Source organism: Equus asinus, chromosome 14, assembly GCF_041296235.1.
Source record: "Equus asinus isolate D_3611 breed Donkey chromosome 14, EquAss-T2T_v2, whole genome shotgun sequence".
Taxonomy (NCBI): Eukaryota; Metazoa; Chordata; class Mammalia; order Perissodactyla; family Equidae; genus Equus; species Equus asinus.
In genome coordinates, this window is record NC_091803.1 from 12,789,246 (window position 1) to 12,861,334 (window position 72,089).

The window sequence follows — 72,089 nt, forward strand, 5'->3', positions numbered from 1 at the left end:
TGTGATGGAGGAGGTGTGTTTCTCATTTTACCTAATTTTAATTAATTTAATTTACCTAACCACATATAGCTTGGGGCTACCATATTGGACAGTGAAGTGCATTGGTTTTCATTTCTGGGAAATTTTCTTCAACTATTTCTCTTATTCTTTCTGTTCTCCATTCTGAAACCCCGATGGGCCAGATAATGGAATTCCTGGAATGATTTTTCTAGTGTGCTTATCTTTTCTGTTCTGTTTTCCATCTCTTTGCCTTATTTTTTCTTTCCATTGAATTCCTTATTTTTACCTTTTTACTTTTCTACAGAATGCTACTCATTCCATATTTTTTTCCAAAAACTCCTATTTGCTCTCTGCTCTTATTTCAAGTAAGCACAGGTCTCAGACTGGTGTGATTATTTTCAAAGGTCCGTTCCTCCTCCCCCTTGCTTCAGTTCCTTTGAGCTCCTTTCTCTGTTTGTTTTGGTCTTTCCATTGAATGTTGACTGGTCCCTGCTGGTCTACTTGTATTTAAAAGAGTCCGGGATTTGTCAATGTTGAATTTCAGTGTCTGGCTTGACCCTCTTAAGTATCAGGATCTGTCTATCCTTTGGGCTGTGCACCTTCCCAAGGAGGAATTCTTTGGTCTTCTCCCCAGGAGGAGGAAGTGTGGCCTGTTGGTCCATGGGAGAGGGTAATGTAAATCTCATCATTTCTCCTGCTTTTCAGTCCAGCATTCTGTCCTCCTCTTGCCAGGGGTGCCCAAGTCCAGAGTCTGTCCAGTTCAATGTGTGTAAATAATTGTCCCTCAGTCTTTTGCAGAGTAGATGATGTGGCCTTAATATAATAAAATACCACAAACTGGGTCACCTAAAATGACAGAAACTTATTGCCTCAGTGCTCTGGAGGAGAAAGGCCTAGATCAAGGTTTTGAAGATTTGGTTCCTATGGAGTTTCTGGGGAGAATATGCTCCATGCCTCTCCCTGGCTCCTAGTGGTTAACAGCAATCCTTGGTGATCCTTGGCTTGTGGCAGCATCAGTCCAATCTCTGCCTCCATCTCCATATAGCTGCCTTCCCTCTGAGCATCTCTGTCTCATCTTATAATGACACCACACATTGAATTAAGGCCCACACGCTCCAGTATGAACTCACGTTAACATAACTAATTTCATCTGCACAGATCCTATTTCCAAATAGGGTCACATTCTGAGGCTGCTGATGGACATGAATTTTGGGGGAAAGACTATTCAACCCAGTACAGGAGGGAATCTGGAAGTGCAACTTTTCTTATACAGACCTTAAACAATCCTCTACTTTCAGCCTCACTACACTCTGATTTCAGATATACCTTGTCAATTCAGTTCCTGAAATCTTCTGGGTGTTAGCCACCTGGTTCTGTTTGCTTCTGGTCTCTCCAGTGCTGTAGCCTTCAGCTTCAGCTTTCTCTGCTGTGCCATGTCTTCATGGCAGACATACAGTGGTCAAAGACATAGACTCTGCAGCCAGGCCACCAGGGCTTACGTCCTGGCTCTGTGGCTGTGTGATCTTGCCCAAGTAACTTGACCTCTTTGTGCCTGTAAAACGAGGGTGATAATAAGACTACCCACTGTATACAGTTATACTGAGGACTAAGGAGAGTGCTTACCAAGTTGTTTGGCATGAAGAGTTTGTGATGACTCTTGTCTCCTTGCTGGCTGTCTTTGTTCCTGCAGATTTCTGCCTTTTAAGAAAGTCCTTTAGGGGCTGGCCCAGTGGCTCAGTGGTTAAATGCGCACATTCCACTTTGGCGGCCCAGGATTCGCCGGTTCGGATCCAGGGTGCGGACAGGGCACTGCTTGGCAAGCCATGCTGTGGAAGGCATCCCACATATAAAGTAGAGGAAGATGGGCACGGATGTTAGCTCAGGGCCCATCTTCCTCATAAAAAAGAGGAGGATTGGCAGGAGTTATCTCAGGGCTAATCTTCCTCAAAAAATAAAAAAGTCCATTTGTTCATTTTACTGGGGCTTCATGGGTAAATGCCTGTGTTCAATCCACCATGTTTAAGCTTCTGAAGGAATCTTAAAGAAGACGAGCCATTTGGAGAGAATAAGGCAAGCAGTGCACCTTGTGCAAGGATGTGGAACACAGGGTTTTCAGGGGCCTGCAAAGACTCCAGTTTGATACAGCACATAATCTGTGGAGGGGTGCTGGGACCATAGCTGGGCGTGAACACCTGCTGCCTGTAGGAGATAGCGGCAATACAGGCCTGGATGAGGGGTCATATTTGTGAGGGCCCAGATTAGATGTGCAAAGGTGGCCCTCTGAAAGATCACCCAGGAGGCTGTAGTTATTGTCCAGGTCAGAGATGATGAGAGTCAGAGTAGTGTTAGGTAGGTAGGGAGTGAAGAGATGGCATAAGTTTGAAAAATATTTGTGCTGTTAAAGAATATTGCTAGTTATCACTTCCCCAAATTTTATAATGATAATTTTTAAATAAAGAAAATTTGAACCAAAAGATGGGGAAAATTGTTTACTAACACCCGTGTACCCACCACCTAGAATGAATAATTAACATTTTGCTTTATTTGCTTTAAACCTATCTATCCACCCATCGGTCCATTTCACTTTTTGACTCATTTTGGTGTAAGTTTCAGAATGAGAACCCTTTGCTCCTAAACACTGCAACACGCATGTCATTAACTAGATGAATCCTAGTGTGTGAGTTAAATTAACCTACTGATCCTGTCTTTATTTAAAATTTTGATATTTTGTCCCTCATAATTTTTCTTGCCTTAATATTGATCCTTAAAAATATTGGTTAGAGCACAATTTGTGTTGATTACTGAGATTTTTGGCAATTTTGTGCTCAAGTGGAATGCCTCACTCTCCTTGCTCTAGTCCTGCCCTGCCTGGAAGTCCTTACTGAATTTTGTAAACACACCATGTCTTAAGGAGGGAATCAGTTCTCCCTAGTCTTAGTTTTGGTTTCTTTGAGATTTGCATTTTCTGTACCTAGAAAGTGCTTCACTTGGGAACTGTTTAGAAGCAGATTTTACCTCAGGGAAGGATGAGGAGAGTGGGAGAGATTTCAACCAGGGGGGGCTTTACAATCCTACAGGATCGTAAATCCTGTAGATCCAAACCCTACAGGTTGGTGGTCCTGCTCATGGCCCTGTGCTCACATATCTGGACAGGAACCACTAGTACAATTAGAATTCAGGAAATTAAAGCTCTGAACAATGATGACCTCAATGGCTCTTTGTATATCATGTGGTAAAAAGAGCCATGTAAATATAATCAGTAACAAGGACAAAGGTAACAGTCCACACTCAGCAAACTCTCAATCTTTTAATTATTTTTTCTACTAAAGCTTGAACTCACATCTTCTCTTCTTGCTAAAAGAAAATACATTACACAATTTGCTGTTAACCTATAACACTCGTCCTCTGCCAGCCACAAGTTGAACTGTTCATGTGTTCATATTAGGGAACATTTCTAGAGGACCTCCTGAGGGTCAGGTATCTGGCTGGGTAATGTCACATGTTTTCTTCAGTCCAAGCCACCAGGAGCCAGACTTGCAGATCTGGGCCCCAAAACCCTAGAGGTCATGGGCCAGGGTCTGGTCTGGTCTGGGTTCCTTTGGATGGAAGGGCATAATTATTAACACTCATTTTGTAGTATGGGCAACTGAAGCTGAGAGTGTTTATAGAACTCACACAAGGCCTGCATATCTGTCACATTCGGTCGATCCCTCTCTGTCTGCTGTCTACAAAACAGAAAGCACAGATGTCCTTGGCATCCATAGAGAACTCAGGGGCCACCTGGGCGATGTTCCCAACTACACCCTTTCCTTGTCCCTCTCTAGCTCTGGCATGTTCTCACAGACTCTTAGTCGCCATGTTCACACAAAGTCAAAATCACAGAAATTTTACTACTTCATAACCACTAGGATGGCTATTAACAACAACAAAAAAAGGAAAATTGCAAGTGTTGGTGAGATTGTGGAAACGCTGGAACACTTCAACATTGCTGGTGGGAATGTGGAATGGTACAGCCATCGTGGTAAACAGTTTGGTAGTTCCTCAAAAAGCTAAGCATAGAATTACCCAATAATTCTCCTCCTGGCGATACACCTAAGAGAATTGAAAACAGTTTCACAAACAAATATTTGTGCTGCATATTCCTAGCAGCACCAATCACAACAGCCAAAAGGTGGAAACAATACAAATCAGTGGATGAATGTGTGTAGAAGCTGTGGTATATACATACAGTAGAATATTATTCTGCCTTGAAAGGAATGAAGTACTGACACATGCTCCAACAGGGATGAACCTGGAAAACATTATCCTAAATGAAGGAATCCAGACACAAAGACCATATATTACACAGTTCCATTTATATGAAACACATAGAATGGGTAAATCCAAGAAGATAGAATGTAGATTAATGGTTGCCAAGGACTGAGGACAGGGGAAAGAGGGGAGAAACTGCTTAATGGGCATGGGACTTTATTTTTGGAATAGAAATACTTTGGAACTAGACAGAGGTGGTGGTTGCACAACATTGTGAGTCTACTAAATGACACTGAATTGTTCACTTTAAAATGGTTAATAATAAGTTATGTGAATTTTACCTCAATAATTTTTTTGAAATCCCAGAAATGTTCCCTAACAAGTACAAGATAGACCACTCTTGTGTCTTGTAAGCCCAGTGACTTATTCCAGAGGCCCTGCCCAGTCTCCATCCTCCTACTGACAGGCCTAGGGACAAGCCTTGGCCTTTGAAGTAGAGGGTCACTAGCTTTGCCTGTGATCTGATTACTTCTTTTCAGCTGTAATAAAAGTTGGCTCGATTTAGACACTGTGCCTTGCAGCCAGAAAATGACAAACATACTCAACAGTGATAATAACTGTAAGCTGGGCCACTCTCACAACCTGATGCACCTTCTCTCCTTGTCTTCTTCTGGCCAAACATCCCTCTGTCTATGGTGTGCAAGCAGAGTGTCACCTTGTCTGGGAAGCTCATGAACCAAGGTGGTTCCGGATCTGATTCATCTCTGTCTTCCCAAATCTTCTGATGCCTTTGGAGGTTTCTGCTTGCAGTGGAGCACTCCACCTGGGTCCTCTGCATAAGTGCGATTTGTGATAGTCTTGTTCACTCGTTAGCCCCATGGTGTGTTGTACCACTGGGACAGTGAAGACCCAATTCAGACAGTTAGAGAGGAACCCATGGCCCTGGGGATCTCCGTGTGACCTGTCAGGGAATAGGGCATCTTCTGCTGGAGTTCAAGAGTGGGCTGAATTTGGCTGGGCTGTGCCTCTGGAAAAGTCACGAGGGCTTGGCAGACACCATGGTGACATGTCTCCTTGAGAACTCCTTGGAACTGTGCCAAAAATGATGAGCGTTTGTTTATTTTCTGGGGAGGCAGTTCATTACTTCATCTGATTATCGCAGGAGCTGTTGTTCTAACTAAAATTCAAGAATGCCATCTTGCAAACCTAGGTGATCTCAGCTGAATGAACCACCATCCTTCTTCTTTCCCCACTGCCTCTTGCAGGTCAGTTCAAGACTGCTCATAAGGGACAAAAACATTTAACTTTTTGAGTGATTTTCGAACTTTTAACCCTGGGATCCACAAGCTGGATTCCTGTCAAAAACAAGTAAGGACATTCTTCCCATTTATAGCAAAATTTAAGTCAACTGATGGAATTTTTTTTATTTAAAAAAATTACTACTTTTGAAAAGGCTCTATGTGCACATAGTAAAACATTAAAATGGAGGAATGGGGGATAATGCTTTTATACTCTGAAGATTCACATTTTCTTAGGTTTTTGTTAGATACTTTTATCAGATTAAGGAAATTCCCTACTATTATTTTATATCATAATTTTCAGTCAAATATTGTCTTATCTGAAACTATTGAGATGATATGACTTCTTTTGGTTAAAAAAGTCGGCAAGATGATAATTGGTATTTATACTTTTTATTTGTTAACCACCTTTGAGTTCCAGGATTAAATTCAATTTGGCCATGGTGTATCATCAGTGGTATGTTTGGTTTGCTACTATTTTCTATAGACTTTTTGCATTGAAGCTCTTGAGTGAGACAGGCATGTGATCTTCCCCTCTTGTCCTATTTTGCATGATTTGGATCAAGCTGATACGCCTTCCTAGATTGAGCTGAGCATGATGTGTTCTTTTTCAATTCTCTGGATTGATTTTATGTGACACTTCAGTTTCTCTTGCCTTCCCCTCTGTGGTCACAGCCTCTAAGTCCGCTATCAATGGTCCCTGCCTCCGAGTAGTTATGCCTCTCTGTAATGCCTTCTCCTTGGTAAGGGCCGGATCAGGTGCTTTGAATGAACAGAATATGACAGAAGGAATGGGATTCCATGTCTGAGATTAGGTTATAAAAAGACGGTGGCTTCCATCTTAGGTATTCTGTTTTACTCACTCATTCTGAGGGAAGCCAGCTGCCATGTTGTGAGCTGCCCTAAGGAGAGGCTCAGGTGGAGGGAGAAGTCGGGGAGGCTTCTGGGCAACAGCCTGTGAGGAACGAGGTCTATGAGCATGTGAGGAATTGAATCATGCCAATAGCCACATAAGTTGGCTGGAAGGTGGATCTTCCCCCAGTCATCACTTTTTGGGACTCCAACCTAGCTGGACAGTGGGACTGAGTCATCATGAGAGACTTTGAGCCAGAGGCACCCAGGTAAGCTGCACCAGGCTTCCTAATGCATGAAACTGTGACATAATAAATGTTTGCTGTTTTAAGTGGTTACATTTTTTTTAAATAATTTGTAATATACCATTAATAACTAATTTATCTATCCTCGTATTGGCCACTTGTTCATTTTCAGCCACCACTGCAGGGATCACTTTTGCATGGATTTCAACTGAATTTGTGGAGGTGTAACCTGATGGTGCCTCCCAACCTACCAAATTATCCATAATATGGAAGTTTTGGAAAGTTAATGCCCCCTGGGAAGAATATTTGACCAATGAGAGAAGGAAACCAGTGGATATGTTCTTCTCCATTCCATCTTTTTGATGGATAGATTGAGATGTGGTGGCCATTTGGCCTCTCAGAAGATAGTCTCTGTTGATCAAAGAATCAATTGCTTTTGATATCAAATGTTGTCCACGTTGGTAAGGACCCCTTGTATAGGTTCTCTTCCTCCTATGCTTCATTCCCATTTTCCTTCACTCTTGCTCACTTGGGATAATATTCCCTAATGAAATAGTGGCACAAAAGCCTGTGTCTCAGGCTGTCCTTTCTTGGGAAACCAAGCTAAGATCTATTGGTTCCTTGACATTTACTGTAAAACTCCTTGGACATGATGTTTTCCTTATGGCAATATTTTTGACTTCTGCTTAATAGTTTTAGCATTTTTTAGACTATTTAGCTTTCTATTTCTTCTTGGGTTGGTTTTGGTCAATATGTTTTCCTAAGAATTAGCCTTTTCCTTCTAATATTTCAATTAATGTTTTTTTACAATTCTTAGCAACAATTAAATTAATAGCCCTGATATTCTTGGTTTAGGTCTTCAACCCACAAGTTAAAAAAAATTACCAGTTTGTGCTACTAGTTAACTTCTAGTAAATCCTTGCATTTGACAGAGTAAATATACAGGCAGCAAGTGAATATTAATTGAACAACTGAGAAATAACTGATTATGCCTTTTTGTGTAACTTTATATTCAAAATCTAATGTCATAAGGATATAATTCGTTTAGTAGGATATCTCATATTTGGTATGATGGAATTAGAATTATCACTATTTCATGAAAATAGACACATGGCTTCTGGAAGCAGTTGCCTCCTAATGAGGCTCGAGTACTGCTGGCTTCTCTTTGATGTGTGGCCAAGATTGGAAGCCACCGTGCCTCCCACCTTCTCTACAAGTCCTTGCTTTAGAATGGTCCACTGGGGAGCAGTGCCAACAGATGTCTCCATAAACTCTTGAATCACAGTGAAGATACGTTTGTTTTATGTTGGAAGCAGTTTTGTCTTTCCCATCTTTGGAGGAAACAACCCCGTTAATAAGTAGTCTTCGCTAAGTGGTGTTTGCATTTATTTTGCCATTACATGGTTGGCTGCTTCATGTGATCAGTCACCTCTTTCTTGGTTGTTGTTCTCATTATTTGACCATTTCTCAAATTTCTCTCCCTCATTAGTGTCTTACTAAGTAGTTAACAGCTTAGGAGATTCACTGTCTGGCCTGCTACTCTTTCATATTTGGGATTTCCAGGTTATTCCTTGCTATCTTCTTATCTCTCATTATCCTTCATGTATTTTATTAATTTAATCAGTCTTTCCTTTATTCAACAATCATTTACTTACTGTCTCTGATATACTGGGCAGTGTGCTGGGCCAGGGATTCAGAATCAATAAGACAAACTTCCTGCTCTCAAGGAGAAAATTCACATGATATGTATCATATCTGAATCAGCAGTGATCACCTGCATGTTAACATGACTAGATAGGAAAGTTTTCAATTTTGTTGTTTTGTTTTTTAATGCTGGTCCTTTCTTCCTACCTTCAGATATTTTGGTGGGCCCAGGCATCTGTATTTTTTAAAGCTCCCTATGCACATGGATTGTAATGAGCATCCAGTGCTCATTACACTGGATGAGTGTTGCTGAGAGTGCTGAGAGTCACTATGTGTTCCTCTTTAGGAACTGTGGGCTTGCAGAAGTGGGATATTTCCCACCACCTGCCTGCTGAGGAGTGGAGGGGTGTTGGTCGAGGAGATCATACCCTGGCTGACTCCTGAAGGATGTCTGGGAATTCACCAGAGGGAAAACATGTTGGGCTGTTTCCAGGCCGAAGAACAGCCTTTGCAGACACAAGGAGACACAGAAATATCTCATTAGGAGAGCTTGGGGAGTGGCAAATCATACCATTTGCTTAGAACATCCTGTCTACACAGGGAATTGAACGAGACAAGACTGAAACAGCCAGCCTTGGCTGGATGAATGAGGGTCCTGCATTCCTACCCAAGGTCTTTCGATTTTATCCTGGGGATGATGGGAGTGATAGGAGGGACTTGAGCAATGGAGGAATGTTACAAGATCTGTGTTTACCAGGCTCTGCCTTGTGGCTGGATATGGGATTCCCTGGGAATAGGGATTCCCAGCTCCTCACCACGCATTAGAAAATCCTCCATTGGTCAAAAAACTGGAAGCCGTCTGCTATGACTCTTTGCCAGGGAAAAAGCTCATGTCATCTACTGTTGTCCTGTGTGCTGTGTGTGCTGGCCATAGTGACACCTGTCGTGTAATTGGTGGCTAAGTTCGTTGGGGTCCACTAGGCTATCTAGGCTGTGTTCTCCTCTTTGCTCCCTTCACTATCATTGTTCTTGGACATTGATCATTCCAGAAAGAGGGGGCTATTATTTGGTCAAGAGTCTCTCTAGCTTGCCGTCTACTGCAGGACCCTCTGAGGGGCTGGAAAGGAAGCAGCATGAACTGATACCACTTGGTGCAGCCATCGTCATGCCATGTCCTGCTTCTCTTTCAGGCGCCCTCTTGTCAACAGAATCCTCATGGGTCAGACTAAATGTGCAGCAATGGCAGTGAGGTGCAGCCAGGTCCTCTTGTATTAACAATTGAAGAAGATGGTGGTCACCAATGAGCCACAGGAAAAAGGCACACAGGCGGATCAGCATTCCCACCTCTATCAACTCAACTCCACCAACTTTTCTGGATGCCCCCTCTGCATAAAGCACTCTGCTAGGGAGTAGGGACATAATAGTGACTAATACACAGACTGTGCCATGAGAAGCTGTCAATCTGATAAGAGAACTAATTATAGAAACAAACAATGGTGTTGGAGGGTAGAGAAGGCAATAATAGACATTTTAAGGAGGATAGAAGTTGCCCAGAGGAGGAAGTGGTTAAATCTGTTCAAGCAGGTTTGTGAGGAAAGACTCTAACAGAGGGGGTCCTGATGAACTAGGCTTTGAAGGTTGAGAAGGGGGCTTCCAGGGGCACAGGGGCATTTTTAAGCAGAAGGAACTGCATGGGTAAAGATTGGTAGACCTAGTTTTTTTTAGGAATTTCAAGTATTCTGGCGTGCATGCAGCCATGAAGTCAAGGGCAGGTTAGAGATTAAAGGCCAGTGGGTTTACCTGGGTTTCTGTAATATTTGAGCTTACTGATAACACTGATTGAGTTATTTATTGATTTACTGCACAATATGACCTCAAGGTAGATCATACTGGGAGTGTCCATGATGCTTTATCAACTATCAAGGTGGAGAGGGCACCTGTACATGGAGTACAGGTGGCCCTGCTACTGGAATCAGCACCAGCCCCACCCACTTTCCCAGCACATAAATCTTCCAGCCTCTGGGCTGGAAGGGAAGCTCTGTATCCACAGGTCTGCAAACAGCAGCACAGACTGCTGAAAGGACAACTCAGAGGAGAAAATCTCAGCAGGAAAGTGGCCATGGACCTGATCCCAAGCTTTTCTGTGGAAACATGGGTTCTCCTGGCTACCAGCCTGGCTCTCCTCTATCTGTGAGTAACCGTCCAGGCTCATGTCCTCTTAACCTTGGACTTGGGGTGCTAACCAGGCTCCCCTTTCCATTATCTGTTTTGAAGACTAAAATAGTTATCAAGGGGGAAGTTCCTTAGGTGTTTGATGCTACAAACATATGAGGGATTGTTGTTGATCTTATGTAGACCCTTTGAAAGAGTAAAACTCCCTTACAACTCTCAATTTCTGTGGCCATGAGGGCTTAGTAATGTTATTTGCTCCTGGGCATGATCTTTCAAGTGACTACCAGTTTGGACCTAGACTAATCAACCAGAATTCAGCAGAGGCAGATTAGAAGCAATTGGTTCCTTTGCAGTGGGGTCCTCATCCCCTTCTCAAGGTCTGGGAATCCCAGAGGCAAAAGGAGTGGCTTGGGTTTTTGTCTCATTATCTTCACCTTCTGATGCCTGTGTCTGCTCCAAGAGACTTGTAGAAGAACTGTCCCCTGTGTTACTCAGGTGGCTCCTAATACCCTCCTTCCCACCCCCTTGCATCATTTACACAAGGCACCTGGTGCTCCCAGACTTTCCAGGCAGGTTGAAGATTGCTCCAACCCATCCTCAGACTCAGACCTTCCCTATTTTCTGTAACTCTCCTCTAGAAATCCTCTCTTAAGACTTAATTCCCCCATCCTGCAATTTACAGAACTTTTTACCCCTAAATGAGAAATCTCTAGAGAAGAGACCTGGAAGAAATCTTGACTTGTATTCTTTTCTTTCACCTTTTCCTTCCATTCTCTTGGAGAGTTGGCATCAGTGTAGAGATTTCTCTTCCCCCTGATATGAGATCTGCTAGCAACCTGTAAAGGCACTGGCTCCAAAAGCCAATTTGGATTCTAAATAGTTTTTACCTTTGAGTTACAATATAGGAGGATGAACCAAAACCATCCAGCAGAGGAATTACTCTCAATGCTTGGATTCCTGGCATCATGGAGCAGGTTGGAAGAGGTGTTATTTTAGATGTGTGGGTAGGGTTCAGCCTAGAGATCTCATTTGATCTCTATCTTAATTTCACTTTTTGAGAGCAGGAAATTATGAATACAGATGTGAACATAGGAAATATAAATCTCATTTTAATTCTTTGAAAGAAATTTTAGGAATTTCGGGTATTGTGGCAAAGTATTTTATGACTGATGACATTTTAAAATTAATTGATGTGGTTTAATTTCCTTCTATAATACGAAGTTTTTACTGTGATGAAACTATTTCTAACATGGACTTTCTAAAGGAGAAAAGAAAGCTGTTGGTTTATTATTTGTGACAACAAACATGCATAAATAACCTCATCCTTGTAGAGTAATGTCAGGAATGTGAAGCTAGGGTACAAACCTATACTTCTATGATAAACATTGTATATATGTGTGTGTGTGTGTGTGTGTGTGTGTGTGTGTGTATATATATATATATATATATATACATATATATATATATATTTAAATGTCCAGGCCCAGCAGGGTTTTAAAATCTCTCAGTGCAGGTGAATAAGTGAAACTGTGAGCCAGTGATGATATGAGAGGCATCCGGGTAGGAGTCAGGGTGAAGTGGAAGAATATTCCTCATCCCTCAGAGCAGAGACACTCCTCTGTCCTGGTCCCACAGGAGGTCCCTCACAGGGCAGCAGGGTTGGCATCTCTTCTGCTTGAAGCCTGGAGACTAGGACACCATCTAAGTCACTCTGTGTATGGTCTGTTTGGTAGTGGCTTTGTCACAAGATAGTGTCAACACTGGACATACAACACTGTAGACTTAGAGAGACTGATGCCACCAAGAATCAGTTGCTGTAGAGTAGACAATGCTCTTTTTGTCCCAATACAATGGAAACATAATAAAAGTAATCAGCTTTATTGTTAGTCCCTTAATTTGTACTGGAATCGGCACTACTCTACCAAAAGGAGGGAAGCTGGAGGGAAACCAAAGAATTCACCCAGCCCACCCTCTGCCTTAATATGGAATTATGTGAGTTTAGACACTAGACCGGATCTTTCCTTGAGGATTAATGTTTCTAACATCTACTCAATTACTTGGCTTCACTTGAGAGTTTGTACAACAAACTGAAAGTTCAGAAGCAGAAATTGCGTTAATTGATTTGCCATGGTTGTGATTGCAAAAGAAGGAACTTGGTGGGACTAACTGAGGCCAACCCTGTTTCTGGCAGTCAGTGCACACACTTCCACCAACTGTTCTGGAGGAAGGATCCAAATGCCTTGGTGGGCCTGGCTGAAGTACCTCTGCTGGGACCTTCAAGTACATATCCTTTCATGAAATTTTTGGGGTTTATACCATCACATATTATAAGATTTGCTGGATTTGAACTAAATATTTATATCCTGTACTGTTTTAAAGGCTAACCTCCAAGGAAGAGGAGACAAGGTCTTAATATGACTCTCTGGAACATTTTATTACTCATTTTATTTTGCTTAATGCATCATCTGCCATCAACAGGAAGGTACTGAAGTTTGGACGGCCCCCTGTCTTTTAGCCAAAAGCTTTTGTAGGACATGTTGAACTATTCATATATAGCATATTTTTCAGCCACAATTTCCTCATTTGCTTCTGTAGAGTTAACCTATAGGCCTAGCAACATCATGGTGAAAATGGTTGTTGGTAGCCTCTTCCCTCAGCCTCTCTTCTTCCTCCACTGTGCCACCTGTCTGTAACACGGTAGTGGGAAGACTTGCAAGGATCCAGAACCCTCAGTTGTGATATTGCACACATGATACATGAAAGATAAGTTGCAAGCAGGCCTGCCATTGGGAACACCAGTCTTAATGGGTTTTTGAGATAGTTGATCCACAGAGGCAGCAAAGTAACTGCTTTGTGAGTGACCATCTTGAAAAAGGTGAGTGTGTCTGGCATTGTGCTTAGCAGGTAAGCATCACAGGTTGAAGGATCACATGCCAGAAAGGGAAGTATCGTCTGTAAATGGATTCTCTAGTCATTGGTTCCTTTATTCAGTATCATTCAGGAAACATATGAGTCAATCACCCTTCTCTATAACTCAAGTCAACCAAATTGTCTGACAACAGAGGTGTGGATGGAGCTGAAAGACACTCCCATTTCTACAGGGCCAATGGAAGCCTTGAACATAGTTTTCATTCTATAGAAGTAAGAATCCTGTGGCTGCTTCATAACATCTCTGTGAAGATAGTCTTAAGAAGTACCAGATTCTAAATCAGGGTCAGGGCACAGAGGGAAAGAAAAGCATAAAGGTCTTTGAGCAAACGGTAAGAACAATGTCACAGTAGGCTCTCAGTAACTCTCTTTTATTGAGTGGACCCCGTTATGCAAAATCTCATCATCACAGCAGAAAAATAATTTTTCCCCTTTCTACCTAGAAATAGAATCTCCAAATCATGGGAGAGTCAACTTACTAAATAGACATGAGTGAATTCTCTGGAAAAATTCCAGCCTGAATCACTCAGGAGCCCTCAAGTTTGGAAACATTCACTCTAGTATTGGGACCATGAAGCCTTCAGCTGCTTTTAGCTACTGCATTACTTTTCATGGGTCACAGAGTGGAGGTGGGAAAGGAGAGGGTGAGTGAACGTAATTATTGCTGTTTTTGTTCATCACCTACATGCTCTCTTGACTGTTCCAGTTCTGAGTCAGTGACTGCCCAGCCCTACCATATTAAATGATGTCTGTGACCTGGCTTTCTTTTTCACTTTATAGATATGGGATCTATACACATGGACTTTTTAAGAAACTGGGAATTCCAGGGCCAAAACCTCTCCCTTTTTTGGGAACTCTCCTGGGCTACCGTAAGGTGAGTTTTATTTGAAGTTCTCCTTTGCTTCTTATGACTGGAAATTCCAGCTTAGTTCCATAATACACATGCCCCGGCTCTGGAGGAAGTTCTGAAGTTTCACACTTTCCAGGACTGTTGCCATAGGCCTCAACCGGTACATGGCCAGGTTTACCACAAGGCTCTATTTTCAGCTGTTAGGAGTCTCAGGTTTTCCTTCAGTTGGTCAACCCAGCTCTCTGGCTGATTCAGCACATGACTTGATGTTCCAACTTGTATGCATTGTGAAGAGGATTTTCTTTCTGCCATGTGCAAGTTCCCAAGAAGCAACAATCAGACTGTGTAGTAGGAGTAAAGAATGAAGGATGTGCCCAGTAGTGGCTCATTAAACTGTCTACTGTAAAGTCAGAGTTCCCTCTTTATAGCATAAGCTCTGGGTAGCCTTTTCGTTTCTTCCTCCTCTTGGGTAGTTTTTAAAATTCAGTTTATTAGGCAGCCTCAGTATTCATCATTTGGTAATTTGCACATACTTGAATTCTCTGAAGAACTGATAAACCCCTGCAGTTATTTCCATGGCTCTAACTAATCCTCTGCTACCCATGATATCTTCGGGGTTTGAGAGGTGGAAGAAGAGCTTTCTGTTTTACTTCTCTTCTTTCAAAGGAGGCATCTTGTGGGTGAGTCTGAACATGGAGTATGTAGACTGTGACAAGATGGTGGTTGTCTATTGGCTTCAGATATATAACCATTGATCGAGTTGTATTTTCTTTTTCTTTTTAGCGTAGACAGACTCACTTATACAGAATCACTGGAAAGGAGATGGTTTGAGACATGTTTTAAAAAATTTAATATAACTGAGCAGAGTGTACTAGGTGACAAATGGACTGTGAGTTCTGGCAGAGCCTTTGTAGTTAACCCAGCTGATGCCTGAGCCAGGTCGTGGCCCCTGGACGGAACGTTATACATTTTTGTCCAAATGTAAGGAGGCAGAGACTTGTGTGCAGGCTCCTGTCTGCCTCAGATTTCCTTTCTGTCAGATGTGAAGCTTATTTCTCAGATCCCAGTTCTCCCAACTGAGATCTTCAGTGCCTCATTACCACCTAAGAAATTTTGTGCTTTTTTTCCCTCTGAAAGAGCAATAATTTCCTTTCTACCTTTCCCAGATCAGCCCCCTTAGTAGATACACTCCTAGATCCACACTTCTGGAACCTTCTTCACATAGTTAAAACATCGCAACTGAAAGCAACAGAAGGATTTTTAAAAGTTATATGTGAAATGTCATATTAGGTGTTTTGATGTTCCCTGTCTTATGTGGAGTGGTGACATCTCCCATCTTTTCCAAGTTGAACTGGAAAACTGGAAGTTGGGTCCACTTTTTCATTCATTCATTCACTCACTCACCTTCTTTCTGAACAAACATGGCTTAGACTTATGGAATCTGCTGGAACAAAAGAGTTCACTAGTGTCTTTTATTTATTTATTTTTTTAAGATTGGCCCTGAGCTAACATCTGTTGCCAATCTTCCTCTTTTTTTTCTTCTCCCCAAAAGCCCCCAGTACATAGTTGTATATACTCGTTGTAGTTCCATCTAGTTCTGCTATGTGGGACGCCACCTCAGCGTGGCCTGATGAGCAGTCCTAGCCCAGGATCTGAACCAGTGAAACCCTGTGCCACTGAAGTGGAGTGCGCAAAATTAACCACTTGGCCACGAGGCTGGCGCCCACTGGTGTCTTAAACTTCCTAATTCTGCTGGGATTCTAGAGAAAGCTCATGAGATAAATGAAAATGATGCTTAACTAGGAGATCAAAGAGTGTGCAGGCCACTCTTACTTTCTCTCAGCTTCAGTTTTTTCCTGTGTCCATGAAGGTAATAATTCAGAGGGTTATTTGATTCAGAGACAACACATGCACAAGCAAAAACACTTGAGAAAGACAAGGAGTTACTTAGTATTCACAGACATGGGTAAGTCATTTAATATCTGCAATACTCAGAGAAATTTCTAGAGTGACTTTAAATGTTCCATTTTGAACAGCTCCATTATTTTCTCTGCTTCCCCGTAAGACATCTATGAATAAGAGATTCCCTCTGCCAGTGAAAGATAGTAAGCCCAGTTTCGTGGGATTCAAATAATTTATGTCCCAATTAGAGGTAGGTTTCAATACATTTACATTAATAATCCTATTTTGTTTCTCCTTGCAGGGTTTCGGGGGTTTTGACACGGAATGTCTTAAAAAATACAGAAAAATGTGGGGGTGAGTATTCTGGAAACTTCCATTGGATAGGCTTGTTATGAATAGGTTTCCTGGAGTGAAAGATTATCTCAGTCCAGAGCCATTTTTAGAAACTTTAGAAATCAGGGAATGAAATTGCTCAGAATGCTACTATCACTTTTTGATCGTTCCAAATCTTTTTCCAGTTGTAGGCACATTATTACACATTTGTGTTAGTATGTCTACAGTTTTCCTCTAGTGTTATGCCTTATGCACTTATCATATTTTTGATATATCTTCAAAGTTATAATTTTCATGACTGACTCTCATTAATTAATTTTTCTGTTCCTAGATAATTTACTTGCCATCCATTATTTACTAACCTTACTTCCATTTTGTAATAAAATATTTTAAACATGCAAAAATTTATGGAGTATGGTATAGGAAAAATCCACAGACACAACGCCTATACTTAACAAATGTTCTAATGTTATTTCCAGCCCTGATCTCTAGGGTTATAGATCATGTAATGTCAGGATGAAAGTCTGGATTTCCAGGTGTGGCTCCAACTGTAGAATCTGGCTTGTTAAATTTAATCAGCTCTGTTTTCCCAACAGGTTTTATGATGGTCGACAGCCTGTGTTGGCTATCACAGATCCAGACTTGATCAAAACTGTACTAGTGAAAGAATGTTATTCTGTCTTCACAAACCGGCGAGTAGGCATCCATTTTTTAAAATTAAAAACTTTACTTATTTATTAAGTTTTTATTTAGAAATAATTACGGATTCACAGGATATTCCCAAAATAAAAATTATAGGGAGATTCCATGTTGTGCAGCTTTCATCCTGTTTCCCCCAGTAGTAATAACTTCATAATTATAGTACAGTATTAAAGCAGGAAATTGACATTAGTACTATCCATAGAGCTTATGCAGATATCTTCAGTTTCATGTGCGCTCATTTGTGTGTGTGTTGTTCTATGAACATTTAACATATATGTAGATTTGTGTAATGACCACCACACTCAAGATACACAACTGTCCCATCACCATAAAGCTCCCTCTTACTATTCTTTTATAGGCATGATGTGTAGCTTGTGTTTTCTTCTTATCAAGGAGGATAAAAAGCAGAGAAAACACTTTTTTGTTTTGCTGAGGTTGATTTATCAATTTTTTCTTTTATGGGCTGTGCCTTTGATATCAAGTCTGAAAACTCTTCGTCTTCCACTAGGTCCTGAAGACTTTCTTCTATTACTTTTTCTTGAACATTATATAGCTTTACATTTTACGTTTAAATCTATGATCCATTTTGTGTTAAATTTTATATCAGGTGTGATGTTTTGGTCAAGGTTCACTTTTGTTTTTGGCCTATGGATATCTAATTGCTTCAGCACTGTTTGTGGAAAGGCTCTCTTTCCTCCATTGAATGGCTTTTGCACCATTGTCAAAAATCAGTTGGATCTATTTATGTGGGTCTAATGTTCATGCTCTATTCTATTAATTGATCTCTGTATCTATCCCTCCACCAGTACCACACAATCTTGATTACTGTAGCTATAGAGAAGTCTTAACATCACGTAGAGTGATTCCTCTCGCTTTCTTATTTTGTTTTTAGAATTGTTTCAGCTATTCGAGCTCCTTCATCCTTCCATATGAATTTAGGATAAGCTTCTCTATGTCTACAAAAAAATTGCTTGGATTTTGATATTATCTATTGATCAATTTGGGAAAAATCTTTACACTTACTAGGTCAAGTCTTTCAATCCATTAACACAGTATGCCTCTCCATTTATTTGGGTTTCTTTGATTCCTTTTACAAAGATTTTGCAGTTCCCACCACAGAGATCCTGTGCATGTTTGTTAAATTTACACCTGAAATATTTCATTTTCTTTGGAGTGAATGTAAATGGTATCATATTTTCACATATTCATTGTAGTTATATAGATGTGGTTGACTTTTGTGTGTTGATTTTCTATCCTACGACCTTGCTGAGCTAATTTATTATTTCCAGAGATTTTCTTTTTATGTTACTTGAGATTTTCTACATTGACAATTATGTCACCTGAAAATAGGAACACTTCTATTTTTTTCTTTCCAGTCTCTATGGTATTTATTTCTTTTTCTTGTCTTACTGTACTAGGTAGGACTTCCAGTATGATGATGAAGAGTGGTGAGAGTGGTTATTTTGCATTGTTCCTGAACTTAGCAAGAAGCATTCAGTTTTTCAACATTTTTAAAATTGTTATTAATTTATTTTTGACAAGTAAAAAATGTAAATATCTGTAGTGTACAATGTGATGTTTTGATATATGTATACGTTGTGAGATGATTACCACAAATGAATTAACATATTAATTAACTCCATAGTTACCTTTTCTTGTGTGTGTGGTAAGAACACTTAAGATCCACTCTCTTAGCAAATTGCAAGCATACAGTACAGTATTATTAACCATAGTCATAATGCTGTACATTTGGTCTCCAGAGCTTGTTCGTCTTGTAAGTGAAAGTTTGTACCCTTTGATCAATATCATCCCTTCCCCTTTTCCCTAGCCTCTGATAAACCACCATTCTACTCTCTGTTACTATCGGTTTGACTTTTTAAAAAAATTCTACATATGAATGAGATCATATGATATTTGTTTTTCTGTGTCTGGTTTAGTTCACTTAACATTTTGTCCTCCAGGTTCATCCATTTGTTCACAAATGGCAGAATTTGTTTCTTTTTCAAGGCTGAATTATATATATATATATATATACATATACATACCGCATTTTATCTATTCATTCATCTGTCCACTTACATTGAAAGTAATTACTGATAGAAAGTATTTATTAATGCCATTTTGAATGTGCAGGTGTTTCATAGATGCTTTGTTTCTTCTTCCTCTCTTCATCCCATCTTCCTTTGTGATGTAATGTTTTTCTATAGAGGTGTGCTTTGCAGGCATCCATAGCATCTATGCTGGTTGTTGGTTTCCTCAGCAGCATAGGCTCCAGAGTCTTCTGCAGAGCAGGTCACAAAGATTCATGGTCACTCCCACTGCATGCCTGATACTGGCAGCCCCGGCCATTCTTATCTGTTCCTAGTTGTCTCCAGATGTCTCAGCTATGCAGTCTCTGGATGGATTGAAACCAAAGCAGGTCATTTGTTCAGTGCACTGAAAGGCTGGGGAAACTGGTCACTTACTCTGCTGTGCTATTCCTGGCAAGGGGAACTCTCTCAGCCTGGAGAGTTCCCTCTTAGTGCTGATCAGTGCTGGCCTGTGGGATGAAATGAGGCAGACAAAGAGAAACTATTTCCTCTACAAATTTTGTGCAGTATTCTTGTTTCTTTTGGTCCACTGTGTTGCTGAAGCTTCTTAAGTAGGCTTCTGAGCTCTCCTATACCTGTTTTCCTTTTGTCAACATCTGTATATTGTTTGTGGGTGATGGATGTTTGAGTCTCCTACTCCGCCATCTTGGTTATATCACTCTAGTCTTTCATCATAAGTGTGATGTTAGCTGTAGGTTTTTAATAGATGTTCTTTATGAAGTAGAAGAAATTACCCTCGCTTCCTAGTATTTATCATGACTGAGTGTTGGATGTATCCATTTTAATACAAAATATAATTTTGGAAGATGAAATAAAGTCTCAAGCAGCTTAGCTTGGTAGGCCAGTCCCAATCTAGAAATATAATTATTTCTTTCTTTTCTTTTCTATACCTGAAGAAAAAATGTAATGGAAAGGGATTGCCATGTGATTGTATCACTTCTTCAGAATAGCAAATAGATTACCAATGTTTTAAGTATTAAATATTATTTATTTAAAAATCACCATATCAAGAAATCTCTTATTTTGAGTTGCTTTTGCTGTACATATATTTAAAGACAGAACTAGTCTGAGGCAACATACAGTTTGACAAGGCCATCTGGATATCTATCATGAATCCCTTTCTGCTCTGCAGCCCTGGAGAATGAACCAGGGCTCTTTATGTTCTAGTCTCATGGAAGAACAGTTTCCCTACCACATGAGTCATTTGCATTTAAAAGGAGATTGGAGTATAAAGGCTGGAAACAACATTGGGTGGCTAGATGTCTCCTTCACCTTCACAGGAACATAGACATTTGGGATAAATATTTATTGATCACCTATCATAGGATCTGCTACTAAGTAGATAGTCACTAAATATTTGTTGAGTAATTGATGCACATTTAACAAATTTTTCACAAGTGTTGAGACCTCCAAAACTTATGTAGGGCAAAATGTCTTTTGCCTTTGAGTCTAGTCTTTTGGTCCAGTGGGGTTTATGAAAAATGCCATCTCTATATCTGAGGATGAACAATGGAAGAGAATACGAACTTTGCTGTCTCCAACCTTCACCAGTGGAAAGCTCAAGGAGGTAAGAAAGTAGAAACTTTTACTTAGAAACTTAAAGAATACATCTGGGTTCACGTAAAAAATAAGATCATAGTCTTTTTTTAAGTGGTATTTTGCTGAATTTGAGCTGCCTAAAAATGGTGTTTTCTTTTTGTTTCCTAGAAGAGACATTATAACATACATTATACAATGTCATTTGCTGCTCCATGCATGTGAAAGCTAGGTCTTTCTAGGACTTGAGTCTCCTCATTTAACTTTGTGTGGTGTTGTATATTGTATCTAGATGTACCCCATCATTGGCCAGTATGGAGATGTGTTGGTGAGGAACCTGAAGAAAGAAGCAGAGAAAGGCAAGCCCATTGCCTTGAAAGAGTAAGTAGGAGTGCACATGCTGGGATTCTGAGCTCAGTCAAGAGACCCTCCAACTACCTGCCATGCAACCCAAATTCAAACTGTTGAGTTATTCTAGTGAACAAACAGAAGTAGGTGTGTGGTGCTACAATTCCAATGGGCCACCCAAGGAGTGCAGGGCAGCAAGGAGAGAATGGGTCTTCTCCTGTGTACATGAAACAGGATTAGTTTATCTGCTTATTTATCAACTTGTGTATTCTGGAATTCAAAACTATGTAGTTTCGAAAGAAGAAACATGATCATACCAAAGTTTTCAGTGTGGAGGGTATGGAATGGTGAAAAGAAGACGTTTGGTACATATCGATGGACAGTGCGTGGAGTAGGAAAGTTACAACGTGGAACTTGGAACAACTTAAACCCCTTCATGATTTCATTGAGCATACCAGCAAAATACTAAATAATAAATCTTACCACCACTTCCCCTTCCTTCAGTCTCAAAAGAGAGAAGGCCCCAGATAGGCTATGCATATGGTGATCATATCATCTATTGCATAAACTTGTATATGTAATTATGCAGGAACACCAATGTAAACTGGGACCGTCTTGGGGAAAACTGGGGGCATATGATCACTTAGCTATGGGATCCCCCAATCAATTTTGGATGATTTATTATTATTATTTTGTAACTAGGGACATTCTTAGTTTTTACATTACAGAAATGAGTCTGTACCCAGGGCAACTGAGATTACTGGAGTTGAGGAGGAATGGTTCTTTCAGGAGTCTTAGCAGGAGTGTAGAGAAGGAGGGGTGACATTACCGGCAAATTAGAATAGGGGTAATTCCTTTGTAATGTGCTAAAGAAGAGTCAGCTTTCAGTATAGATACTGTGGTGAGGCTCAGTGTCATCTTTCTTGACTACCCTAGGAAGAGTTAATTATTCCACCCTTTGTCCTGCTCAGACACAGTGCTTATATACCTACTATTGCCCGTACTCTGTACATCATATGGTAGTTTGTCTGATTATGGTTCTCTATCCACCTATGACTCAGCTCCTTCAACTCAGAGGAGGCTCTAAGATGCCTTAGTGCCCCATCTCCCCTAACACAGGGCCAACTGCATCACTGGCACATGATAAACACCTCATAAGTGAGTGTGATGGTAGCGTAGACTCTTCAGATGATCCAGTAAAAGGTTCTGAAGGTATGTGTCTCTTTACCTGTATTGCCTGGGAGCATGAACTTACATGCAGTTCATGCTGTGTATTTTGCATAAGGATAGTAAAGAGGTGCTGATTTTAGCTTTCCATGTCTTTCTTTCTCTCCTCAGCATTTTTGGGGCCTACAGCATGGATGTGATTACTAGTACATCATTTGGAGTGAACATCGATTCCCTCAACAACCCACAAGATCCCTTTGTGGAAAATACAAAGAAACTCTTAAGATTTGATTTCCTTGATCCATTCATTCTCTCAATAAGTATGTGGACTACAATTTTTCTTTTCCTGCCTTCCTTCCTTCTTTCCTTCCTTCCTAAATGGGCTTTATTAATACATACTTCACATATATAACTCAACCATTTAAAATGTACAACTCAATTTTTTCACATTTTAAGTATCCACCCACAGATGCATGGCTAAAGAAAATGTAGTTTATATATAAATTGGAATAGTCTCCAGCCATAAAAGTGAAGGAAATCTTGCCATTTGTGACAACATGAATGGACCTTGAGGGCATTATGCTAAGTGAAATATCTGACGGAGAAAGACAAATACTGTATGATCTCACCTATATGTGAAACCTAAAAAGAACCAAAACCACCAAACTGATAGAGAAAAGAAATCAGTTTTGTGGATACCAAAGGTGGGGTAGGGGATAGGGGGATTAGGGGGAGGTGGTCAAAAGATACAAACTTTTGGTTATAAGTTAAGTCCTGAAGATGTAATGTGCAACATAATGACTATAGCTGACACTGCTGTATGGCATATTTGTAACTTGCTAAGAGAGTCAAATCTAAAAATTCTCATTGCAAGAAAAAATATATTCTTTTGTAACTATATGAGGTGATGGATGTTAACTAAACTTATTGTGGTAATCTTTTCACTATATATATATAAATATATATATAAAATATACATATATATGTCAAGTCATTATGCCATACATCTTAAAATTATACAGTATTGCAGATCAATTATAATTCAATAAAATTGAGAAAGATTTTTATTCCATTCAAAGATATGTGTAACCATCACTATAGTCAATTGTTAGAACATTTTTGTCAACATAGATACTCTGTATTTTTTAACTACTACTTCCCTCTCCTTAGTCCTAAGCAAATGCTAATTTACTCTGTCTCTATAGATTTAGGTAGCTTGGAAACTTCGCATAGATGGAATCATACAAATGTGGTCTTGTGTGGCTGGCTTTCTTCCTTTAGCATAATGTTTTCAAGGTTCATCCGTGTTGTAGCACGTATCAGTACTTCATTTCTTTTTATGGTCGAATAGTATTCCCTTGTATGGACATACCATGTTTTGTTTATCCATTCATCAGTTGATGGACATTTGAGTTGTTTCCAGATACTGGCTATTGTAAGAGTACTGCTATGGACATTCATGTGCAAGATTTTTTTAATCTACGTACCTGTTTTTGATTCTTTTGATAGTGTACTCAGGGGTAGAATTGCTGAGTTGTATACTTATTCTGTGTTTAACCTATTAAGGAACTGCCAAACTGTTTTCCACAATAGCTGCACCATTTTCCATTCCCACCAGTGATGTATAAAGTTTCCATTTTTCTCCACATCCTTACCAACACTGGTTCAATACTTTTTTGTTTTTTGATTATGGCCATGCTAGTGGGTGTGAAGTGGTATCTAATTGTGCTTTTGATTTGCATTTCCCTAATGGCTAGTGACGTTGAGCAACATTTTACATGTTGTTGACCATTTTTATACCTTCTTTAGATAAATGTACATTCAAAGCTTTTGCCCATTCATAGTTGTGTTGTTTGTCTTCTTGTTTGTAAGAGTTCTCTATGTACTCTATGTATCCTTATCAGATATACAATTTGAATTTTCCCCCCCATTTGGTAGGTATCTTTCATTTTCTTGATAGAGTTCTTTGAAGCAGAAAGTTTTAAATTTTGATGATGTACAATTTATGTATTTTTTTATTTCATTGCCAGTACTTCCGGTGTCATATCTAAGAATCTATTGCCTAATCTGAGGTCATGAAGATTTACCCCTTGATATTCTTCTAAAATTTATATGGTTTAGTTCTTATGTCAGATGTTTACTCCATTTTGAAGTATTCTTTTTTTGTGTTTATGGAGTGAGGTAAGAGACCAACTTCATTTTTTTGCATGTGGCTATCGAGTTTGTTGAAAAGAGTATTTTTCCCCACTGGACAGTATTGGAAACTTTCTCAAAATCCAGTGTAGTATAGACACATCAGTTTATTTGTAGACTCTAAATTCTATTCCATCGATCTCTATGTCTATCCTCATGACAGTACCACATTACCTTGATTGTTAAAGCCTTGTGGTAAATTTTGAAATCGGAAGTGTGAGTCCTACAAATTTATTCTTTTTTTTTCAAGAATGTTTGGCTGTTCTGGGTACCTTTCAATTCCATGTGAATTTTAAATTCACTTTGTCAATTTCTATAAAGAACCTCGCTAGGATTCCCTAGGAAACACCTTAAATCTTTAGATCAACTTGGAGAGCATTGCCATCTTGACAATATTAGGTATTCTGTTCTTTTCTTTCTTTCTTTCTTCCTTCCTACATTCCTTCCTTTCTTTTTCTTTCCTTTCTTCCTTAAGAAAGAAAGCCAACACTTGTGTCAATCTTCCTCTATTTGTTGTATGTGGGACACCACCACAGTATGACTTGGTGAGTGGAGTGTTGGTGTGTGCCTGAGATCTGAACCTGTGAAATCCAGGCTGCAGAAGCTGAGTGCACGAACTTAACCACTAGGCAACCAGGCCAGCTCCTCTGTTCTTTTTGAAGTTTATGTAAATTGAGTTCTTTTCTTAATTTCTTTTCTGAATTGTTTGTTGCAGTGTATGGAATACAGTTTATTTGTATATTGATTTTGATCCCTGAGGCTGAACTAGTTTATTATATCTAAGTGGTTTTTAATGGATTCTTTAGGATTTTCTATATATAGAATCATGTTATCAGATAATAGAGAAACTAGTTCTTCATTTCTTAGTGGATGTCCTTAATCAGGTTCTGATTTCCTTCTATTCCCAGATGATTGTGTGTGTGGTATTTTTTTTTTTTATTTTGGCGTGGAAGATTTGCCCTGAGCTAACATCTATTGCCAGTCCTCCTCTTGTTGCTTGAGGAAGATTGTCCCTGAGCTAACACCCATGCCAATCCTCCTCTATTTTGTATGTGGGACGTTGCCACTGCGTGGCATGAGTGGTGTGTAGGTCCGTGCTGGGGAACCAAACTGGTGAAGCCTGGGCTGCCAAAGCAGAGTGTGCGAATTTAACGACTATGCCATGGGGCTGGCCGCAGACTGAGTGTTTTTAACGCAAAAGGATTTGGAATTTTGTGAATTGCTTTTTCTGCATCTTTTAAGATGATCATGTGGTTTTTGTTTTTTATTCTACCAATATGGTGTATTACACAACCTTGCATTCCTGTGATAAACCTCACTTGCTTATGGTGTATACCTTTCTTTATATTTTGCTGGATTCAGTTTGCCAGTATTTTCTTGAGGATTTGTGCACAAGATATATTGTTCATAAGATATGTTGGTTTATAGTTTTCTTTCCTTGTGATGTCTTTGTCTGTTTTTAGTATTAGTGTAATATTAGCCTTATAGAATGAGTTTGGAAGTATTCTCTGCTCTGTTATTTTTTTGTAAGAGTTTGTTAAAAATTGATGTTAATTCTTTTTAAAATAATTGGTAGAATTCCCCATTGAAACCATCTGGAGTTGAGCTTTTCTTTATGGGTAGGTTCTTGATTACTAACTCAATCTTTTTACTTGCTGTAGGTCTATTCAAATCGTATATTTCCTTTTTAGTCATTGAGGTCACATTGGTTTATAACATTCTATAAATTTCAAGTGTACATCACTGTATTTCAACTTCTGTGTAGACTACATCATGTTCACCACAAAAGTCTAGCTGCCACCCATCACCATACACATGTGCCCCTTACCCCTTTCATCCTCCCCCACCCCATTCCCCTTTGGTAACCACCACAGATTGTCTATTTCATCTTGAATTAGTTCCCGTAGTTTTTGCCTTTCTAGGAAATTGTCCATCCCACCTAAGTTATCTGAATTATTGGTGTACAATTCTTCATAGTATTCCTTTATAGCTTTTAATTTTTTTAGTATCAGTAGTAATGTCCCCTCTTTTGTTTCTGATGCTAGTAATTTGAATCTTCTCTCCTTTTTTTTGCTCAATCTAGCTGAAGTTTTTTTTAAAAAATCTACTTTTGGTTTCATTGATTTTATCTATTTTTTAATTCTCTATATCATTAATTTCTGCTCTTTTATTATTTCCTTTCTGCTGCTTCCTTTACGTTTCATTTGCTCTTATTTTTTCAGTGTGTTAAGGTGGAAAATTAGATTATTTATTTGAGACTTTTGTTCTTTCTAAATGCAGAAATTTATAGCCATAAATTTATCTCTGAGCACTGCTTTTGCTACATCCTGTAAGTTTGGGTATATTGTGTCTTCATTTTTATTTATCTCAAAGTAATTTCTAATCGCCCTTTGGACTTCTTTTTGACCCACTTGTTATTTAGGAGTTTATGGTTTAATTTTCATATAGTTCTAAGTTTCCCAATTTTCTTTCTGTTATTGATTTCTAACATCATTTCATTGTGGTTGAAAGACATCATATATTATTTCTATCCTGACTTCAATTTCTTGAATATACATGATTAATTAAATTAACAGAATATGGTCTGGCTTATCCAAAGAGACTCTAGCCTAATGGATAAAAGGCTAAGAGGTCAAGGAATGCAATCCCATTCCTTGGGTCACTCCAAAGATGCAGAAAGAGTCACTGACGTCATTGCTATTGTCATGGCCCCTAAGCATGGACTCACTCTTGCTCAACCACTGGCCTGGAAGTCCAAGCCAAGGTCATAGAGGGATTTGCTCCTGGCTAAGAACCCTGGTGTCTTTTACTCTTCTAGTTAGTAGAGGAAATTATAATTGCTCCAGGTAAAATGTGTATTTTCATTGTGCTTTCTTTTTTTTTTCCCTACAGCAATTTTTCCATTTCTTAATCCAGTTTTTGAATTATTAAATATATTTCTATTTCCAAAGAGTGTTACTGATTTTTTCACAAAATCTGTAAAAAGGATAAAAGAAAGTCGCCTCAAAGATAAAGAAAAGGTAAAATCTGGGGGATTACATAAGAGTATTCACTTTTTGATAGTTTATTGAGCTGTATACATATGATTTGTGCACTTCTCTGTAAATTTTTAAAGGTAGATAGAGAACTCTAGGGTTTAGAGTAAGAGAGTTCTAACATTTTGGAGGGAATGAAGAAGGTGGACACTGGAGAAGGAGATAATCAAATAAGTCAGAAAGCAATGATTAAAATTTAATAAGTGTTAAAATTAGTATGTTACCACATGAATATTGTTGACATAAAAACTTTACCACTTCCCTTCAATAAATTGTGAAAAGATAAAAATTACAGCTTACAAATTATTTTACTGGTATTATAACTTCCCCAGATCTTATATTGGCCAAAAATCACTTCCTTCAAGCCTTTCATTTTGCGCTTTGCTCAATGGTGGGCCCCAGCAGGCTACCTCGTGAAGTATAGTATATCCTGAATTTCAGCCCTAACCTAGTCTGGAGTGGGCAGGAGTCTTCTCTGGGTATTGAAGCTGTAAGCTGACTAACCCAGCTTTGACTTCATGAGTCCTGGACATCAGCATCTGCAGGTCTGCAGGTCAGGTAGACAGGGCTGAGTACCACAGGATGTGACTGAAGATTGCATAGAATTCTGAGTGGGTGGGGCATTTGAAGATGTTTACACAAAAGCTGCTGCTGATCTCTGCAAATTTCAGGTTATTAATCTATGTGGCCATTCATTAAGAATTAAGGCAGGAGAGAAAAATGATTTAAGTCAGGGTCTTTCTCCTGAGCAAGGAGGCATGACAAGAAAGGGTGCAGGCAACTCTTTGACCAGGAAGCTGTGTTCAGAAGCCAGAGAAGCCAAGGATCAAAGAGAGCAAGGATCAAGAAGCAGTTGGACATGATGGCTAGCTTTTTCTCAGGTAAACATCATGCTCTCCAAGTTTGAAGCTGGATGATTTTGTTCAGACAAGACTAGTCACATTTATGGACTTGAAGGGCCTATAGTCTCAGGAAGAAGGCTAAGTACTGCGTTCCTGATTTATTTTGGGCTTCACAAGTGACTGTGTATCATTGGAATTTTTCTTCTGCTTCCAGCAACGAGTGGATTTCCTTCAGCTGATGATTAACTCCCAAAACTCCAAAGAAATGGACACCCATAAAGGTAACCAAGGAGTTTTCAGAGGGCCACTATGGGGAAACTTGGAGGGTGGGGATGGTTCCAAAAACATGCAGGAAGTTTTCCAGATAGATGAGAATTTCTGCCAAATTGAAGAACGGCGCATGTTCAGATATAAATTGTAGTCAGGGGAACTTTCTAGAAGCAAGCATGCACAACTTTCTTCAAAGCTTGATGGGCAACCATAAACATGTATTTCATGCCTAGAAGTCAGTCAGTGGTCTGTGGATCACCTACATCAGAACTTCTGGGGAGCTTGTTTCCATGTCAATTTTTAGACCTCATCCAGACCCAGTGAATCAGAGTCTCTGCCTGGAAATTTGCATCAAGGCTTCATCATGTCTGGAGGCACATTGCTCCAGTGTTGGGTGACATTCACTTTGACACTTGATTAAAGTTCACTAGCTTAATATACTGTAAAGTTTTAATTTTCTCCGTGTAATTAGTAAGTAACTAATGGGAGAAGCCTGTGAGATTGTGTAAACATTCTGTTTATCTTCAAAATCACCTACTAGTTTTATTAATGTGGATCTTTTTTTTTTTTTTTTACTGAAACTGCTATTACTGTGATGGTTGCAAAATGATAATTTTCTAATTCCATCATTTATTCTACATTTATGTGTTGAGTTTCCCTTTTAAGAGATAATTTTCCATTCTCTCCAATTTATTTATTTATTTGTTTGTATCTCTATAATCTCATTTATTACTAATTTAATCTTTTCCTACTTAATTCTTTATTTTGTTCCTCAAATTCTCTCAGATTTGTCCAATGGAATCTCTTTCAGGTGGGCTCCTGTGTCCTTTTTTAATATTCTTCCTTTTGAAATTTTACTTTTCAAGTACTTTATCTTTTAGTGCAACTTTAGATTCATGGGCAAAATTTAGCAGAAGATACAGAGATTCTTCACATACCTCCTGCCCTAGGTACATACAGCTTCTGCCACTGTCAAAATCCCTCACTGGAGTGGCACATTTGTCACAATCAATGACCTACGTTGACACATTATTACCACCAAAAGTCCATAGTCTACATTAGTGTTCACTCTTGGTGTTATACATTCTATGGGTTTTGACAAACATATAACGACATATATCCACCATTATGGTCTACTGAGTATCACGTATCCTTTTCACCTATTATTTTCTGATCATTTCCTTGCTTTCTGATGCAAGACATTCCAGATTTTTTTGTATTTCTCCTGACCAGACTTGCAATCAAGCATTTCTCCAAGGAGCCTGGTTCCTTTTAGTAAGAAATGGTATTTAGAAACAAAAATGTGTCCTCTTGTTTCTGATCATTTATAGTAGCTCACTGCTACTGAGGGTGTCTTTGCTTCTAAACCCTCTCGGTGGAGGTAGCTAAGAACATCAAATATTTTTACACAGATATGACAAACATAAATATTTCTGTATCTACCCATAGCCAGTGATGTAAACATGCTCTGTCTCTGTCTCTCTCAAAAAAGTCTCTGATTCTAGTTTATTTCTATGACGAGAATACTCCCATATGTTCAATTTCAAGTTACTAATGGTTTGACAAACACTTCACAGAATTCCTGAACATTTAACAATTGGTCCCTAGACAGCAGTGATGATCCGACTCCAAAACAAGAGTATAAATATAATATATCTATGTCTAATGCTTACATCTATTTCTATCTTTCTCTCTATCTGTCTCTCTCTATCTAGTCCAATACAGCTTTCTGTCGTGAAGGAAATATGCTATATTTGCACTGTTCAATATAGAAACCACTAGACACATGCCGCTATTGAACACTTGACATGTGACCACTACCACTGAAGAACTGAAACTGAAATAGTATTAAAATTTAATTGGTTAAAATTTAAATAGCCACATGTGGCTACCACATTGGACAGCACAGATCTAAACTTGGAGTATCATGAGATTCATACTAACCAGAGGAAAGAATATGATCACTGAATTTACCCACAACAGCATCACGGAAATCGTCATTGGGAAACCAGCAATTTGTAGTCCTTTCTTACACTTACTTTGAAAAGTTTTTAGTTTTGAATTTAATGACTATGATTGGTACCATGTTTATTTCAGTGCTCTAAGAATCTAAATTTCCTAATCTAGTCTCAATCAAATAGATTAGAGCCTGAGCATACTTAGTGTCTTTCAGGAGAAAAACTAAACTAAAGGGAGGCCAACTTATAATCACAAGGGCAGTTTTCTGAGCATAAAGTAGACAAAGAGGGGCAGCATATGCTGAGGAAGATGACATTCAAGCCATTAGTGAGTAAGCATTGTCATTACTCCTGCTGGACCCTATTTTTCTACATTTCTTGCTGGCCAATGCCCTCTACTGACACGTTCTTTCTTCTCCTATTTTAACGTTGTTGACTAGACTAAGGTCAGTTACAACTCTTCTGGCATTTTGTGTGTCTCTGTAGTTGCTGTATATATCTGAGGTCTTCCATTTCAAGACTTGTGCCCCAGGTCTTCCAATACCTGATGCCTCTCAAGTACAATCCATGCTTTTCAAGCTAGGTTGTGCACACAAACCACTACATCTTGTGAAACTTCAGATTTTGGTTAGATAGTTCTAGGGCAGAGGTTGAGATTCTGTGTTTATAATAAGCTCCAACGTACTGCTGAAGCTTCTGGCCCATGGGCCACGCTTTGAGTAGCAAGTGTTTATCTTTAGTGCAGTGTTATTCTCTTAAGTTCCCTCAAAGATGATTCTATGAAAAATCCTTTAATTTTCTCTACAATTAAGCCTTAATATTGAAAACTTTCTTAAAATTGTTCAAGTTATATTTTAGCTAGAGTAATTTAAGTTTTTCCTTGGGGGAGGATGCTACCCCATATTACTTATATAGTTGTAGTAAAGTACTTTTCGGATTCTCCAAGGGACATGCTAATAACACTGTGTATGTAAGCCAGAAATGCTATTTCTTAAATTACCCAGCTGTGTTGGTGGCATAATACAGGGTCTCATAACCAGGAGCAGAAGGCCAAGAATAGTATAGACCTTGGGAAAAATAGGATTAAGATAATTTTTGCCTTTTTCTGGCTTGGTCAGATAGCCATCAGAGTGCAAACCACTCTCAATTTGACTGTGAATTGCTTTTCTATTTTTTCTCTAGTGGTTTGGTAGTTTCATTTGGATTTCTAATAATGTAATCTGTGCTGTTTTACAATGACATGCTTTACCTAAACTGTCTTTCCTCTCCTTTTAGCTCTGTCTGATCTGGAGCTTGTAGCCCAATCTATTATATTTATTTTTGCTGGCTATGAGCCCGTCAGCAGTTCTCTTTCTTTCCTTCTGTATCTTTTGGCCACTCACCCTGATGTCCAGCAGAAGCTGCAGGAGGAGATTGATGCAACTTTCCCCAATATGGTGAGTGGATGATACCTGGAGGGAGGGGGAAAGTGAAGCTTTCACAAGAGTATCTCCTCACCACTTCCTAGAAGTGGTGCAAGAAAGCATAAATATCATTTCTTTCCGTGCTATTTAGGGAGGATCTAAAGAGACAAAAGCAAAGAGAGAAACCTAGGTAGTGTATTCTGCTCACATAAATATGAGATCTTTGAAAAATTGCTGGTCCTGGCATATCAATTGTCTGTTCCCACAATAATGTTAAGTAAAAATCACAAAACCTCAGTGGCACCTAACAATAAGTTATCTCTGTTGATATTGTTGATATGATCCACACATCTCTCAAAGTACAGAAAATGAGTCTGGGTGTGTTCTTCTCCAGGCAATGGTAGAGGCAGAGCATGAAGCCCAGTCCTGTGGGTGTCTTTCAAAACTGCCTGCATCACAATTAGCCATAATTCCATTGGTTCAAAGCAAGCCACATGACCAACCCCAGAGTTATAATGGGAGAGCACCACAAGGGTAGATGGCAAAGGCCATGAACATAGGAGCGAATGGAGAGTTGGAACCATTAGTGTGATCACCCTGGGTAAACTTTGCAGACAGAAGAAGCCTGGTGTACAGGAAAGAGCATAGGGTAGGAAACGGAAGACACGACTTTGAGTCCTAACTATGGTTTTGACAAGTCTTATGAAGTTTCTGAGTCATGGGTCCTCCAAATATAAGGTAAGGAGACATTTTAGGGCCTATGTAAATTAGAGATTATCTGTATTCTCTGATAAAGCCCATCTTATGATTCTTTTGATTACAGTATAATAGGTAACTTAGAGACAGAGACTAGCTAAGCATTGTGTTCTACCTTTCTTATGATAATAATTACAAGGCATCAACAATACTAATAAATAACATTCGCTTCATACGAAATATGTCTGTTCTAAATGCTTTTTATTTATTAACGAATTTAATCTTCATAAAATTCTGTATCAGTTAGGAAAGGCTAGGTTATTCCTCAGTAACAGATTACTCATCAATCTCAGTGACTTTGCATAGCAAAGGTTTACTTCTATCTCACATTTAAATGTCCAAAGGAGGTTAGTGGAGGATGGGAGTGGGAGTTTCTATTCCACATAGTTACTTGGGGATATGCACTACGATGCTCTGCCTTCTTGTAGCTGATTATCTGGAACATGAGGACTTCGTGTTGGCTGAAGAATAAAGAATAGAGTGATTTTTTTTCAAATGTTTTGTCCCCAAACTGACGTACATCACCTCAGCTCACAGCCTATTGTCAAAGCCCGTTTCTCCTACGTTCAAGTGGGCTGAGAAATTTGGGGGACTACATGGATGTTGGGTGAGCAGTGAATATCTCTGCCACACAGTGCTGTGAAATGTAAACTCTAATTATCTCCATGTAACATATCAGAAACTAAGCTGCAGTGAGATGAAATACCTTTCATACACTAGTCATACAACTAGTGATGAAGAAGCTGAGCTGTGATCCAGGGTGTCTGGTTCCTGAGCCAAAATCTTAACCTCTGCAATATTGCCTCTTCAATATAACACCAGATGATAGCCACATATTGTCCACACAGTTTTAAGATCTCTGCCAAAACTGGAATTCTTTGCAGTTGTGAAGACACCTGCCCTCTGGGGCTGGAGTGGGTTTTTCAGATCTTCAGAGCTTAGAGTCAAATCCTGAAGTGACGGTTAGGAGACTGTTCCAGCAACAGTGGGTGGGGCTGAGAGTGAGGATCTGGTGTTCTTAAAATTTTCAAGAGAAATGAAGTTGTCTGTCCTGGTAGCATTCCTTCTTATCCTCTCTTTGTCATATTTGGTTTAGAACGGTACTAGTTTCTCCTCAAGTTATTTATAGAGATTTTGTATAATTCAGTGTTTCCAAATTTTTTATATATAAGCTAAAGTGTTAGCAAGCAGGATTTTCAACTGAAAAACTTTATGTGGAATTGAGGATTTGCTCTTTTACACGTTCTCTTTCCTTGGTAGAGATATGTGGCCTGTCCTTTGAAAGGGAACAGTGACTTCAGTGTATTTTACTTAAGAGTAAGGGTCATAATATATTAGGCACATTTGTTCACATGAGAAAAGAAAATTCCTACATGGTAATGTGAGGGATTTTGGGACCTATTTAAAAGATTGTCCCAACAGTCTCCCATAGTCATAGCTACTCTACACATCTCAATGAGCCATCGAGGAGGTCAAAGGAGATGACAGATATTAAAGTGTCTATAACTGCTAAGGTCCTTTACCAAAATAAATTTTTTTTTTTACTCCTAACATTTCAGTAGTCCTGCATAAGCTGAGTGGAAAGTTGATCCCATTTCTCAGTTTATCAAAATCTGTTTCTTTGTTCCCAGGCACCTCCCACCTATGATGCTCTGGTACAGATGGAGTATCTTGACATGGTGTTGAATGAGTCTCTCAGATTATTCCCAGTTGCTGGTAGAATTGAAAGGACCTGTAAGAAAGATGTGGAACTTGGTGGGGTATTCATTCCCAAAGGAACAGTGGTGATGGTGCCATCCTTTGCTCTTCACCGAGACACAGAGCTCTGGCCACAACCTGAGGAGTTCCATCCAGAAAGGTACAAGGCCCTTGGGAAAGGGAACCCATGTTGGTTCAGGCTGGTTCAAGGATATTCTGATGCCTCTTAATATAGATGACAAACCTGTGATTGTACAATCTTTTATTTGTACATATTTTAATTTTTGTATGTTTTTTAATCTCATTACAAGCATGATCATTATTTGTTTTCAAAATTTTACAATCTTTAGACTAGATAAAAGAAAATTATAGGCGTCCACAGTTCCGATACTTTAAGAGCAATCTCACTGATAGTGTGATGTATGTCTTTATGGACACGGTTCTTTGCATATATTAATTTTTAGAAATTAAAGTTGTGTTATATTGATTTTGAACTGCTTACTTTATGTAACAGTAAACTATAAACAACATCCATGTTACGCTATATGTGTTTGTGTGTGTAATTTTATGCATATACCATTATTTGGTGAACTATTATCTGATTTTAGGAATATGGACTTTTGTTTCCTTTATGGTTTTCCTTACTGCTCTCTTCAGTTCTCTGATTTTGCCACAAACATTCCTACATTCTATTTTTTTAAACATTGTTACGATTTACTCTATGGAATTTTTTATGGAAAATTTTCGACATACACAAGTATATGTGTATTTGACATATACACACCGTATTCCCTACACACGTCTTTGGAACTGTTTTCATGCATCTATATGTGCCCAACAAAACTTACCCAGCAACCATCAACCCATGTCAGCTACCCAATCCAGACACCGCTGCTACCCTTCTCCTAACTCTAATGTTATTTTAAGGCCCATCATATGAAATTTTCTTGAATGTTCTCCAAAATATGAAGGCTCTTTAAAGAATACATAACCACAATGTCATTATCACTTTTTCCAAATCCACATTTTTTCCTTAATATAATAAAAAATTGAACAATGAAATTTGGATAAAACATGAGTCTAACCTTGAAGGAATTTAAAGCCTAGTGGAATGCATAGACAAGGAAGTCAGTGATTATGCTATTGTAGAGTAGCATCTTACTCCTATGAAAATCATCTGATATGAGCTATTCTATGGGAGACAGAGAAAGAGAGAGACAGGGAGGAGTGGGGAAGGGGAGGAGGGAAAATGGCAATGAAAATAATGGGAGACATTTCTCCTGCTTCTTTCCTCCATGCGCACATGACCAACATAAGTTAGCTCAGGTAGAGACCTACTTTTCCTTCAATCACTCTCATTTCTTTTTGTGAACATCTCACCACCCTGGAAACAGTTTTAATGTTTAAAGATAAATTTTGTTTTTACACAGCATTTGACTCATCTCCTCAACAAGACTGAAAGCTCCTATAGAGTCATGGGAATGGAAAGGATCTGTAGCTTTTAACTGTCTCAGTAAAATACCGATAGCAGGATGTCAATGACTACCCACAAGGGCATCTTGTATACCATTGGTTGAGAAGTCTAAGTGAAAACTCCAAACCTGTAGTTCTTGTGCTGTTTATGTTTCAATAACTTGTTTTCATCTACTATTGTGGATCCAGGTTCAGCAAGGAGAACAAGGACGGCATAAATCCTTATATATATATGCCCTTTGGAAATGGACCCCGAAACTGCATTGGCATGAGGTTTGCTCTGATGAACATGAAAGTTGCTGTTGTCAGAGTGCTGCAGAACTTCTCCTTCAAACCTTGTAAAGAAACACAGGTCAGACAGTTAACTTCCTACATAAATAATGTTTTATTGGGAGGTTTTTTTTTCTTTTTTAACTGAAGGAGTATCTCTCTACATATATATATATATTCTACATATATATATTTATTTAATATATATTTTTATATATATTTATATTTATATACTTATATATATTTATAAATATATATTTTTATATATTCATATATATTTATTATATATATATAGATAGATAGATATATAAAAGAATGTATTCTATTCAAATAGTAATTCATTCTATTGGCCAGAGAATCTATTTTGAACCATCTGTGAACTTTAGGGATCCTTTGTTCTGGATTGCTAAGACTGTGGCTTTATAAAGACCTAAATGTAAAAGTCAGGTAGAGTCAACACAGCGTGTGTGATTATGCCCAGTACTTTGAAGCTGAGCAAAGTTTTAAATTTGGTTTCAAGTCCCCTGGAAGGAAGGGGAAGTGTGCACAGTCAAGACGTGCAGTGACTACCACATCATGACTTTTGAAGGATGATCTTTTCCACCAGAACCTACTAAAGCTTCATGACAGTGGTTTTCAACCACTCTTTTTATAATGAAATAACCAGGGGGCTTTAAAAAATCCTATGCCAGGGAAAAGGGGGGGGTGGGGGTAGGGCACAAAGGGGGAAGTGGTGTACCCACAACATGACTAACAAAAATGTACAACTGAAATCTCACAAGGTTGTAATCTATCATAACATTAGTAAAAAAAAAAATCCTTATGCCTAGATTGTCTCAGAAATTGTAAAATAATTCTCCCAGAATGTGGCTTAAAAGCATCCCCATAGTTTCTCATGTGCAGCCTAGGTTGAGAATCATGGATTGAAAGCATTTATACCAGATGTGAGGGACTTCCATAGTCCAGGGTCATCCTGCCTCTTTGATCTCACCTTCCAGGAACGCTGCTCCAGTCTGTCTTTTATGTCCTAATAATGACTCAACGAATATTCTTCCTGCTTTTCTCCACATTATGTTCTCACCTTTCAAGTCCTCCTTCAATACCCAAGCCCCTCCATGGAGTCTTCCACTCACAGTCTAGAGCCCACCCTCTCCTCTGCTCTATTATTAGTTACTGCAGGCTGATGTCATTGGTCAGACCACCTAACTTTATACTTTGTCCTGAAACAAGCCAGTTTTGTTCTCTATGTTTTCTTTGTACCTATGAATATCTTTAACTTTAGCACCTCACATTATTGCTTTCATAGACTACCAACGGTGCCTTGCAGTCATCCAGTAAATGATTAAGGAGTAGTTTGAAGTTGATTTAGAGCTCTTGGAGACAAATTTTAAACAATTTTAATTTGAAAAATTTAACAACTGACATTTGTGTATGTGTATATTGTGTGTGTCTGTTTGCAGAGGATACGTATGCCATTTGAAATTATAAAATAACGAGGTTTTATATTTATGGAAAGATGTGGACTCTGTCCTCTGGAGAACAGAACAGAAGACATTGACTCATATCAAGCAAGGCCCTGTGATAAGGCTTATTTCTGTGACTTATGCATTTAATATACAGTTCCTTCTCTTAAGTATGCTTTCTTCAGGTAGAGGAGGATAGAGATAGTTTCCATCTCATTTGTGACTTTAGGGAAGCTGTGTGGCAGTCCTGTAAGTGTGAACCAACAGGAGACCAAGTCCTGAGAAAAAACAGGTCTCTCATACACACGTGATGGAGCAGACACTCCCTGTGAGCTCCCAGTCATCCACAGGCTGGTGCTTCTCACCCTTCATGGCAATTTACTGGTATTTTATCAACTGAGTTCAGAAGGTTGCTCTTCTGCTGGGTCCCACAGCACTGAAGGGGTGACTGAGTGAGAATGGAGCTAAAAGTATCAAAACACTGTAGGTCTTCAGAACTTCACCATCTGCCCTGCACATGGGAGCCAAGAGATATTAGAGAATAGGCAAAATGCTTCACAAAGACCTCTTCTCACCATGAAGCTGGATGAGTTCCAATGGAAGAGGTGACTGGACTCTTTAGAAAGTCAAGGATGGTTTATACAACAAAAAGGTGTAAGGCCCATTCAGGATTACATTGCAAGTGCTAATGTATACAAACTTAATTCTATATGGCTTTTAAAAATAGTTTGCTATAATGCTTCAGATTCTGGTTTAAATTTTAAATGTTCATCTCTTTTATTTAAAATGTAGATCTAAAAGGAATACAAACCAGAATGATTTAGTGTCCAGCCTGGTGCAGAATACATGTTCAATAGATAATTTTTTGAATGAATGGACAGCTAAAACTTTCAGTATCCAATCTGACCCAGCTTATAGAATCAATGTAAATAATCAAAGATACATGACACTAAAATTAATGTCCACATGTTTGTGAAGCATTATTTTCCTTAATGTAGCTTGTATACTTTGCTTCTGTTCTTGGTGGGACTTCATTACTCAGTTCTCATGTGCTTTTTAACTGTTTCAGATTCCCATGAAATTAGTCACTTATGGATTTCTTCAACCAGAAAAACCAATTGTTCTAAAAGTTGAGTCCAGAGCTGGGACCGTGAGTGGAGCCTGACTTTCCCTGAGGTCTTCTGCTTTGGTCTTCAAGGAAGCTGTATCCCAGAACAGGAGAGACCTCGATTTACTTTGTGAATGAAATCCAGAATAAAGATTATCTTAACCTACTCCACTTGATGGATGCCTATGGATTCTTACATTCATTGAGCTTTCTCAGTGTCTACTTAGAGTATCACATGTTTGTGTGATATAAAGGGGGGGACAAAGTAAGTGCCAGATATGTGGACTCAGCTTATCTGATTCTCCATTCACCCCCAGTTAGTACCATCTACTCTTCCTAAGCACTGATCAAGAATAAAACTTCCTCAACAATTTTATCAACAAACTTTAATGAAAACAAGAATTATTGTAGTGATTGTAGTAGAGACATTTATATCACATTTTCACTTTGAATATTCTATAAAGTTTTATATTAAACAAGTTTATAAACATCTGTTTACAAAAGTATTATCTGATGCCTTCATACATATTAGGGAGAATCTATAGAACTGAATCTGTGATCCAGTAACTAAAGATTTTCAAGCATCACAATCACTGGTTGAGTGGGGCCTTTTTCAGGGCTCCCATTTGATTTTTAAGGTATGTGAGAGTTAATCCACCATGACTTTGCATCGTGCTTGGAAAGTGTATTCATAGTTTAATTCTCCAATTTTGGGGGCGCATATTTTTTATAACTCTCATCCGAGGCACTTATATTATTAGTTTTGATTAAATGTTTTTATCGTACCTCCCATGACTTTGTTGATGGTTGGCAACATGTTTTCTTATACCTCTTTGCACTTTATCCCCAGCTCCCAACTGTTTTAACACAAGAGAGATGAAATAAGGAATGGTTGATAGGTCAGTTGATTGGGCAGAGAGGCTACAAATATTCATCAGTCTCAGTGGGTATCAGCAGGTGCAAAGTTCTTCTTTTTCCTTTTCTGCCCCTTCCCTCACCTTCCTTCTTCTCCCTTCCCTTCCCTCCTTTTCCCTTTCTGGATAATTCAATCCTAAAGCCAGTAGGTGGCACACAGCAAGGTGAGCAGCCTCACATTGGGAAATGGGAGCAAAGAAGGGAGTCAAAGTGTCTCCAAGTCAGAGACCAAGTAGTGTGGGGAGGCTGTGCACATTGAGGGGTAGTTTGGAACGAGTGTGGGAGCCCAAGCAAGGTGTGAAGGGGGTCCCTGTGAAAAGATGGTATGGCAAGAGAAGCCAGAGCCTCAATAGGGTGTGGAGAACAAAAGTAGGGTGTGGACGGTGTGATGAGTGGAAAGTGATAGAGTCAGGATTGGCCATATAAAGGGGGATTGATCAAATAAGTAATTATATTAAGGATGACGAGGGCCAGGTTTCTCACTGTTGGAGAATAGAGTCTCTGACTGTAAAAGGGAGAAAATCAGAATGAACCCTGTGGTATCAGAGATTGGAACTGAATGTATCAGTGTAAATTCATGCTTTTCTTTATAGATAGATTATTGATACATAATAGATAGGGGTGTGCATGTGTGTAGAAATAAAAACTATCTTTCCCTACTTATCTCTACTGTTGTGGCTTAGAAACAGTGACACCCTAATAGCAGTGAGTATACCTGGTGCCACATCTTGGCTTATAAATACCATTTTCCACTACAAGGAACTAGGACTCCTTAGAGAATTCCAGGACTGGGATGAAGAAAGCACAAGATGAACCTCAAACATCTTGTTGTGCTAGAGAGCAAGAGAATGCTAAACAGTGATGGGGAGATGTCAACAAGACATGGAGACCAGCCCTAGGGCCTTCCACTGACCAAATCGGGCAGTTTAACAATCATAATAAAGAAGTTCTCACTGCATGATCAGTGACCCATTGAATAAAAAAGGAAAATGTGTACATACATAAATATATAAATAAGTGGATAATTTGTAGTTCAACAAGGACATTTACACAGTTTCAAAATACTGCTGCTCAAAATACCCATTAATTACCAGGAAGAAGGGTAGCTTCACAGTAGAAAAACCTTGCAGATAGCCCCTTAATCAAGTGGTCAGAGAGAGCTTCACTAGAAATGGGATAAATTGATTGAGTGTCACCTGATGGGACTCAGTGAGAACTCAGCATTACCTCTGTGATAGTCCTGCCAAGGAGAAAAACCTGAAAGAAATCCTAAAAGAAGTCAGACAAACCCAAACTGAGGAATGTTCTACTCATGGTCTGTAATTGGGTTGTAATCTTCAAAGACTAAAAGTCATGAAACCCAAAAGTGTTCCAGATCCAAGGAGATTAAATAGAGATGACGTCAAATCACAACAGATGGGCACGGTTCTTCTTCTGCTGTAAAGGACATTGTTGGGACAACCAAGAGGATTCAATGGGCTCTGAGGGTTAGATGGCAGTAATGTAGCAGCATTAAGTTCCTGACTTTGGTGGTCATGTTGTGGTAATGTAGGAGAATATCCTTGTTTGTAGGAAATACAGAGGTTTATGAAATAACCAGATCTGCAATTTATTCTGACACGATTTAGGAAAATAGTTCTTTGAAGAGATCTTAGTAAGTTTGTGATTGTTTGTGGGGGTAAGAGCCACAAAAGAACCTTTTGGCTTATACAGTTCTCCCCCTCTCTCACTTTAATTTTACTTGTACTGTTTTAATATAAGGAAGCATCACTACAGAGTGATTGAGAGATGGAGGGCTCTGTAGCTGGAGGTCCTGGGTTGAATCCCAGCTCAGTCCATCACTGAGTCTAGAGCAATCAGTGGCTTTGGGAAAATGCTTAAATTCCCAGGTGATGTGGTTTTAGTTGACCAAGGTGATTCTCCAGAGAATGGGGCATCTCTGAACTAGTAAGAGCCAATACTCCCAGCAATTGGGGATGGGTACACAGCCCAATGAAAGGGGTATGGTACCTCCCTACACTACATACACTTACTAGTACAACCTTTAGCAAGTTACTTAAAACCTTCATATGTTAGTACTTAGTGCCTCAGAGTACCCATCTGCAAAATAGGGGCATAATGACAGCACCTATCTCAAGTTACAATGGAATCAGATGATGTTTGTGAAGTATATATGACATAGACCACCGAGCATGCAGTGAGCACTTAAAAAATGTCAGCTATTATTTTGATTGACATATTATCCTGAGACCTCAGGAGGCCAATATTGGTTTTGAAATTTGGGCTCCACAATTCTCAAGTCCAGCTTCATCTACCATTTCAGAAAATCATTGCATACATCTCTCATTGAGATTTAAGTATGAAATCTTTGGTGTCACAAATGATGCTGTTTAATAAGTTCCCTAAGAACACTATACACATCCCCATTTTAGGAGTGCGTTTGTCATCACAGCTAAGCATGGGAAACACTGAGGAGGATGTGCTGCAGTGACTCAAGGGAAACGCTCCCACTGCATTCATGTGGGCCCTCTGCTGCCCTCCCTTAGAATTGCTTTTCTGGTCCCAGAGTTCCGACAAGTGTTGCTGGTCATGTTCAGGTTGTACGGTGTTCAGAATACATGAAATGCTTAGATGAGATAGGTTTATCTATTCAAGGGTCAGAAATAGGCAGCACCGCAGAATTGTCAGTTTTATGTTGCTTAATTCAGTGATTTACTTCCTCTCCTTGACTGGCTGGCTGAAAACTTCTGCAGAGCACATGCTTGCTTATGGGGTTGGAAGGTCATCAGTTGGTTATCTAAACTTCCATATTCGCTTCTTTAGGCCAAGAATTTTCCTGTCAAAATAAAATCTAATTTGAGCATACCAAAAGTTCTTGTGAGTGTAACAGTGTAAATGTATATGAATGTATATATCATTCTACACATCATCTATCTGTCTATCTATCTGTCTCTATCACTCAGTCATCTATCTATATTTATCCATTACTCCATCATTTATATCTATCTATATATCTGTCTATTTAGCTATCTATTATCATCTGTGTATCTATCAAGTAAGACAGAAATGTCCTAAGAGACCCAGGTATGGTATTTCTACCCCTGTTATTTGAGTCTTTCCAACTCAGACCTATGAAGAAAACCTTCAAGATACCTTTACTCTAGCCTGTCTATGATCTCATGGGAAACTCCAAGCAAGAACTGCCCAGCTGAACCTAGTCAACCCAAGATTCACATGCAAAATAAAATATCCTTACTGCTTACTCTTTTAGGGTGTTCTATTATGCCACAATAGATAAATGGAACATCTCTTCTTCATTTCAGGTAGAATAAGATATATAGGACCCAGAAGGGAGATGAGAACTCAGGGAAACTGGAGAAAGGAATAAACTTTTAAGTTACTATGAATCACAGAAAGCAGCAGAGGGGTAGTGCGTCAACTCAGGGGAAGTAGTGCTGGGGTGTAAGCAGGATGACACTAAGAATCATGATAAAATAAATAGACAAGAATGAAGCCAGAGTTGATGTAATATCTACTGTGACCACTTCAAGGCTGAAAATTGGGCAGAAATAGAGAATTGCCTTTTAACCTTATCTGTTTTCAGGTGGCCAGATAACAATGCAGTGATTTTTCCCTGCAGTTAGAACATTTGGAAAACCCTAGGCAAAAGATGAACTGTAACTGGAATGGGTGACCAATGAGAACTGGACTCAGACTTAGCCTGGTATACATTGCAATTTTTTTGTCTTTAAAAACCCAACCACCCTAGTCTGAGGGGCCTACTTGTGGGTTGAGGTATATGTCCCTGATTTGTAAACCTTTTAAATAAAGTCTCTCTTTTCTTTAAAACTTTATATGTTTGTTTTGTAAAGCTGTTCATTTCAGTTGACATTTCTGGTGACAGGGAGGGGATGTGAAGCTCCCACCTGATTGTTTCCTGGTGACCACTAGACACTGCATGCCAGCATGTATGGAGCCCCTTGTCTTCTCCTCTGCATCTCTGTTGGCCTCAGGGAGAGGAAAAAGTTATGGCCCTCTCAAATCCTTGATGTTCCATCCTTTGGTGGAGTCTGAAGTTTTCTTTAAGGAGGGGAATCACTCAGGAGGTGAATTGCTCAATTTCAGGTTTCCTTAAGAGGGGAAATCCCTCAACTTCAGGTTTGTTTAAGGTTCAGCTGGCTTAAAGGAAAGTTGCTCCATTCAGAGATGTTTCTCAATTTAGAATGGGCACCTTTTGTTCTAAAGCTTGTTCTAAAGAGGGAACAGATGGCCAGTCACCTTCCACTCTTCTGTGGCCTTTGTGTAGAAAAATTATAGACCAAATACTTGCATGCACCTTGTCACCTGGGTCCAAATTACTAGAGATGATGTAAAATTACATTGGCCACAATTAGGCTGCTGTCATATTCCCCAATTGGTTTGATTGCACATGCAATTGGAAAAGAGAGGATATCATACCTCTCAAAGACAATGGAAAGCATATTTTAATATTTTTGAGGCTTAGAAACAAAATAAGGAATCTCTATTTTCATCTTTAAAAAAATAATTAAGGGTCAGCACTGATGACATAGTAGTTAAGTTTGGCACACTCCCCTGTGGTGGCTTGGGTTCAGTTCCTGGGTGTGGACCTACACCACCCTTCTGTCAGTGGCCACGCTGTGGTGGTGGCTCCAAACCCAAAAGAGGAATATTGGCAGTGGACATTAGCTCAGGGCAGATCTTTGACAACCAAAGAGAAAAAAAAAAAAGACAAGAAAAGAAAAGACAGAAATAGTTAAATAAGAATCATACCAGATTGGAGGGCATCCGCTATACTGGTGACCACGCTAGTGAAACAAAACCAAATCTGCTGCTGCTCTCTCCTCTGCTGAGCTACCCTAATTCAAGTCCCATGGAATTCTTGATCTAAAACTAAGTAAGTGAAAATGGGTAAAGTTTTGAGATAATTTGAAATTATAGCGGTCATTATGGGGAAACATTTTGTCAGATAAGTCCACCTTAAGAGTCACCCTTAAAAGAGAGGATTTGAAACCTCTCAGAGACAATGGAATGCATTCTTTTATTAATATGCTGAATTTGTCTAGAAGACAAAATGACTTCAAAAACAGCTCTAAAAAGAATCCTTACAGAAGAAAGAAAAGACTCTTTAGTAAAAATCTTAGCCATCTGAGCAGATCCATCTGCCAGTGAGCAACTTAGATCTAACTATACTTTTGAGTTTTGTTCCTGAGACATGGCTAAAGTTTTTAAGATCTTTGTTTGTGTCTATGTATGTAAGTCTTTCTTTATATGTATTTGTCTGCCTGTGTATAGTATAATTTCTAAAAGAGCTCTATTTGGATTGCTGAAAAGATGGTGGTGTAGGAAGACTCCAAACTCACCTTCTTCCAGAGACACAACAAATTTACAACTACACTTGGAACAATTACCCCTGAAAGAGAACAAGAACCTGGTTTAAAAGAAACCCCACAACAATGGACAGCACTGACTGAGGTGGAAGAAGCAGAAATACATTTCTGGAGAGGAAAAAGCCACATTCTAGCCATGGTGCTTCATGACTGGGACCAATCTTAAGGTAAGAAGCTTTTCCTGGAGGAGTGGGGGATCTGAGCAGCAGAACTTTGCCACAATAAGCATGTTTTGAAGTCAACACAACACAGATGAGTGTCATCATATATGGCTTTACTGGATATTAACAACAACAACAGAGAATACCCCCAGAAAAGCTATTGAACATAATTGAAAGAAAAGCTTGCTCTTCAAAGGCTGACACACTTCAGCAATAACGTGAGAATCTTCTTACCTCTGCCTGTTCTATCACTCCCAGTTAAGCAGAGCATGCAGGATGAACCTATAGACACAAGTGAATCTCATACTGTAATTTCCAAATGTGTATGATTTATTTCAACTATAGTACATAGAAGGAGTTTATATTCATTTAATGTAATTCACAGGCAATTATGTATGCTCTATAAGTCAAATCTGTAAATATTCTGTAACAACTGGCTGGCGTTATTTCTTTTCTAGATAAATTTTGTAAGTTTTGAAATTGAGAAAATGTTTATGAAAAGTAGACAATAGGATATATTTTTTCAGTAAGAAGATATAAAGAATGAACACATTTTTGTTTGTTTTGTTAAGAAAGATAAATTTATCCTTAAACACCAGGAAAGAAAAATGCAAAGGAGGCATGGAACAAATTCTGAATGTAAAAAGCAAGTGACATGTGCTTTGTAGAAGTAAAACCCAGAGGAAAGAGTTTGTGTATGATCAAGTTGGCTAAGATTACAAGAAATCCAATAAAGTAAATAAGCTTTAATATCAAAAGTATACTGGTTCAGGGGCCAACCCAGTGGTAAGTTCGTACATTCTGCTTTGGCAGCCCAGGGTTTGCCGATTTGGATCCCAGGTGCAGACGTATGCATCACTTGTCAAGATATGCTGTGGTAGGCATCCCACATATAAAGTAGAAGAAAATTGGCATGGTTGTTAGCTCACGGCCAATCTTCTTTGGCAAAAAGAAGAGGATTGGTGGTGGATGTTAGTCAGGGGTACACTTCCTCAAAAAAAAAAAAACTATATTGGTGCAAAGGTAGAATTTGGATTTCCATCTCTTAAAGGGATAATTTTCTTGAAGTTTTAGTCTGCTCTTGATAGAGAAATTGCAAAACGTTTTTTTTAAATTTATGGGTAGGTTTACCTAAAAGACAGAAAATCTATATTGTGTTAAAATAATTTCCTCTATACAAAAAGACTGAAATCTCTCTGTTCAGTGTTTTTTAAACTGTTTTACTCTCTCTGCTTGCCTTTGACATCTTCTGTTGTCACTTTGATTGAATGGATAACTAAGTATTGTTTTCTATTTGAACAAGTGGCTTAAAACCTTTTGATATTTTTCACAAATTTCTCCAATAGTTTGAATCCCACTTAAAGTTTTTCTTTTGACTGAAAAAGGAACTTTGGGAATTTCCAGTGGGCCCTCAGACTATTCAAAACATTGCTCTCTCTCCGTCTGTAAAGAAGGAGACTGTAAACCACTTAGACTTATTTGATATGTTATATGACATGGAATGCATTATCAAATAAGAAATAACATTAAGCCTTCTTTATGTTATGTCTTTGTAAGGACTTGTTATAAGAGTTCGGAAATTATGTGAAATTCCTAGTACAAATTCCTAATACAAATTATGTGAAATTCCTGGTACAAAATATTGTGTGTCATCAAAATTGAGGCTCACACTAAACCTCAGGAAAGTGCCCTTAGCTGACTATCATGCAAAGGCAGCAAGAACAGAACCTATAAAACTTATGACACGTGGATAAAGTCATTTTGCTTCTCTGGGGAAAAAGAATTCCTCATTGCTAGACTTTTGCCATCTTGATGTCCTTGTAACACAGCAGCAGTCTGCTCTTGAATCAGAGAAATTCAGTCATGTTAACAAAAGCTGTAAATTATAAAAACAGTTGGGACTATGGGAAATTAAACAGTCAGGGCTATAGGAAACCCAAGATGGCTGCTTGTTTATTCTGGCTGCCTGGCAACCCCATTTTCTTGTTTTTACATTCTTTCACTCACAATAATGCATTAAGAAAAATTATTTCTGGGGCCAGTCCCGTTGTTCAGTGGTTAAGTTTGTGCACTCCACTTTGGAAGCATGGGGTTTCACAGATTCAGATCCTGAGTGTGGACATGGCACCACTCTTCAGGCCACAATGAGGTGGCATCCCACATGCCACAACTAGAAGGAAGCAAAGCTAAAATATACAACTATGTACTGGGGGTATTTGAGGAGAAAAAGCAGGAAAAAAAAGATTGGCAACACTTGTTAGCTCAGGCGCCAATCCTTATAAGAAAAAAAAAAGAAGAAGAAAAAAAACTATTTCAGTCCCGAGAGGCCTCACAACTACTCCCTGTGGGTCCTTTGAGCACCTGCAGCTGGATATCATTCAAATTCTAGTTAATATGTGTTAGCATTATGCTCCTGTGATTATACGTATGGTTTCTGGATGGTTTAAAGCCCTCTCTTGCCACAAAGCTGATAATGTCACAATGGCAAAGACATTGTTGGAAAACGTATTACCCACCTGGAATATACTTTCCACAGTTTCCAGTGATTGAGGCACCCATGTCACTGGGTAAACCATACAAACATTAAGAAAAACCTTTTAGACTTCTTGAATTTTTAAACTTTTAAACTTCTTGGTATCTATAATCCTCAATCATCAGGAAAACATAGGAAAGCTAATGGAAAAACTAGATTCAACCGGAAGAAATATTAAATTACATGGGACTACTTGAACTGAGGAAGAGGTTCTAATGTTTTGTTTTTCCTAATTTAAGGAAATATGTTCTCTTAAGCTAACTATGACCTAGCATTTTGTATGCAGAATTGAAGAATTTATCTTTTTCTCCTTACTTGACCCTTCCAGAGTTTGGAAACTGTTGATAAGTAACTATTCTTATTTTCGTGGCAATGAAGTTGTTTGCACAGGTTCAAAGAGAATTGGTTCCCCTTATAACAGGACACAGTTGGAAAAACAGGGTATATTACCAAGGCTTTGACTGGAATGCCATATTTGAAAAGCAGGCAAAAACTTGGATATGATCAAACCGTTTGAAGAAACAAGGATTGACTTTATGGGACAAATAAAGCTGCTTGGAAATATTGTCTTGGTACCTTGCTTACAGGGTTCCCAGCAGCCTTGGGGTGAGTAAAGAAGGTCACTTCCCAGACAGGTGTACAAACCTCAGGATATTTTGGGGTATCTCAAGAAGAGAGGGATTCACTGAGGTCTATAGGAATTGCAGACGGTGTCTGATGACAAGTCATTTGCCTGACCTTCCTGGTCTCAAGAAAGTTTGAAACTTCAATCCGAGATTCCTTGTAAAAAGTTCCAGCAAAGCAGATTGAAAAGACCCTATATAATCAATTGCTATTCTTGCTCTACTTAGGTAAATAATTGGGCCAAGTTTAATAAAGATAGACTTATTTTACAAACAAATGAGCCTCAATTTGGCTATCATTGGTAGAAATGAGGACGATTTTAGGGAGAAATTTTATGTTTCAGTAGAAAGTATAACACATTTGTGGATAATAGGTTCTGGTTCTGTTAATTGTCTTTGAGGTTTTTGTTTTCTATCTGTAATGTGTAGTGGCTCCTGAATCCTACTCACCTCAAATACCTGGTAGAGATCTGCAAACTAATATTTTCAATTTTTTCCAACCTTCTCATTTGGAATATTGAGAACTGAAACCACCTTTTTTTCCTGAAGCCCTGTAAACTGAAACTGGAAAACTTGATATAAACTTAGGACAGATCACGCAATAGGGAATGATTAGACAATCCTCATGCCTGTTGCTGTGTAAGCCATTCAAAATTTTGCCTGAACAACCAATGACATTATCAGAGACATTTCAAATTGCAAAAGATACTTTGATCCTAACATCCAGATTTTTTTTTTACCTGGCTGTTCTCTGGGCTCAGAAATTGATGTATACTTTGCTCCAACCCTTACCCTTGTTTTTCTCTTTTTTTACCTAGAAATTCTTTTTCTTAAATACCTGGTTACTTGCTTACACAGTATGGGTCTAACTTTAGGAGACAATTCCTTTGTTCTAGAGCTTATCCAAAAGAGTTGGTGGGAACTCAAATTAAGTAACTAGACACTGTCAGATGTCCCTTTTCACTATCTTTCTCATGAAGACTGGGTCCCATTCAAATCCTGGAAGTGCAAGCACCCAGAAGATCCTCCCCACTGGGTGAACCCATATTAGCAATGCCACAGGAAGGAGAACTTTGCTATAGAAGAAGATCACAACCAGGGTCACTCAAACCTTGGCTGGCTTCACACTCTAAACACTGACTTCTCCGAATGGACAAATGAACCCCTGACAGACTGCAAGTTACTGTCCAGAAGACAATCTTCTAGAAATATGTAATAAATTACTGCTAGATTCTTACCTTACTTCTTGAACCAAACTTGTTGGTGTACAGGCCTCTTCTCCTAGATTCCCAAAGAACTGAGGTCCATTATGGAGGGGATTCTAAAATTTTGGCTATTTTGCTAATATATATGGTTGTCTATGCAATCATAAAATGTGGACTTAATTGTTCTTCCAAAGTCATTGGCTAGAGTACTAAAATATTAGTCATGCAAGTTGTTCCTCATTATCCCCACTTGGTTCCAAAAAGTCCTTTTAAACAAAAGTAGAGCAACTTCATTGACCCTAATCTTTGCCCTTTCACAGCGGGAATTAACCAGAGTGGTCTTTGTCCCCATTCTCTAAGATTGAGGAAGGATCAATAAGACAGTGGCGATTGAAACCAAGAACAAAAGAGTTAAAATTTTGCCTGGATTAGGGTGAAACCATGCCTCTTACCCACAAGATTGATGAGGGAAACAAAGTAATCAAGTTTCTGAACTTGTTTTTCAGAACTACAGAAAGACTTCTGATAAAATAGTAGCTTGCTGACAAGCCCTCCCTTCTCTGACTAAGTCTGATACAGCAGCACCTGGATGCCACTCCACCACAAGCAACACACATGATGCTGGCTCCAGTAACCACCTATGTTCAGCCTATGCTGCCCTTTGATGCCTCCTATGTGGGATTGGATGGAACCCAAACAGCCAAGGGGCAATTTTGCATCGAGGGACCTGAATAGTTTGTGAATTGATTAAAGGTGTAACCCTGTGAACCTATGATCAAAAGGGGAAAATGATAAAAAAGAGAAATGATGAAGCCAGAATCAATGTGACTGTTACCATGATGACCTCAAGGCTGAACTATGGGCAGAAACAGAAAATTATATTTTAACCTTGAATGTCTCCAGATGGCCAGAGAACAATCCAGTAGTTTTTCCCTGTGGTTAGAACATTTGCAGAGTCCTGGACACAAGACAAACTGTAACGAGAAAGGGCAACCAAACAGAACAGAACTCAGACTTAGCCTTGTATACCATGCAATTTTTGCCTTTAAAACCCAGCGACCCTATATCAAGGGGGGATCACATATCAATTTGCTAGTTGGGGTGTACTTCCCCAGTTTGTAAACCTTTTAAATGAAGCTTCTCATTTCTTTAAAGAAAACTTGATCTTTGCATGGTAAAAATGCTCATTTTGGTAGACAGTCACATGGTTCAGGAGAAAAGTGAAAAAAAGAGTATTGACTTTATTGACCACCTATCACATGCTGGGACATCATGACTCCAAGTCTTCGTGTTCCATGATATACCTCTCAGTAGAGCACATTGTGGCTGTTGGCTGTGGTGGCAAGCTTTCAAGAGTATCCTCAGTGATTCTTTCCTGCTAAGACATTCACACACTTGTATTGTCTCCTCCTACATAGAGTTGATCTATGGAGCCACTAGGATACTGTGGACATGGTGATGTGTGTCTTCTATGGATGAGTCATAAGAGACATGGAGGCTCATACTTTCTTCCCTCTTGGATCACTCACTCTGGGAAAATATTTGCCACATTGTGAGGACACCCAAGTAGCCAAATGGCAGGGAACTGAGGCCTCCTGCCACAGTCAGCCCTGACTTTCCAGGCCCATCAGCCAGCTACCTTTGGAATAGATTATTTAGTCCATTCCAGCTTTCAAATGACTCAAATGACAACAGCCTCAGCAAACAGCTTGGCTGCAACCTCATGAGAGACTCTGAGCTGGAATCACTCAACTAAGACACTTCTGAATTCCTCAGCCACAGACTATGAGACAATAAAATTATTGTTTAAGCCATTAAGTTTTAGGGTAATTTGTTACAGAGCAAACAATAACCAATACAGAAACAGAGGCCCTGAGACATCATCTTGCGTGGCTGCAGTAGAGAACACTGGGGACTCTCCAGGGGCATGACCATCAGCTGAACTTTCTGGGCAAGGGAGGGAGTTGGTGTTAGTGGTGATGGTAGCAACGGTGTGTATGTGTACAGGTATATGTGTGTCTTTACAGGGGTGTGTTACACATTTGAAAGAGTGAGGTCCCTGCAGTTGTTCTGATGTGAGGGTAAAGATTACTTTGCCTATAGAATGTAATGATTGAGAAAGTAGGCTCTCCCTGGATTCATTAACCAGCTTTGCCACTTGCATGCTGGTGGATCTAGTTATTTAAACTTGGTGAGCCTCAATTGGGAGGATTAAGAAAAGTTATACAAATTAGGTTCCGAGAATTATTCCAGGAATGTGATGAAACCCCATAGAGCCGGTAATTTTTTTTAAGATTCACACTCCTGAGATGCAGAAGTGAAGGAAGCTGCTCAATTTGGCACAGATCAATTTGCTGGAAGTCAATTTGCTGGATGACTCAGTCACTGGATTTCTGAGGATGTCTTTCTTTTATGATGCAAATACTCATTGTCTAATGTAGTATGTGGTTGAGAAGAGGGTTTGGGAACTCAGCAGGGGGGTTACCTCTCACTGGATAAGGCATAAGTCATGCCTGAGTGCAGGAGGGGTATAAACTGGGAGCACCCTAAATAGATGTGCAAAGGTCTTGTCTGAAAGGAAACCAGCCAGGAGGCTGTGGTTATTGTCTAGGTCAGAGATGATGAGGATCTGACTAGGGCAGAGGGAGTGAGGAGTGAATAAAAGTCTATTTTGCCTGATATTACTATAGTCACGCTTACTCCCTGTTGGTTCTCATTTGTGTAGATATCTTTTTCCATCCTTTCACTTTCAACCTATGTGTGTTATTAGATCTAAAGTGAATCTCTTAGATGCAAAATAGTTGGATTCTGTTTTTCCCAATCCCAAAATCTATGTCTTTTGAATGGATACTTTAATCCGCTTATATTTATAATTACAGTAATTACTGTAGGGAAAGACTTGCTGTTACCATTACGATGTCTTCTGAATGTCTTGCAGCTGTTTGCCCCTTGGTTACTCCCTGATTCCCTTCCTTTTGAGTTTGGTGGATTTTTTTACTGACACATTTTGATTCTTTTCTCATTTCCTATCATGCGCCTTCTATAGAGACTCTCTTTGTGGTTCCCATGGGGATTACATCAAACATCCTACAGTTATAACAATGTCCTTTAAATTCATTTGCATAGAAATACTCTACTCCTTTACAGCTCCACACACCGCCTTTATATGATTCATGTCATAAATTTCATCTTCATATAGTGTCTACCCATTAACATGGATTTATAGTTATTTTTTCTGCTTTTGTCTTTTAAATCCTATAAGGGAATAAAAAGTTGAATTGTAAACCAAAGTTACAATAATACAGGTTTTTACATTTGTCCATATATTTACCATTACTGGAGAACTATATATTTTTGTAAGTGTTTGAGTGACTGTGTAGCAAAAAAAAACAGCAGCAACAACAAAAATGAGAACCCACTTCTATCAGCCTACGAAAGTCCTAAGGGAATACTGCATAGTTGCTGCCTCTTTTCTGAGAGTTATTTGAAAAATTCTGGCTTCTGTCATTGCTAAAGTAACTTCCCCAGCATTGGGTTTTATGGGAAGAACCCCAGATAATTTAATGGGTATGAAACTATTATGTTTCAGTGACTTTCCATAGGGAATTTTCTTTGGTGATTATAATGTCTGGAAATGCACGTCCCTGTCTTTTAGGTTCTACTTCAGTGGTTATATATTAGGAGAATTGAAACTTCCAAAGAAATCTTGACTTATAGTGACAGGCACTAGAGTTGTCTCATAATAGTGTGTTCCTTGGGTGAGCTGAGTTCCTATTCTCAACCTAACTGTACTATTCTGATTATGGTCTGACCTTCCAAAGGTTCATTTGCCAAAGTGAGTTTGTTGTTTAATATTCAACAAGGATTATGCCAGTGAGGCAGTGCCATAGGAAAACACCTAATATGTGTCATCACTGGTGAGTTGATTTGGGTTGCAACATATTTAAACTGGCTACTTATCTCAGCCACCATCCTTCCATTTTATCTCTATCTTTTAGGTCTGCAACCTTGGACATTTTGAACTTGTCTCATGGAATCTTAGTACCTGGACATGGAGAACATGGAGTCCAACCTCCTTATGTGACAACAGGGAATTAAGATTGGAAGTGTCTTGTCCATGGTTGATTGAGTGAATGACAGATTCGAGTGGGACTTTGGGACCTGGACACCGACAATGACTTCCTCCCAACGTACATGCTTGAAAACAACAAATGGTTCTACAAGGTTTATAAGAAAACTAGAGGTGTCTTGTTCACTCTGTTGTTTTTGTTTTTTGTTTTTTGTTTTGGCATTCCCGAATCCATTCTCAACACAATTACAAGTTTCTTTTGTTGTTTATTGCTGTCTCATTAAATGACATGCTTATATAGCTGTTTCTTGATTGCTCTGGAAGATGAGAGTTTGATTTTCTAATATGTTCCTTGCCTCACACTTACCTTCTGCCTTCCCAAAACGAGGATATGGATTTTTTTTTTTTTTGGTGTCTGTATCAATATGACTTAAGTCCTTGCTATTCACAGTTGAGCAACACACACATCCATGTTTTCTCTTCTGTTATTGACAACTTTTCATTTTCCTTGGAATCAAGAGTTCCTTGTTGTAATTTGATGAGTTTTCTGTGCCCCATCATCCATTTTCCACCCAAAGTGTAACTGTGCTCTCTGCAAGTTCAAGCCCTCCCAAGGCTCTCTCCTTGCGTTGGCCTAGGATGCTTGCTCTGGAGGCTTCTGCAGGACCATTGACATGGACTTTCCCCTCACCTCTCTTCTGTGCTGAATTGCCTGTTCCTAAATCCCATGAGTGTCTTGTTCTTTGGTCTTCTCCCTTGTTTTGGTAGAGAGCATCTTTTTGTAGCTCTCAGAGGAATAATGCAAGGAGTAAAATTTTTTTGAAGAACGTGCATGTCAGGATAATTTTATGTTCTACACTCATGCTTGATTGATGATTTGGTCACAGAATCTAGGTGGGCTATATCTTTTTTCTCTGAATTTGAAGACACAGAGTCTTTTTTCTAGCATTGTTGTTGAAAAGTTTGATACCCTTTCAATGTCTTGACCCAACTCCCCTTCCTGGAAGATTTTGTGATCTTCTTTTTGTCCCTGGTGCTCCAAAATTCCATGACCATGTGCTTTAGTGGATATGCTTTCATCCGTTATTCTAGGCAGAGCTGTCCAACCAACCTTTCTTCAGTGATGCAAATCCTCTATATCTGTGTTGTCTGGTGTGGTGGCCTCCACTGCGTGAAGCTATTGAACATTTGAATGTGATTGATATGACCGAGAAACAGCATTTTTGATATTGTATAATTTTAATAAGTTTATATTTAAATTTAACTACCACCATGTAGCTCGGGCTATTCTCTTGGACACACTGATGGCATTTGTTGTGGGAAATTTTCCTAAATTCTTTCTTTCATTTTCTTTTTTTCTATTTTCTGCTCTGAAACCTCTTTTGGTTAGATGATGGAATTCCTGGAATGATTCTCTACTTTTGTTATCTCTTTTCTTCCATTATCCATCTCTTTGTCTTTATTTTCTTTTTGAAGTGAGTTCCGTATTTCCCCTTTTCTACTTTCTGAATAACGTTATATCTTCTGTTATGTTTTTTATTTCCAAAATTTCCTTTTTGCTCTCTGCTCTGAATTCATGTAAGCACAGTTGTCAGGCTGGTGCGGTTGTTTTTGAAGCTCCCTTCTTCCTCCCACATTTCTTCTGTTCCTTTCAGCTCTTTTTTCGGTTTGTTTTGATCTCTCCTTTGAGCTACAGCTAGTCCTTGGCTGTATGCTTGAATTTGATAGTGTGTGAGCTTTTCAAATGTTGGGTTTTGGTGTAGAATCATCTGGATGAAGAACTCCTAAATATCAGGATCTGTGTATCCTTTGGGCTGTGCAGATTCTCAAGGAGGAATTCTCTGGTTGTCTTCCGAGGAAGTGGAAATCTGGCCTGCCTTTCAAGTGGCAGAGGGTGATGGAAATCTCGCGAATACCCCCACTTTCAGTCCAACATCTCTTTCTCCTTTCTGCCAGGGGACCTCAAGGCCAGAGGCCATCCAGTTCAACATATAAAGAGAACAGTCCCTCAGTATTCTGCAGGGCAGATGACGTGGCTGTAACAAAGTACCAAAAACTGGCTGGCTTAAGACAATGGAAATTTATTTTTCCACTGTTCTAGAAGACAGAATTCTGAGCTCAAGATGTCATCAGGATTCCTACTTGAGGCTCTGAAGGAGAATCTGTTCTGTGTCTCTTCCAAGCCTCTGGTGGTTACCAGCAGCCCCTGATGTTCCTTGGCTTGTGGCAGCATCACTCCAATCTCTGCCTCCGTCTTCACACAGCTGCCTTCCCTCTGTGTGCGTCTCTGTGCCTATTCTTTGAGGAGCGTTACCCACTGAATTAGGGCCCACACACTTCAGCATGATCACACCTTAATGAATTACATCTGTAAAGACCCTATCTCCAAATATGGCCACATTCTGAGGTTGCTGGTGGACATGAATTTTGGAGTGGACATGAAGTTTGGGGAGGAACACTATTCAATCCAGCACAGGAGGGAATCTGGAAGTCTAACTCTTTCTTATGCAGACTTTAGACAGTGTTCTGTTTTCAGTCTCACACCTTCTGATTTATAGGTTACTGAGTCTTTCTTGGCTCCAGTAGTGTGATTCTGCTTGCTTCTGGCCTCTTCAGGGCTGCAGGCTTCATCTTCAGCTCTCTCTGCTCTGCCAAGTGAGTGACCTTTCATGGAAGATATACAGTGGTCACAGGCATAGACTCTGCGGCCAGATCATCTGGGTTTACATTCTGGCTCTTTGGCTTTGTGAGTTTGCCCGAGTGACTTAATCTCTTGGTGCCTGTAAAAAGGCAGTGATGGGAAGAGTACCTAGTGCATACAGTTGTTCTGAGGACTAAGGAGACTGTTTAGGAAGATATCTGTCATGAAGAGCTCATGGTGACTTTTGGCAACATCTACTTTCTACTTTCAAACATTTGGTGGTTCTTGACTCCTCTCTGATGGTCTTTGTCCCTGTGGATTTATGCCCTTACGACAGCCCTTTAGTTCATTTTTATTGGGGTTTCAGGTGGCTTGAGAAGTAAATGTGTGTGTTCAAACCACGATGTTCAAATTCCTGAAGGAATCTTAAAGTTGAGGAGGCCTTTGGGAGAGAATAAGGCAGGCGGAGCAGCCTGAGCAAAGGTGCAGAGCACAGGGTGTGCAGGGACCGGCAAAGACTCCAGTCTGACATTGCATGAGGTTGAGGAGGGATGCTGGACACCCAGCTTATGCATGGTCATTTCTCACTGGATAAGGAATGGTCAGCACCTGACTGTAGGAGGGGTCAAATTCATAAGGACCCTGATTAGACGTGCAAAGGTGGCCCTCTGCAAGGGGATCACCCAGAAGGCTGTGATTATTGTCTAGATCAGAGATGATAAGGGTCTTATTAGGGCAGAGGGAATGGGGAATAAACTAAGTCTACTTTATCTGATATTAGTATAGCCACCCCTGCTCCCTTTGGTTTTCATTTGCATGGAATATCCTTTTCCATCCTTTCTCTTTTAACCTATGTATGTCGTTAGATCTAAAGTGAATCTCTTGTAGATACAACATAGTTGGATTCTATTTTGGTTTACTCAATTTCACAATCTATGTCTTTTGAATGAGTAGTTTAATCCATTTATGTTTATATTTAAATTAACTACTGATAGGTTAGGGCTTGCTATTCCCACTTTGACGTCTTCTATGTGTCTTACAGCTATTTGTCCCTCTGTTCCTCCCTTACTGCCTTCCTTTGAGCTTGGTAAGTGTTTTGATTCCCTTCTCATTTCCTATTGTGCATGTTCTATGGAGATTCTCTTTGTGGTTACCATGGGGATTGCCTCAAGCATCCTAAACTTATTTATAACTTTAAACTAAGTTCAAATGCATAAAAAATGTTTACTCTCGTACAGCTCTGCACCTGCCCACTTTATGTTATTGATGTCATAAATCACATCTTTATATAGTGTGTACTCATTAATAGAGATTTAGTTTTATTATTTTATCTTTTAAATCCTATAACGGAATAAAAAGTGTAGTTAGAAACCAAAATTACAATAATACAGGTTTTTATATTTGTCCTTTGCTAGAGAACTGTATATTTTTGTAGGGTTTTGAGTAAGAGTGGAGAGAAAAATTAAAGGAGAATCCATTTCAACCAGGCTACCAGAGTCCAAGAGAATGGTACACAGTCCCTGCCTCCTTTCTGAGAGGTATTTGAAAAATTTTCATTTCTGTCCTTGCTAAAGTAACTTCCTCAGCATTGGGGTTTATTGAAAGTCCCACAGACAATTTAGTAAGTATGAACCTATCATGTTTTAGTCAACTTCCATAAGAACTTTTCTTTGGTGATTATCGTGTCTGGACATACACGTTATTTCCTTTTAGGTTCTACTTCAGTGGCTATATTCTGGGAGAATTTAAACTGTCAAAGAAAGCTTGACTTTAGGTGGCAGGCATTATATTTGCCCCATAACAGTGTGTTCCTGGTGTCAGCTGATTTCATATTCTCAACCTGCCTGAACTAATCTGATTATAAGTGAACTTCCTAAGGTTCATGTGCTAAGTAGAGGCCATTGTTTAATATTCAACAAAGATGTTGCCAGCTAGGCAGTGCTGTAGGAAAACATCAGATATGTTTCATCATTGGTGACTTGATTTGAGTTGCAACATATTCCATCTGGCTACTGATCTCTGCCACCACCCCTACATTCTCATCTCTCTATCTCTGCAACATTGAAAGTTTTGAATTTAGCTCATGGACTTCTAGTACCTGGGCACTGAGAACATGGAGTTCAGCCTCAATATATGACAGATGGGGAGTTGAGAATGAAAAGGTCTTGTCCATGGTCAAGTGAATGAATAACCGATTGCAGTGATACCCTGGGGTCCAGACTCCCGTGATGATTTCATTCCAACAAGATTGTTATAATTGTCCCTTCATTTCCTCATAATCTCTTGTCAGGTCTGATCTGATTGTTTCCTGTTTTCAACTCCCTCTCTTCTCCAATGTCCCCTTCCATAGGTCACTCTGTGACTCAGAAACCCTCTGTGCCCCTTGACCTTATGCTTAGCAGCAAGGCTTAGCCTCAATTTACCGAGCTGTTCTGGGTGAGGCCGATTGGAGGCCTGGGCTTGTCCACTTGGCATCGTCATCTTCTGAGATCTGTTCTCCATCTCCAGAGGTGGCCCCTCCTGGAAAAGAGCTGATACAGATTGCCCTAGTCAACACTTTTGCTGATCTTGGGGTGCTCACTCAATCTCTGCCCTGTTCCTTCCAGTTCCATCTTTCTTCCTTCTAGACATGTCATCTGTTCCAACACAGAAATTCTGTGTGCTGTCTCCCTACATGACTTTGTCTTCCAGGACTGTGCCGGACTCCATGTAGAGAGCTGTAGACCTTTGAGAGTGGCTTGTAGAAGGGCCTGGAATAGGAGCTGAGGGCAGCATCAGCAGTTCTCAGGTCAAGGGAGAAGGCTGCACATAGAAAGACCCTCACTATCATCCCTTTGAATAAGCAAGTCTTCCTAAACTCTCTTGCCAGGCATGGTGCCGCTGGTGGAGAAATGAAAATAATTTTATTTCTATCAAGATTTTCAACCCATTACCTATTAATTTCATTCTCCTGAGAATATTCTCCACGTAAAAAGGAGAAAAGATAAGGAAAACTAATATTCACTCATGCATGTATTGGAGTAGGTGCTTTGGTGCCCTCACAGATCCCTGTAGACTATTTCCATGTTGAGAGCTTCCTGTCCTTCAGAGACTGGGGAGGCTCTGTGCCCACTGGCATGTGCTTGGCTACCCCAGAGACCGGCAGGAAGTTCCAGGTTGTTACTACCCAAAGGAGCAATCCTACACAATTAAGAGATGGGGAAACATCCCACTTCCTTTTACCTCAACACAATTCTGAGGCACATTCTACATAGTTGATCTGAGCGTCCCCCATAGCGTGGTGCTCTACTTTCTCATAGCAGTGACCTGCTCATGACCATGCACTGTATTTGTGTTCCTACCTTCCTTGAGTTACTTCTCCATCCTTTCAAAGTGCTTTTGGATTACCCCCTAAATGAACTATTCACATCCAAATATTTGTCTCAGGGTCTGCTTTCAGGGGAAATTCAAATTAAGAGCCTTATTATGTACCAGGGGTTTTACACCCATTGTCTCATTTAGTCTTCACTCAAGCCATGAAATATGCATCAAATGTTTTAAATTTATTATTATTATTATTTGAGGAATATTAGCCCTGAGCTAACTTATGCCACCAGTCCTCCTCTTTTTGCTGAAGAAGATTGGCCCTGAGCTAACATCCATGCCCATCTTCCTCTATTTTATTTGTGGGATGCCTGCTACAGCACGGCTTGAGAAGTGGTGCTAGGTCTGCACCTGGGATCTGAACCGGTGAACTCTGGGTTGCCAAAGTGGAGCATGTGAACTTAACCGCTACACCTTTGGGCCACCTTCACATTAAATCTTTTTTAGAGATAAGGATGCTGAGGTTCAGAAAGGTTAAACAGATTCCCCAGGGTCACACAGTTAACAAGGGTATAACCAGGATTTGAACCTATGTCTGTGTGACTCCTAAGCCACTCCTATTTCTACCCTTCCAGGCAGCTTCAGAGGAAAACTCCTGGGTGGGGGTCAGCAGACCTGAACACTGGGTTCATTTCTTCCTGCACATCAATGTGTGACCTTGGGTAGACCCCTTGGTTGTTCTTTTTCTAGATCCCATTTGCATTCCCACCTCAGGGTTTTTGCACAAACTATTCTTTTTGCGTGAGGTATTTTTTCTCTAGTTTCTCTCTGTTCAGGGGTTTGGAAGACCCCCCTCAAGTTCAATGATTTGCTTAAGCCCTCACTGAACTCAGTAAAGCTTTTATGCTCGTGGTTATGGTTTATTCCAACAAAAGGATACAGCTAAAAATCAGCAAAAGTAAAAGTCACATAGGATCCAAACTTCTAGTTTCCCTCCTCCCATGGAGGTGTAGAGACAGGCCTTATTTCTCCCAGCAATGATGTGTTGAGAGCACATGAGGTATTTTTCCAACAATGGAAGCTCATGCAAACCTTGCTGTTGAGGAGTTTTATTGATGGTCATATAAACATGGATTGCCCATATGGTTGACCTTGCTTATTCAGCCTTTGGCCCCTCCAAAGGTCAAACTGATCCAGCATGGCCCATGACCCCTAACATCATGCACATTGTTGGCATAAACTATCTGTTATGGCCCATGGTCCCCAGGTATAAAAAGACACTGTTATTCAGCAGCATATTCCAAGGGCTTAGAGTTTATCTCCCTGAAACTGGTCAGAGTCAGTCTTTTCTTTGGAATGTGCAGGGTTTGGACAGCTCAGCCCTGATGACTTAACCCTTTACTGAACACTCTCATTGTTCTTTCTTGTAGTTCAAAACTACACACAAACGTCACATCCTCAGAGTAGTTTCTGCTGACTAACTATCCTGAGCTACCCTCCAACACTTCCCATCATTTTGCCTTGGTTTATTTTCCTCATTGCTCCTCTGAATGTCATTTATTTTTTTTAATTATCATCTACCTCTTATTTCTTGAAAGTAAATTCTCAGAAATTCAAGACTTTGTTGATCATTTTTTATTCAAATTCCAAGAACAGAGATTGACAAAGAGCAGGCACTTAATACATAGTATTTGCTGAATGAAGGAATCTGGACAACAATAGACTTATTTGTAATCTCTTTTCTAGCCTTAAACCACCATTAATCCAGTTAACTGACTCACATTTTTCGAACTAGATTTTGAGTTCTTATAAGGAGAGATGATTTTTCCTATGGTTATACTGCCCAAAAGTTCTCAAGGCTGTGCTAAGCAAGAGCAATGCTTGTTGAATGCATGACTTCTTCCTTCCTCGAAAGCCCCACTCTCCTCCTGCTCTCCTGGGGCTTTCACTCTCCCTGTTTTGCTAATATAACTTGAGAATCATAAGCTTACCTCACCTGTATTTGCTCCCACTATTTCGAGCTCTTTGGTAATAAGCTGACACTTCCTGAGATGAAAATCATGTCTCTCCCTTAAGAGATGTGGCTCTCTGATGAGGTAAGTCTAGCAGGAAGTTCAGAAGATGCCCACTGGAAGTGAATCTTATTTGAGGCCCTTTTTCTGCCACAGCAGGTTTGGACGACGCTTGTAGTAGTGCCCTGGGGCTTCCATAGCAAATTACCATAAGCTGGATGGCTCAAAACAACAGAAATTTCATTTGAGTGGCAAAGTCAATAGGGGATGGATCATCACTGGTCAAAGCCAAACATTGCCATTATCTGCTTTGCCAGTGATGTTTCTAGGAGAGAACATGTGACCTAGTTCTAGCCAATGAGACATAAAAGGAAATCTCAGGGCTTCTGGGAAATATTTTCCTCCATGAGAAGAGGGAAGTGTGTGAAGAGAGAACTCCTTGTACCCCTGCCTTCTCTTCCTATGTTTTCCTATTGTCATATGAAGATGTGATGCTCAAACCTGCAGGAGACATCTTGTAGCTAGCAGGGTAGATGCTCTGAGGATGACAGAGTTGAAAGATCAAAGGAGTTTTGCCTTTGATGACTTTCTTGCACCAATCTTGGCACTACCTACCTCCAGAATCTTTATTTTGGGAGATACTTCAATGTACTTGTTGCTGCTTACGTCACTATTGTTTGTCTACTACTTGAAGCCAGAGGCATCCTTTCCAATATAATTAATATTTTGTATCTCTTCACATTTGCATGTATCCTTGAAATAAACTTTCTTCACCTGGGGTCACCAAAGTCTATCTTTGTTCTTTGCACCTTGAAAGAGACTAACTACCACATATGTTTCTCTCTGTGTGTGTGGTGGGGGGTATGCATGCAATCTATTCAAGTTAGCTCAAAGGATTGAAGTAATAGAAAGTAGCAGACTGTGTTTGTCCAGCTCTGTTGACTTAGCCCGCTAGCTTTACTTGTCCCTTCTTCTAGGAACCACTCCTCTCCTACTCCCATTCTGTGCATTATCAAGAGATTGAGCCCCCTCTCCTTCAGGATCAGGCAAGTGAGCCAGGCCTGGCGAATCAGCATCAAAATGATCCAGTGAGGGGTGAGCAAGTGCCCAATTTAAACCACATACATATTTTATATTTTATAGTAGCCATATTGGAACATAAAAAGGAAGAGAGAAATTTATTTTCATATTACATATTATTTAACACAATATATCCAAAAGACTATCATTTTAAACACGTGATCAACATAAAAGTTAACAATGAAATGTGTCACTTTTTTATACTAAATCTTCAAAATCCAGTAAATTCATATAACACTTTATAGCAAATCTCAATCCAGAGCAGCCACATTTAAAGTACTGTATAACCAGTGGCTGCTGTGTTGAACAATAAAGGGCTAGATTTACCTGGGGAAGGAAAAGAAGCCCTAAAGAGAGTTGAGATTAGATCTGAGAATAGAAAAGTAATGGTCAGGGGCTCAAATGGCCCTGGACTTAATGTCAAGGGTTTTGGGGCAATAGGTGAAAGTGAATGGAGTAAAGAGACTTGTGTCCAGATTTTCACCGCTGTAAATACTGCTGCGAAGAATATTTTTATGCAGATAGCAGTATGGTCTGGAGCACTTGTTCTAGAGTCCAACGGCCTGGGTTTGAGTCACAATCCACATAGGCTGCGTGATGTGGAGCAATTCCTTCATCTCTCTAGGCCTTAGTTTTCTCATCTGTCAAATACTAATAATATCCACCTCACAGAGTTATTTGGGGATTCAATGAGTTAGACATGTAAGGCACTTTGAATAATTCCTGCTTTGTAGTACATGTTGGCCAAAGAGTGTTTTGTTCCTGCAGAACCATCCCTGAGGCTGCACTCCTGGTGAGGGTTACTGGAGCATAAGCATCTTTGTGACTTTCCACAGGGGAGGTCACATCAGGTTCAGGCATGGTGATTCTGTTTTTGAAAGCTCCAAACGTTCCTCCTCCTATTAAGTTGCCATCTCAAGTGAGTGATGGATTCTGAAATAACAGTGAAATTTTAAATTTCCTGCACATATGTGACTACCTTGGGACAGCTGAGCAGCCCACTCATTCAGAGCGAAGAGAGGAAATGCCCTCCCGGGAGAACTGGGTGTGCTGGGCATCAGTCACTCTCATAGGTAATAGGTTCTATGAAAGCAGCCTGAAACCATCTGGAGTATCTTGAATATTGTCCCTAGCATTCCAGAATTTTGATTCATTCAACCAACATTGAAGTTTTGAACTCCTAATGTGTTCCAGGCACTATTTCAGTGTTGAGGATACAAGTTCAAACTAGACAGACAGGGTTCCTGTCCTTGGGGGCTCACATCCTGTGGGGAGAGAGACAGCCAACAAGAAGGTAAACACTGTAGTTATATCACTTAAGCACCAAGAAGGAAATGAAGGAAGTGTTGAGATTGCAAGTAACAGGGGATCCAATTACCCCAGAAGGTCATTTAGGGCTTCTCTGAGGATGAGGTATTTTAGGCTGAGACATGAAAAATTAGGTGCCTATCCCATGACCAGAGAGGGGACGAGTATTCCAGTGGTAGAAACAGCAAGTGCAAAGGCCCTGAGGCAGGTAAGACCTTGTTTTATTGGACAAGGACACAAGGCCCATGAGGCAGGATGGTGGTGGGTGATGGAGGTGGTGAAGGAGATGAAGCTGGAGTGGTGGGCAGGTACCTCGGAGCTAATGGTGGGAGTCTGACTTTTACTGAGTGCATTGGGAACCTACTGGAGGGTCGTTAGCAGGAGAGGGAGGCAATTTTTTTCCTTGTAGTGGCAGTATGGAGACTGGCTGACAGGGGGAAGAGTGGAGGTGAGGGGCTGGTTGAGTTATCACAGGCATTCAGGTGAAACATGATGCCACCATGAGCCAGGGTGATGGCCATGGAGGTGTTGGGACAAGACAACCAAGGATGCATTTTGTGGGAGAAATGGACAGACCTTGATGATGTACTGAAAGTGGCAGTGAGTGAGAGGGAGGAATCTGGCTTAAGCAGTTTGTCTTCACTCACAATGACTTTCGTTCTAGCCTGTTTCGTACATACCTCCCATTCTTTTGGGCATGCATGTCTGATCTCTTTGGGTGCTCCATGGGCTCGTTGTGAGAGGTGAGAGCCTAGAAGAGTAGAACTGCAGGCCAGACACGGGAAGTGGATTGCACACTTCACTTCTTAATGTGCTTATTTAACAGCCTCTCAGTCTTGTTTGGGTAACCTGAGCTCTTGGTGATTCTGCTTGCTTTCCCTGATCCTCCAAGATGGTGTCAGAGTGTATGGGGAGGGAGTTAGGACTAATGGGAACAGGAAAGGGGGCCTCACACTCATGCCTTGCTTAGGGCCTTGCAGGCCTCCATGGTTGAGGTGGAGTTAAGCTGGGATCTGCCCTGTGGCTTCCACCCTGGAAGGACGGTCATACAGGCTGAAGGGAAGGTGGGGTGTTGAGATCCCTTATTCAGATGTCTCGGTGTAGGAGGAGGTTGCTGTGGAGAGTGAGCCCAAGTCTACACAGGAATGTCTGAAGTGGAACCATACAAGCAGAGCAAGGTTTGCAGAAGGCCCTGGTGTCCTCCCCTGCTTGCTTATAGGCACCTTCTGTTCCAACTGTGGTGACAAAGCTCAAGAAGTCTCTCTACATGGGAAAGAGAAGGGATCTGTACCAACTTGCTAGGGCTGCCATAATGAAGGATGACAGACCGAGTTGATAAAAACAGCATAAATTTATTCTCTCACAATTCTAGAGGCTAGAATTCTAAGATCAAGGTGTCAGGTGGGTTGATTCCTTCTGAGGCCTCTCTGATTGGTTTTCCTATGGCTGTCTTCACATGGTCTTCCCTTTGTGCATGTTTCTGTCCTAATTTCCACTTCTTTAAGAATGCTAGTCATACTTGATTAGGACTCACCCATATGACCTCATTTAACCTTATTTACCTCTTTAAAGGCCTTGTCTCCAACTGCGCTTACCTTCTGAGGTGCTCGGGGTTAGGACTACAACATATAACTTTGGAGGGGACAGAATTCAGCATATAACAGGATCTGAAGAGAGAGCCTATGGGATAGAAGGTGGCTGTCACAGGTGAGTTAAGGGGAACTTCAGGAGGGTATGTGCCTCTCATCAAGGCTAGTGGAGGGTGGGGCTGGACCAGGGTTCCAGTGAGAAGGGCCCAGTCAGCAGGGATGACTCTCAGGCCTCATAGAACCAGGAATGTAGCAGTGACCCCTTGAGGACACTCTACACAACCAGAGCAGGGAGCAGTGTCACCTGCAAGGCCCAGGGTGAGAGAAGACTCTAAGCCAACTTTCTCACTCACATAAGTTATACCCAAACATCCCAACTTAATCCTGGGAGGACCAGGGGAATGAGGTGGATCAGAAAGACCAAACTCAGAAAAGCTCGTTACCCAAAGGAGACCAAGAAGTTGTTTTCCGGTAACAAGAAACTCTTCCTCTTCAATCCTACCCCAGTTAGAGTCTTATGGGGTTGAAGATAACAATTATGAAAAGTTAACAAGCTACATTTTCTTTGAGTATCTGTGTACATTTTCAAATGTGCTATATCTTTCATTTCTGCAGTTGGTATTATAATACCGATGATTGATGAACAAAGATGAAATGAAAGAAGCAGAGAGTTGGAAGGAGTCTCAGAGTTCGAGTTCAAGCCTTCAATTTCACAAATTTATCATTTAAGCCTCCTAATAGCCATCTGAGGAAGCTTAGACACAGAGAGGTGGAAAAGACGGAGCCCTCCAAACTTGCGGCCTAAACCATTATGCTGCACTGTTTCCAAATAACCTCATTAGTCCCACGGCTAGGATGGAACCCAAGGCCCCTAAAGGGCAGGGGTGGCCTTGAGGCTAGTGTTTGCCCCACTGGTGTTACCTCAGGGCCCATAACACTGCTGAGCAGGAAGCCTCTTTCCCAGGCTTCTGGTCAGATGCACAGACATTTCCTGAGTATCACTCTGGCTCAGGCATGAGACTACACTAAACTGGTGGGGAAACATCAGATCCATGAAAACATGGATTCAATATGGTGAGAGGTCAGGTCCAGTGCTTTGAGAGCTCCCAGCCCCATTTGGAGACAAGTGCTACAAACGGGGTTGGGAGGAGCTGACGCCTAATCTGAGACTTTTAAAATTTATTTAAAAAAATCAAATTTATAGATGTACATCCTTTAGAACATGGAACTGCCCTATAATCCTAGAAAGTTTATAAGAAAACTGGGAGTGCCTTGTCCTACCTGATCCCCACTCTGTTTTTCCCTCCAGAATCCACTTTCAACGTGTTTAGTAGTTTCTTATTGGTGTTTATTGCTGTGTCATTAAAAAAACAGGCTTATACTAATATTTCTTGATTACTCTGGAAGATGAAAGTTTAGGTTTCTGAAATCTGCATTGTCTCACACCCACTTCTTGCCTCCCCAAAAGAGGGATGGAGATTGAATTCCTAATCAGTGTCTGCCTCAGTGTAACTTAAATACTTATTATGCACAGTTGAGCCACACACATTTCTAAACTTCCATTTTTGTTTTTGACAACTTTTCATTTTCCTTAGAGTCAAAAATTCCTTTTCTTGTAATTTGATGAGTTTTCTCTGTCCCTATCATCCATTTCTTGCTGGAAGCATAACTCTGCTCTCTGCGAGTTCAAGTAGTCCATGACTCTCTCCTTGCTTTTAGTCCAGGCTGCTTACTGTGGTGGTATCTGTAGGGTCATGGTCCCTTGCATTCCACTCACCTCTCTGAATTGCCTATTTCTCTTTCTTTGTTTTCTCCCTGGCTTTGGTAGAAGGCATCTTCTTGTAGCTTTCGGAGATATGTCTAATGTGAGTGAGGAAATCCATTTCTGATTTTACCTAAATTTAATTAATTTATATTTAAAGTTAACTAATCACATATAGCTGGGGCACCAGCACAGTGGATAATTCAGTGCATTGGCCTTGGTTTTGGGAAATTTTCTTGAATTATTCCTTTATTTTTTCTGTTCTCTGTTCTGAAAACCCTATTGTTCAGATGATGGAACTTCTGGAATAATTCTTAGATTTTCTTAGCTTTTATCTCTCCCATTTCAATCTCTTTATTTTAATTTTGGAATGACTTACTTAACTTCACCCTCCTACCTTTCTGTAGAATGCTACATTCTCTGTTATATTTTTTTACTTCTAAGAGTTCCTTTTTGCTCTGTTCTGATTTCACATGAGGACAGCTCTCAGACCACTGTGGGTGTTCTGAAGCTCCCTTCCTCTTCCCACATTGCTTCTGTTCTCTGTTTGTTTTGCTCATTCCCTTGAATTAAGGCTGGTCCTTACCTGTCTACTGGTATCTAAGAGTGCGTGGAATTTATCAATAGTGGGCTTTGGTGTAGAGCCATCTGGCTAAAGGACCCCAAAATATCAAGATCTGTAAATCCTTTGGGCTGTGCACTTTCTCATGGGGGAATTCTGCCCTGGAGGTAGAGAGTGATGGAAATCTCAGGATCCCTCCAATTTTTACTCCACCATCCTCATCCTCTTATCTGCCAGGAGTCCCCTACCCAGGGTCTGTTCAGTTCAACAGTACAGAGAATAGTCCCCCAGTCTTCTGTAGGGTAGGAGAAGTGCCCATAACAAAGTACCACAAACTGGGTGCTTAAAACAACAGAATTTTATTGCCTCACTGTTCTGGAGGCTAGAAGTCCAAGATCAAGGTGTTGGCAGAGTTAGTTCCTACTGGAGGCTCTGAGGGAGAATCTGCCATGCCTCTTCCAAGCTTCTGGTAGTTGCCAGCAATCCTTCGTATTCTTTGGCTTGTGGCAGCAGAACTCTGTTCTCTGCATCATCTTCACTGAGCTGCCTTCCTTATGTGTGTCACTGTGTTTCTTCTTATAAGGACACCAGACATTGAATTAGAGCTACCACTCTCCACTCTTGCTTATATCTACTTGCTAGGTTCAAATATTTGGCGGCTCTTGTCTCCTCTCTGGGTGTCTTTGTCCTTGTGGATTTATGCCTCTTAAGAAAGCCCTTTAGTGCATTTTACTGGGACTTCATGTATCTTCAGAGATAAACGCATGTTTTCATTCCACCATGCTTAATTTTCTGAAGGAATCCTAAAGATGAGGAGGTGTTTGAGAGAGAAAAGGCAGGTGGAACAGCCTGAGCAAAGGTGTAGAGCACCAGGTGTGCAGAGACCTGCAAAGACTCCAGTCTGATGCAGCGTGGGGTCTGAGGTGAGGCACTGGGGGCCCAGCTGGGCATGGTCACCTTTTACTATGGAAACACAGGCAGCACCTGACTGCAGGTGGGATAAAATTCAGGAGCACCCTGAGTAAATGTGCAAAAGTGGCCCTCTGTAAGGAGATCATCAAGGAGGCTGTGGTTATTGTCTAGGTCAGAGATGATGCGGGTCTGATTAGGGCAGGGGGAATGGGGAGTGAGGAGAAGGGCAAAGTTTGAATGACATTTAGGGTCTTAAAAAATGTTGCTAGTTATCGTTTCCCAAAATTTTATAATGGCAATTCTTAAATACAGAAACTGTGAACAGAAAGATGAAAGAAATTGTTAAGTAACACCTAATTACCTACCATCTAGACTGAACAATTAGAATTTTGCTTTGTTTGCTTTATCACCTTCTCCACCCCTCTATCCATCAATGACCTGTTTTACCTGTTTTACATTTCGATGTAAGTTACAGAATGATAACACTTCACCCCTAAACACTGCAGCACACATTTCATTCACTAGATGAATCCTAGAGTGTAAGTAAAATTAACCTACTGATCCCATCTTTATTTAAAACTTTGCTATTTGGTCCCTCATAGATGTTTTTGCATTAATATTGATTTTTAAAAATATTAATTATAGTATAATTTATCATGATTACTGAGATTTTTGGTAATTTTGTGCGCAAGAGGAATGCCTCACTCTTCTCACCCTGGTCCTGGCCCTACCTGGAAGTCCTGATGGAATTTTATAAACACACTACGTCTGTGAAGAGGGAATTAGTTCTCCCTGCTCTTGTTTTTCGTTCCTTTGAGACTTGCCTTTTCTCTGCCTACAAAGTGTTCAACTTGGGAACTGTTTATAAACAGATTCTGCCCAAGGCTGGGATGAGGAAAGTGGGAGGGATTTCTACCAAGACAGTCTTCGAGATCCTACAGGGGTGGGGAAAAGGGAGACTGGTGGTCCTGCTCGGGACCCTGTGCTCACACAGCTAGATAGACACCAACAGCCACAATTAGAATCAAGAAAATTGTCTCTAAATGTTTGTGACCTCTGTGGCTTCTATACAGCAGGTGGTAAAAAAGAGCTATATAAATACATGCAATATATAAATACCAGCCATAAGGAAAAAGGCAAACAGTCCACACTCAGTAAATTCTCCACTTTTCAGTTGTTTTTTCAACTGATTGAACTCACATGTCCTCTTCTCGATAAAAGAAAATACATTACACAATTTGTGGTTACTCTATAACTCTTGTCCTCTCCCAGCCACTAGTTGAGTTCATGAGTTCACATTGAGAGAACATTTCTGGAAAGCCTGCTGAGGGTCATGTACCTGGTTGGGAAATGTCACATTTCAAAGCCACCAGGAGCCAGACTTGCAGATCTACGCCCCAAGCCCTGGGTCATGGGCCAGAGATGGTCTGGTCTGGGCTCCTTTGGAAGGAAAGATGTAATTATTAATGCTCATTTTATAGATAAGGCAACTGAGGCTAATCATGTTTACCTGACTCAAACAGGGCCTGCATGTCAGTCAAATTCTATGGATCCTTACCTGCCTGCTGTCTACACAACAGAGAGCACAGATGTCCCCGGAGTCCGTAGAGAGCTCAGGGGCCAGCTGGGCCAGATTTCCAGCCAGATCTTTTCTTTGTCCCCTTCTAGCTCTGTCATGTTCTCTCAGATTCTTAACCATGTGGTTGCACAAAGTCAAAATCCCAGAAATTTAACTACTTTACAAGCACTACGATGGCTATAAGAAAAAAGGAAATGATAAGTTTTGGTGATGATGTGGGGAAATTGGAATCCTTGGACATTGTTGGTGGGCATATAAAATGGTGCAGCCACTGTAGAAAGCAGTTTGGCAGCTCCTCAAAAAGTTAAGCATAGAATTATCCTATGACCCAGCAATTCCACTCCTAAGAGATACACCTAAGAGAATGGAAAACAGTTTCTCAAATAAATACATGTACTACATGTTCGTAGTACTACTAATCAAAATAATTAGAAGGTGGAAACAACGCAAATCAGTGGATGAATGTTTAAAGAAATTGTGGCACATGCGTACAGTAGAATATTACTCAGCCATGACAGAGATGAAGTACTGACACATGCTCCAACAGGGATGAACATTGAAAACACTATCCAGATACAAAGGCCACATATTACATGGTTCCATTTATACAAAACATCTAGAATGGGTAAATCCAAGAAGGTAGAATGTAGATTGGAGGTTACTAGGGGGCTGGGGAGAGGAGGAAAGAGAGGGGAGAAACTGCTTAATGGGCATGGGATTTTATTTGGTGGAATGGAAATGCATTGGAACTGGATAGATTTGGTGGTTGCAAAACATTGTAAATGTACTAAATGACACCGAATTGCTCTCTTTAAAATGGTTAATTATATGTTATGTAATTTTACATCAATAAATTGTTTAAACTCCCAGAAATGTACCCTAACAACTACAAGACAGATCACTCTGGTGCCTGCCATGCTTAGTGGCTTTTTCCAGACGCCTTGCATAGCCTCCAGCCTCCTTCTGACTGGTTCAGGGACAATCTCTGTTGGCCCTGCAAACAGAGGATCCCTAGTTTGGCCTGTGAGCTGAATAATTCCTTTTAGCAGTAATAAAAGTTGACTGTATTTAGACACTGTGCTTTGCAACCAAGAAATGAAAAATACACTCAACAGTGATAATGATGGTAAGCTGGGCCACTCTCACAGACCGAAATGCCCTCTCTCCTTGTCTTCTTCTGGCCAAAGTTTCCTATGTCCATGATGTGCAAGCCAAGAGTCAACTTCTCTGGGAAGCTCTCTCATCCTCACCAATAAGTGGCTCCAGATCCCACTTATCTCTGCCTTCACCGAGCTCCAGATGCCTTTGGAGGTATCTGCTCACAGTGGAGCATCCCATCTGGGTCCTCTGTGTAAGCACCCTTTGTGACAGTCTTGTTCACACTTTGCCCCTATGGTCTATCATAGCACCAGTACAGTCAAGACCCAATTCAGACTGATGGAGAGGGCCCCATGGCCTTGTAGACCACTGTATGATGGGTAAGAACAGGGCATCTTGTGGTAGAGTTCAGGAGTGGGCTGAACTTGGCTGGGCTGGGCCGCCGGAAAAGTCACGGGGCTAGTTGGGCACAACGCTGACCCCTTGGAACTGCATGCAAAAATGATGAGTGTTTGTTTATTTTCTGGGTTTAGATGGTGCAT

The 72,089-nt window shown here is 40.0% G+C and overlaps 1 protein-coding gene across 1 annotated transcript; it reads left to right on the forward strand.

The window, feature by feature from the left end:
• Positions 1-10,279: 10,279 nt before the first annotated feature.
• On the forward strand, positions 10,280-38,958 carry LOC106825167 (cytochrome P450 3A12-like). The gene is made up of 13 exons (XM_014831816.3): positions 10,280-10,480; positions 14,171-14,264; positions 16,444-16,496; positions 17,072-17,171; positions 20,721-20,834; positions 21,096-21,184; positions 22,490-22,638; positions 27,404-27,531; positions 28,603-28,669; positions 31,892-32,052; positions 34,407-34,633; positions 36,136-36,298; positions 38,749-38,958. Exons 1-13 carry the CDS (start codon positions 10,410-10,412, stop codon positions 38,842-38,844), a joined length of 1,512 nt encoding a protein of 503 aa, XP_014687302.3. The 5' UTR covers positions 10,280-10,409; the 3' UTR covers positions 38,845-38,958.
• Positions 38,959-72,089: the final 33,131 nt, after the last annotated feature.

Coding starts and splice junctions, on each gene's coding strand:
- LOC106825167 (XM_014831816.3), top strand. CDS start 10,410: ATGGACCTGATCCCAAGCTTTTCTGTGGAAACATGGGTTCTCCTGGCT. Junction 16,497..17,071: donor AAATACAGAAAAATGTGGGG/GTGAGTATTCTG, acceptor TTTTCCCAACAG/GTTTTATGATGGTCGACAGC. Junction 22,639..27,403: donor TCCATTCATTCTCTCAATAA/GTATGTGGACTA, acceptor TTTTCCCTACAG/CAATTTTTCCATTTCTTAAT.